This window comes from Amblyomma maculatum, chromosome 2 (assembly GCF_055883805.1).
Source record: "Amblyomma maculatum isolate TAMU_Amacu chromosome 2, ASM5588380v1, whole genome shotgun sequence".
Lineage (NCBI taxonomy): Eukaryota > Metazoa > Arthropoda > Arachnida > Ixodida > Ixodidae > Amblyomma > Amblyomma maculatum.
Genome location: NC_139345.1, coordinates 211,397,326 through 211,469,228, shown reverse-complemented (window position 1 = coordinate 211,469,228; position 71,903 = coordinate 211,397,326). Strand labels below are relative to the sequence as shown.

Sequence of the window (71,903 nt, the reverse complement as noted above, 5' to 3'; positions counted from 1 at the left end):
AGAGAAATAAGTGGAAACAAAAAACACAGCAAAAATGGTGGAGCTGCACAGATTCAGATAACACACAATATGTGACAGAGGCATATTATGATCTCCATAATGTGTCCGTCGCTGCGCGAGTACCGTATCGAAAGAGTATAGCACTGCGCCGAACAATCCGTCAAAAACGGTCACCGGTTAAAAGAAAAAAAGATAACGTCGCCACACCAACTGGCGTTCCATCGGCCCCAGCGTCCGCGTTAGACAAGCCTCGTTCTCTCTCTCACTCCCCCTCCTTTTTTTCCGACGAGGCTGGCTTGCCTGCTAGAAATATTCATGCGCGCTTCCCCTTGTAGCACACATTGTACAAGACTGGCACAAACACGAAAAGGAAAAAGCAAAACACTCACCAAAGTGCAGACGTTCCGCCCGCGCCGTCTTTTCGCCTAGAATCCACAACGCCTGCAACTGTCGAACTTCTTAAACACGTCCTCCTTGCGCTGAAGCTGCCGCCCAAGAACTGAGTCCTCCGAAGACTTTGACTTAAATTCGTACGTTCGCACTCCAATTTGAACAAAACGATCTTCGTGATAATCACCAGCGAAAAACCTACATACGGTGCTTCGCTCACAATGCAAGATGCGACCACGGTGGCGGGAAAACGCCAACTGAACTGGAACATCGCCGCACTCAGCATATCCGCGTCTGCGTGCAAACAAAACGGGGTGCAGAAGAACAGCTTCGGTGAAAAGGGGAGCCGCCGCCCCCGCTGCGTGACTCCGGCTATGCTGAAACCAAGGTCATCTCCGTGAAGACAAACCACGGAGAAGGCAGAGAGCGGAGACAAAGCGGGGAGCAACCCCTCCCCCCCCCCTCCCCGTTTTTTTTTCCCCAGCAGACAGGAAGCGACCCTCGACCCCTCCGGACATGCTGGCGCCGTTCGCGGGGCACGGGGGATGTGGGGTACGGACAGGAGCAAGGCAGCGGCCGAATGCTTCTTTGAAAAGAAGAGTCGCCGATAGAAGACGCATGCAATCTTGTTTTTTTCTTTTTTTTTCATACGCGAATGTTTTTGCTATGCGTGTTAACTCTATAGTATCCGTGGGATCAATCAGCGATTATTATAACCTCTCAATGTTTAAAGTGACCTCATTTTAGCATGGTGACCACTTTAAGAAAGGAAAGAAAAAAATAACAGTAAAACTCTCCAAAGACATAGAGCGGTGGAGGATTCCAATACAGACTGCACCTCATTTTGCGGCAATAACCTACGGTCAAAAACACCTAGGCTTGGGCAGAATGTCAGACCCTGAAGCATATAGTGAACTTTGCATCTGGTTTAAAAGAGCTCTGTCCTGCCCTACATATAGTAGGTTCAATCTAGGATCCTGTTTGTTTGTATGATAACTCACTGAACTTGTTTTATGATAAATATAAAATATGTCCTACCACTAAAGTTATCTTCTGCGACATACATCAATTACGGATTCTGATTGACATTCAACGATGTATTTGCAATATTAGTGGAGCCTTTGCCATCATGAAGTTGTTAGGGCATATTTTCACTGTGTTGTTGCGAAGCTTGAGCTAAGTGTGCACCGTTAATATGCACTTTTATATAACATGAACGAGACGCAACTGCATGCTGCTATTATATTTCTCTTTGCAGAATGCGGACAATAGTTGATTACAAGTGAGATCAAATATGCATAACGAAATTGTTACATCATGTTGTTATCATAAGTGCCTAAAACTGCTTAAAAACATGGGTCAGCATGAACAGTATAAGCAGATTCTTCGTGAACGTTGAAAACTGACAACAAAAAGCATATAAAAATATAGCACAAAACGTCTATTGGGTAGAACACAATGAAAATTCTGTTTGCCCTGTAAAGATTGCACTCAGCTGGGGTTGAATGTCTATCGAAATTCAGTACATTCAAAAGGCGGTCAATAGTCCTACAATAGAGTTTCAAAACTCATTTTTGTAAGGGTAGGCTTCATCGATAGTGGTCTTGAACAGGAATAATGTGGGTTCACAGCTCAATGGGCTATTACATGCAGTGACCGTGATGGCGCCTTTGCACCCTTTTAGCACCTTGTACACAGGGTGCGTTCTTGGAATGCCTATATAGAGACCAAACCTTTTCGTCATTGAAGTAGATTTCCTACGTGCCGAATGCTGCTTCAATTGCCTGTTGAGAAGCCCAGCGCCTTCAAGCTTGTTTACTTCTTCTGGGACGTTCCCGAGCTCTGCAAAAATTAAAACTCTCTTCATCCCAGCGCTCGATACATGCAATGAAATTTATTTCTTGCTCACAAGGTGAGAATATGACCAAAACTGGTATGAGCGCTGAACGAGTATCGTCAAGGTTAAGCATGACGCTAAAATATTCAAGCTCCTTCATAAAAAAACTTTCATGCCTCTCCCAATGAAAATTGCTATGCTCCAGGAAAACATTCGGGGAACAATGTAGTTGGATCAGGTAACTGTAGATTTGTTGAAGGACGGGAGAATATCGTGCTAGGAAAACTGGCCACCCTGTATACGAAGTGCCTGGGGTCATTGATGGTACCGGAACCATAGAAGAACGCAAACATTATCTTAATTCATAAGAACGGGGGCAGGACCTGAAATATTACCGACCAATCAGCTTACTGTCGCGTACGTATAAAATGTTTACTAAGGTAACCGCTAATAGAATCAGTACAACCTTAGACTGCAATCAAGCAAAAGATCAGGCAGGTCTTTGGAAAGTGTACTCTGCTATCGATCATATCCATACCATCAACCAGGTGATAGCAAAATGCTCAGAATATAACCAGACCTTATGCATAGCATTAATAGACTACGAAAAAGCATTTGACTCAGTAGAAAATACTGCGGTCATGCAGAAATTGCGAAATCAGTGTGTAGACGAGCCCTACGCGAAAGTTATGGAAAATGTATATAGTCACTGCACTGCACAGCAACCATAGTTCCGCATATAGAAACCAACAAAATTTCTGTAAAAACAGGTCTTAGGAAAGGAGACACGATCTCCCCAGTACAATTCACTGCTTGCTTAGGGGAAGTATTCAGACTTACAATGGGAGCAGTTAGGGATAAGGGTAGATGGAGAATACCTCAGTAATCTGCAATTTGCTGATGACATTGGCTTGCTAAGTAACTCTCGGGATGAACTGCAAAGAATTATTGATGACCTAGGCAGAAAAAGTAGAAAGGTAGGCTTGAAAATCAATATGCAGAAGGCAGAGGTAACGTTCAACAGCCTCAAGACGGAACCGCAGAATACGTTAGGTAGCGATGCGCTGGAAGTATAGTATGCGATTATGTATACATAGGAGAGGTAGGAATCGCAAATCCGGACCGTGAAAGTTAAATAATAAGGATAATTAAAATTGGGATGGAGCGCATTTGTTGAGCACTCGCAGATTATGGCTAGCAGCTTACCGGTATCGCTGAAGACAAAAGTATATAACAGTTGCATTTTATCTGTACATACCTATGGCGCTGAAACGTGGAGGCTAACAAAGAGGATTCTACTTTAGTTGAGGACAACGCAGAGGGCTATGGAAAGAAAAATGGGGGGTAACGTTAAGAGATAGAGAACGTGCAGTGTGGGTCAGAGAAATAACTCAAGTTACTGATATTCTAGTGAAAATCAAGAAGAAGAAATGGGCATGGGCAGGACATGTAGTGTCTAGAGAGGATAACGATGGTCGCTTAGGATAACTAGCTGGATTTCATGGGAAGGAAAATGTAGCAGGAGGCGGCAGAGAGTTAGCTGGGCAGGTGAGGTTAAGAAGTTCGCAGGGGTCAAGTGGATGCAGCTAGCAAAGCACCGGATTATTTGGAACCATATTATACTGTGAAGAACGATATTACTGAGCCTATCCCAAAATTCGGCAAAATATTTTCATTTTCTAACTACATATTTTTGGTACTGTTCCAAATTAAGGTGACCTACGTCAACATTGTTACCTTTTATCCGCCTCCCCCTCATTTCTTCCTCTCAGTTCTTCTTGTACCGTCATTCTCCATGCCTCCAATTTCTTCTAGCACCATTTATTTATTTATTTATTTATTTCCAAATACTGCAGGCAGCAGCGCTGCCCAAGCAGGAGAGGGGTTACATGTTCTGCAATAACAGTTCAGCAAACATATTTTCATTGGTGCACTCAACAATAAATTGAGGCAAACGGTTCCACTGATGTGTTGTGAGGGAAAAGTATGAATTCTGGTAAAGTTTGGTCCTGGCGAAATATGGGCTTACTACTTTGGAGTGGTTCAGTCTACTAGATCTCTGGGGTGCAGCAAAAATATAGGTATCACGTGACAAACCAGACTTGTTGTTATACAGCATGTGAAAGAATTTCAGCCTAGAGACCTGACGGCGTAATTTAAGGGGTTCAAGCTTAAGCTGACTCAACATGTTAGAGACCGAAGATGTTGAACGGTAATCAGAAAAAATAAATCTGGCTGAAAGAATCTGGCAAATAACGGCTAAGGTACATATACATATTTCCACCCAACCGATGCGCAAGGGGAAAGCCGCAGCATCGTCATAATCATCATCATCAACTGCACTGCTGTTTGATATATTCTCAAGTGATAAGCGGAGCGAACGCCGCAGCCACCTCTTCAAACGACGAGCAGTGCCATTGCTCTAGCCGATTGGTGACAAAGCGCCGCGCCACAGATGAAGCGAAAGCTACACAAAAGGGGTATTTAGCAAGAATCTTGCAGAGTCGTGGTGAATGAGTGGGAGCAAGCTATAACCAGAACGCCAGTGCCACGCGCACTGGACGCATGACGAAAGCATGACGCATGCATTATTATTACCTTACGAGTGGCGCCGGGATAAGCGGCAGCCAACTGAAGTGAGGGGCACAGTTAGGATGTTGATGGTTCGTTACTTCGACTGTGGTTCCCGAAGCTTCACGGTACCCCAACGGAGTGCAGAATAGGGTGCAGCCGGTTCATCGAAGTTAGACGAGATAGACACCATTTATTTACATATTTGTGAGTGAGGATCAAGATCGGTTATCAAGATCGATGATCAAGATGATTGAAGAATTTTACGAGGTCCATTTTAAAGCTTCCGAATTGCGAGGGAAAATTTTGCTGTTTCCTAATCAACCAATCACATTCGTTGACGAAAACCCGCCCATGATAAGGAGGCGCCTTCATACTCTCACCAATCCTCCGACCACGACGCTGGTCGATTGATTTATCATCACGCCTTTGAATGGGAATTCTTCGGAGCCGACGAAGGTGATCTATACCCTTCCGCTGTCAGCCTTGAGTGGACTTGAGTGTCCGAACGGCCGCGTCTCCGCCGACTGTCAGTTTATGGGCTCCCCTCCGGTCCTGTCACCACCCCACTTCTTTTTACGCAGCCGCCATTTTCCAAGGCAGATACCGCGAAAAGTGTCGCCTGACCGAAGCGGGCGGCGGCGGTTGCGCGACCGCAAACGGGGCGCCGGCCGCTTCCGGACCGCAGGGGGTGCGCAAAATGCATCTAGACCTCAAAGGAAGGAGAAATAGAAGTCGCTAAGTAGGCAGTGGTGGTCGGCGTGCGTATTAACCCGGTGAACGCCTAACAGATTAACCTTTTTATATGTTTGACTACATCAAACAACTCCGATGCATGGACATTCGTGTGCTTATAATCCGATCTGATGGTTAACTTTTTAGGTTACCAGTAAGGTCTTAACAGCGGAATAATTCCTGTCACAGAGTAATTGTCTGTAGCGGTTGCTGCAGGTTTGAGGGACAGTCGACTATATACACGAGCGCTAATCACGTCCGGAACGGTTAACCTCAATTTGGGTTTGGAAATGCATCCTACATCTCAGTTGGCAAGTGACCGCAAATACCAAACTTTTCACCGACTTCACAGATAGCACCACTCTGGGTAGTGGCTTCTAGGAACAGTTACAGCGAATAGCAGCCGAAAACGTCGATGGACAAGAAACGTTGCGCTCAAACGACTTTTAAGAACTCACCGGCGAACGCAGACGCAGGGTCCAAGTGCAGAAAGCGTGGCTAGTAAGCGATAATCGCGACAGGAGCTTTTGCGTACGGGGCATCACGTCTTCTTCTTTTTGCCTAAGAAGATATGGCACACACCCACAGTGGAGATTGGGCAGGCCTTCGTGTAGACACAACCAATGATTCATTCACACTAATTTACTCTGTTCCTTATATAAATAATTAACTAGGAATCAATTCTAACCCGGAAAAGCAGACCTTTCTTCAGCTTCCTCTGCTTCAAGCTGGCTTTTTGATGATGGCGGTGATGATGATGCAGTGGTGACCAGTCTCGTTGCACCTCGCTGACACACACGATGTGTTCTGGGCTGAAGAAATAACTATTATATGAAAAGAGGAAGGACAGGGATGGTGTTGATAGAAGGCGTTTGTTCGTAAGAAGGGCAAAAAAAAATTAGATGGTTTCTTAGATGTATCCTAAGAGGAGAATGGCGAAAGCCAACCCTTCCTATCCCATAACTTGCCTCCCATCGTTAGCCTCTTGTCGGCATTCGTTGCAGTGCTACATATAATTATAGCCGGTTTACAGGAAAATAAAGGCGCAGTATCTATCACACTTTCTCCGGCAAGCGTGAATTTGGACGGTACACCATCGCTCCTGTCGCGCGGCGTTCCTTGTAGCGCGCGTTCAAGTGTGACATTGCAGATGGCAGGGACGCATACCGCCTCGGCCAATCAGAACGCCGCAAAAGCGGGAGACACTTTGTCCAGGACATCATGAGCCATTAAAGGCTTTCGCCTCAATAAAAACAATTAGCAGCGTATACGCCATGTCTGATCACATCGACGGTACTGGAATCCTGAGGAACGTAAAATTATCTTGATTCCCAAGGGGACGCTAAGCACATGAAAAATTACACATCAATCAGTTTATTATTCGTTACGTACAAGGTATCACTAAGGTAATCGCTAATATAACCAGGACAACCTTATATTTCATGAACCAAAGGAATGAGCAATTTTTCGTAAAAGGATACACTACTATCGATAATATCCATACTATCAACCAGGTGATAGAAAAATGATCGGAATATAATCAGGCCCTATACATAGCATTCATTGATAATGTAAAAGCATTTGACTCAGTCGAAACCTCGGCAGTCATCCAGCGTTGCGAAATCGAGGTCTACATGAGCTGTATGTGGAATATATCTAGAGTTGCTGCACAGCAACCGCTTAATTCTTCATAAAAAGTAAAGAAATTCCCATAAGTAAAGGCTTTACGTAAGGAGACACGACAATCCCCAGTACTATTCACAGCTTGTTTAGAGGAAGTATTCAGAGACTTGGAATGGGAGCAGTTAGGGATAAGGGTAGATGGAGAATACCTTACTAACCTGCGACTCGCTGATGATATTGCCTTGCTAAGTAACCCAGCAGATAAACTGCAAAGAATGATTGATGACCTAGACAGGAAAAGTAGAAAGGTAGGCTTAAGATTCATATGCAGAAGACGAAGGTAATGTTCAACAGTGTCGCGAAGCAACAGCAGCTTACATAGGCAGCCAAGAACCGGAATCAGGAGATATTAACCGCAGATCCGGAACATGACAGGAAAATCACTAGTAAATCTAACATTACGATGGAGCGCATTTGGCAACTACACGCAGATAGCGGCTTACCGGTATCGCTCAAGTGGAAAGTATGGATCAGTTGTATATTACGTACACTGATTTGTGGTGCTGAAACGTGGAGGAAACGAAAAAGGGTGCTACTTATGTTCAGGACAAGGCAGAGAACTATTAAACGGAAAATGGAAGGTGTAACTTTAAGTGATAGGAAGCGTGCAGAGTGAGTCAGAGAAATAACTTGAGTTAATGACATTCTAGTGGAAATCAAGAAGAAATATTCATGGGCCGGGCACGAAGTGCGAAGAAAGTATACCGATGGTCACTTGAATGAATTGTATTCAAAGGAAAGGAAAATGTAGAAACGTGGGAAACGCTAGGTGGGCGAATAAGGGTAAAAAGTTTGTAGGATTCAAGTGCATACGGGTAACAATGAACCGGGTTGACGGAAGAGTATGGGAGAGGCCTTCGCCCTGCCATGGCTGCTGTCCGGTTAACGATGATGAGACACGCACGTTGTGATGGCAGCCGCAAAACCTTATTACAGTGACACCCCAAGTTACGTCAGCAGGGGCTCTACAAAAAGGAAGCCCCTGCATGAGCGCAGTCTGAAAGCAGCCGGGCGGCTGCCCAATAAAGTACTTAGCAGCCTTTATACTGCTTCTTGCAACCCGCGAACACCACAAATGGCGACGAGGATGGCGGACGCAAGGCAAGATTCAGGGATGAAGCGCTGAAGTTTAAAAACCCAAGCACCAAAGCACCGCTCTGATGAGCAGAACTGAACACAAACTGCATCTACGACAAAAAGCGACGAATCTTCGGTGATGGCAGGCTCCAGTCAGATTCGTCAAGTAGAAGCCTTCGACGAAACTGTGATTGACTGGCTATCTGACGAAGAACGCTTCATTTCTTTTTTTTTTGCGGTGAACAAAGTTCCTGAAAACCTCAAGGTGCATGGTTTGTCTAGCGTCATGGGACCAAAGTCGTACAGCCTTCTGACGTCTTTGACCGCGCCAGATAAGCCATCGGAAAAGACGCTCGACCAACTAACAGGAATCGCTCCGCAAGCACTTAAGCCCGGGAGTTTCGGTGATAGGAGAGCGCGCAAAATTTCATGCCCACTGAACACAATGTTATCTTTGAGATATCTACAATCAGTCTTGGCAAGATGTCCGACCGGTCTTGAAGGCATCCTAAGTGAATCTTCAGACATCTTGTGAACGTTTGAAAAAGTCTTGCCAAGACAACCTTGCAATGTATTTCCCGATTCCTTTCAGCCATTTTGTAAATGTCTCCTAGCTGGGCTAACGCTCCAACTATTTAACCTACAAAATGTTTTTCAAGACTATTTCGTAGCTCACTCAGAGACAACAGGCGCACCCATGGGTGCGCCTGTGTTTCTTTTTCCCGTCCGATATCCTTTCAAGAGCTACAACAAAAGGACCCCCCGTTTTTCCCCGGAGGAGTGGGGAATCGTCGAAAGTTGGGAGCATCTTATCTTCTTACAAAAAGCGGTGCCTTCCCCCCTTCACCTCCCCTCCCCACACACACGTATACAGACACCCCTTGGTCGTCCCGTCTTTTGTCTCCTACGCGAGCTTGACCGTGAAGGGAGCAAGGCCGAACTCAGAACAGGAGCGGACGGACAAGTGTGTACGCTGCAAAACAGGGAGAAAGGGGAGGTGAGGGAGGAGTGGTGGTGAGGCGAGAAGCGAAGCAGTTGCTTTTTAGTTTTGTTGCTTTTATTCTCAACACAGCGTCACGTGTTCGTAGTTGCTTGAGCCTGCCTGCGTTCCCTGCGACTCTGCGAGTCCGAGCGAGAAGACGACGACGGCGATTGCGGCACGAGTCAGCGTTCGTGCTCTTTGTCGCTGGTACTCATCTGTGTTTTCAGAAAAGTTCGGTTGCTCTCAGCGATTATTTCATCGAGTGCGCTCATCGATGCCTCACTCTAAAACGACTTCGTGAAAGTGTGAACTTCGGAATGAAACAGCGGATGGCTGGTGGTCGCGGTGGTGGTGTTCCAACTGATTCTTGGCGCCAAATTTCAGCCGCGCATGTAAGTGACGTTTTACATTTCGTCTTACGTGTTTTTCTCTACTATTTAACTTGGCCTGAACATGTTTTGTTATTGCTGACGTCCGCGACGCTACTTCTTAATGCTGTTATTCTGTGAAACGGCCTCTGAGCACGACGTCTTTGATCCCAACCTGAGCATACCATGCGCCTAGGCCTGGATCTACTGCTTGAACTGACTCCGCCGTGTTACGTTTCTCCACCGAGAAGTGGGACAGCTGACGCGGCCACCGCATAGCAACAGGCAGAACCGCGAGCGGATCGGCCATTTCGACGCCGTTCATCGGCCGCGCAACGCTTCCTCCCGCCGACAAGTCTCAGCGTGTTCCTGCCACGCGCCAAATGTGTGTGCGTGCGTGTGTGGGGGCAAACGCCGGCCAAGCCTGGAGCTCGTGAGAGAGGGCGCCGCTCTCGCCCGTCTGCAGGAGGTGGAGGAGATGAGTTCGGACCATCTGCGATTGAGTCATTCGTCGTGAACCAACATGTTTGGCTCTCCCTTTCCTGTGAGGGTTTACCCTTTCCCTGTGAACGGGAAAACCTATAAAAAGCAGCGGCCGACTCCGCTGGGACAGAGACTACTTTGACGCGCCGTTGGCACGAGGGGCCGCGCACCGCAGCGGTACGCTACCCCGGCACTCGCGACTCCCAAAGGTAACAATTGGTGAACAGCGGTGGGACGACGACGACCAAGCCGTAACCGTGGTTGGAGGGACGAGCCAGGCGATACCGTCGTCCAACAACTGGTGAACAGCGGAGAGACGAGGACGACCAAGCAGTGACCGTGGTCGGTGAAACGAGCCAGGCCTGATCGAGGTGCAACATCTGGTGGGAAGAGCGGAGATGTCCGAGGCGTGACCCGTGAATCAAAGCAGCTCAGCGGAAAGGCGGGAGCAGTGCAACGAGCCCTGTGTGATGACTGGTTGCCTGCAGCGGAACGACTGCGTTGGATTCTTGGCTGCGAGGTTTGGTGAGTGCGGGACTTTCTTCTACTGAGTTTTGCCAGGCTTTTGTTAAGTAGAGAACAGAGCTGGTAATTGTGTTGTCGTTGTTGCTGGGTTAAGTGCAGCAAGGCAATAGTGGGCAGTAGAGAAGGCAGCATTCGGAACAACCATGGGTTTGGATCTGAAGTCGTTGCGCAAACCGAATTTGCTGGAGCTTGCGGAGGAGTTGGGTCTGAATTTGTCAACTCAGAAACTCAGAATTTGACAAACTCAGAAAACCAGAAGTGTTAAAGGCTATTCTTGCGTTGGAAGCTGAAGATGACGAGCTTTTGGAATGCCTTGAGATCATTGACGAACGTCAAGAGGAACGCGAACGTAGAGAACGTCACGAGAAAGAGATTCGTGAACGCAGAGAACGTCACGAGAAAGAGGATCGTGAGCGTAGGGAACGTCACGAGAAAGAGGACGCCCGCGTAAGCAAACTGATACAGCTGGAGATTTCAGCACATGGAATGAGCGTGGAAAAGATTAAAGCTTTTAATGCCATTCATTGTAGCAGTTCAATACCGCGAGACGGTCCGCCACCGTTCCTCATCGCCGAGGATATGGCAAAGTATTTGGCAGACTTCGAAAGTGTCTGCAGAAGTAAACGTTCCGAGCGAGATAGTTGGGCGCAGATGTTGGTAGCTCTTCTCTCCGCTGAAGCGTCGGAAGAAATCAAGCGATTGGTTGGCGACCGCTTAAAAAATTATGATGAACTAAAAGAGTCATTGCTGATACGATATCAGATAACGCCTCATGATCTTCGGAAAAGATATGAGAGCGAGAAAAAGTGTTACAAGTCGTACTTTGATTTGGCGTATCAGTTGAAAGACGCTGTAAGCGAATGGCTAGACAGTGCGGAAGTTCCGGAGCAAATCGAACTTGCACCGGAGTGTGAGAAACAGCTTGGGGAAGCGGCCGAGCAAGGTGACCGCAGTAGCGAGCCGACCGAGCCTCAAACAGAAGAGTATCCTGTTACCTTGGTCGAGCCACTAGCTGAGACTGTTAGCACATGCTTAATCGGCGAGAAGTCCGAAGTGACGCCGTTAAGCGAGGTGAAGTGCATGCCGACCCAAGTAGCTGCAGGAGATACAGTTCCATCAAATGAGAGTGGGGAACTGGCAATAACTGAACCGCCTCTCGAGTCGAAAGCAGAAGCTTGTGTAGAGCGCGACGGAGCTGGAAACGAGCTAGGAGAGGAGAAACTTTCAGTCTCCGAAATCGACTGTGTTGTAGAGCAGGGCGCGCAGAAAAGCGAATTGCCAATCAGGGAAGCTGCACAACCCGCGAGTTGTGATCAGCCAGGGCAGACCGACGAGGAGTGCGCGTCCGCTGTAGAGAGCGAGACTTGCGAAGGCGACAGCGAACGACCAGAGCAGAGTCAAAATAGTTCGTGCTCCGAAACCACGCTAGGTTGTATTCGCGAAGGCAACCCCAGTGCGAACGCGGACGTAGCACACATGACCCTCACGCTATCCGAAGCGCCCCAGCTGCCGAATGAGCTTGATCGTGCGCCGGTTAGCGCTGAGCGATGCGGCTCATCGGAGGACCCGTGTAACGTGAGTGGCGAGCCAGAGGAAATGCCTAGCTTGAGGGCTGGCATAAGCGGTTGTTCGGATTTGACTGAAAGTGAGTCATGCGATGCAGCCGCGGCGCCGCCAGAGGAAATGCCTAGCTTGAGGGCTGGCGTGAGCAGTTGTCGTTCGGACTTGACGGAAAGTGAGTCATGCGCTGCTGGCTGCGATGCAGACGCTGCACCGCACTTTGACCGCTTCGACGACACCGGTGTCCTACTAGCTCCGGTTACCGCTAGCTTGCCAGAGCTCGCGCCGAAAGAAAGTGGAACTAGAGTATTCAAGTGCTGCCACCGCAAAACGCGGAAAGGCAGACGCGAGAAAGAATGCTGCCATCGTAAGGAGAGCAAACGATTGCAGAAAGAAAGCGGAAGGCTAGTATTCCCGTGCTGCCGACGAAAAACGCGAAAGGGCAGGCGCGATAAAGAATGCTGCCATCGTAAGGAGAGGACACTCAAACGATTGCGAAAAGAAAGCAAAACGCCTGTGTTTCAGTGCTGCCGTAGAAAAAAACAGAAAGGCAGGCGCGAGAAAGAAGCGAGAAAGTTGAAGCTATCGCGAAAGAGAAAGCGATTATCCCAAAGGCACAAATGCGCCCGTGCAAAGAAAATGCGTGATTGGTGCGCCACACGTAAGGAGAGGGATAGATTGTTTAGAAAAATGAGCGACTCATGCTCATGTGTTTCTTCGCACAGAAACAGGAACGTAAGGTTGTTCCGTGAAACGGACAGCCGAAGCTTTAGTGAAAAAGGTGATCTCAACGGTAACGCCGATGGCTTAAGTCGGAGCCCATGACGTGAGAAGAAGCCTGTATTCACTAGTTTGTGTTTTTCTTCCTGGCATAGGATTTTGAACATTTGTATTGTATTATCTTTGTTTGAAGTGCTGTTTTGAAAATGCGATTTTCAAATTTGTGGACGCGTTCCAAGTGCTGCTGAGCTGCCCTTTAATGTAGATGGGGGCATAAGTGGGAAATAGTCTGGCATAACTTAGTGAAGATTGTGCCGTGCTTGCTGGCTGAACGGTTGAGTCTAGCGTGGTTGTGACGTTGTGGGTTGCCAGAAATCTCTCCTGAAGACAAGTTGCAGAGTGCCTTGGAAACCCGGACTTGCCAAGGAATTCTTCAGGCTGACTGGCTCAAGAGAAACAGAGTCGGATGATCCCGGCTAGCAGCAACATCCCGATCCCTCCGGACAGCGGATGCAGTCCCCTGCCCTTCGGGATCTCCCTTCCCCGGCGGGGCAGTCTGTTACGTTTCTCCACCGAGAAGTGGGACAGCTGACGCGGCCACCGCATAGCAACAGGCAGAACCTCGAGCGGATCGGCCATTTCGACGCCGTTCATCGGCCGCGCAACGCTTCCTCCCGCCGACAAGTCTCAGCGTGTTCCTGCCACGCGCCAAATGTGTGTGCGTGCGTGTGTGTGGGCAAACGCCGGCCAAGCCTGGAGCTCGTGAGAGAGGGCGCCGCCCTCGCCCGTCTGCAGGAGGTGGAGGAGATGAGTTCGGACCATCTGCGATTGAGTCATTCGTCGTGAACCAACATGTTTGGCTCTCCCTTTCCTGTGAGGGTTTACCCTTTCCCTGTGAACGGGAAAACCTATAAAAAGCAGCGGCCGACTCCGCTGGGACAGAGACTACTTTGACGCGCCGTTGGCACGACGCTAGACACCAGCTGTGTGAGAGTGTCTGTAATCTCTCCGGGTCAGCTTCACTGCCCGTTTCTTCCTGATGTTACATTAAAGGTTGTTTCGTTAAAAGACGCCTCGTCTTTGCTGGCACCTTTGATGCCGTCCGCCGTCCACGGAGCCGCCAGGCCAACGCTACCGAGGGGCCGCGCGCCGCAGCGGTACGCTACCCCGGCACTCGCGACTCCCAAACGTAACAGCCGCCACCCAGGTGTGCCGTGCTATGTGACTCCCGCGCTGCCCTCAGCCGCCTTCGAACCACCGGCCGGGGAACTCCGCTGCTATGTCAGATTCGCGCGCGTCTCAAGCACTTGGCGGAGCGTGGCTGCGCTATACTGGCACAGTGGATCCCCGGGCACTGCGGCATATAGAGGGCAACGAACGTGCCGACGAGCTCGCGACCGCAGAACATGAACTCCTTCCTAGCGACGAGCAACTCGCTTTGGAGGTTGTGCGTGCGGTAATCGACAATCACCTCCGGACGCAGCATCCCGACCCACGCATCGCAAGAGGTGAGCGCATTCACAGTGTCAGCGGCCGCTCGCTGACTCGGCTGCAACGCGCAATGATCCTCCGTGCACGCATTGGATGTGTGTGGCCTGGGGAACGACGGATGCGCCACGGACTTGCCACTAGTGACGTGTGTGACGGCTGTGGCACGGTAGAAACTCTCGAACATCTTCTACTGCGCTGCACCGCGCTAGCCGAACCACGACGTGAGTTGCTGGCGGCTTACAGAGCCCAGAGGGTAATCCCAGCGTATAGCTGTGCTCTTGTGGCCGCCGGGCAGTGCGCGCGTCCGCGAGCGAGCTCACGTGAGCCTGTGTGAGTACATCGAACAGGCGGGCTTGATGACCCGCCTATTTCACCTCGCCAGATAGTGCGTGCTGTGACTGAACGCTCCACGTGTGCTATTCCACAATAACGGCCGATCGCCCACGACAGCCGTCAGTGTTTTGTACAGTGGGCCAGTGCGTGCGTTGTGAACAGTTGCCATGGACGCAGAGCTATTGCGGAGGCCCGCCCGATGTGCCGAGTGCTCAGTGACTTAAGACATTTGCGGGTGGGCCTCAAGCAAACTACTGTATACTGTACCATAGTGTATATATTTCTTTTATTTTTACCTACCCTTTTCTTTATCCCTATCACTCGCCTCTTTGATTTCTTCTACCTTCTCTTCTCTATCCCTTTACTTCCGCCGCCCCAGTTCAGGTGCTTCAGATATAAGATAGCAGATACCGGGGCTGGCAAACATCTTTTCTTTCCTTTTGTACATACAATAAATAACCACTACAACAACAACAACAACGCGAGTAGACTGCGGTCAGGGCGCGCGCGCGCGCAAGCAGCTTTCAACAACGCGAGCGCCCGCTAAGCGAGTTGCTCCCGCGTGCAGAGACAGCAAATACACGAAAGTCTACAGGCGAGCTATACACTCTGCCCGACCGATTACATGGCGTTGGCCGGAGATGGCGCTGTTCACTGGCGCCCGCAGCGCCACCTTGCGATGCTTGGGTCCCCTATAACGAGAACCTCATTTCCCCTTCATTTAACTGCTTGTACCCTACGGGGTCCATGGTTCTGGCAGTCTTCAAGCCATAGGTAGCGTAAGAGGGTTCTAGCACAGCTTTCGCCCTCGCTCTTTATCACGTTCTACGTGACGCTGGCGGTAACACAGGACGTTCCACGTCCACCGCTATGATTGAGGGCGGCGCTGGTGAACACTCTCAAGGTTCGTATACAGACAACATTAATACCCAAGAAAGTAGCAGGTGGGACAGCGGCCGATGTAGCTCAGTTGGAAGAGCACCGGACGAGATATTCGGAGGTCGTGGGTTCGGTCCCCACCATCGGCACTTTGTTTTTTCTTCTACTTTGTGTTTATCTTTCCCCTAAACAGATTAAATTACTAATTTATGTGATTACCAAAGTAAACATTAAAAAAAAAGGTTCAATCCCCAATTCTTTCCTTGACCTCGCCGACTGTTGGCTTCTTCCTCCATATATATATATATATATATATATATATATATATATATATATATATATATGTAGTGACGTATCCATAAGCTAAGTAAAATCTTGTATAATTTCACAGCTTAATTCCAAACATCAACGTTTACGCGCAAGATGCTGTAAAATTATTTGCTTTTTGCCACTAAAAAACTGCATGTGTGTGGGCGCGTGTGTGTGCAAATAACTCATGCGCAGGTACTCAATATATTTGAGGCCCCGCATAAGGTCAGTACTCTTGCACGTTTTCATTGTAGTGAGGAAGCAAACTCACAATCCCTGCAGCGCGCTGCGAAGAAGCAGACTCGCGACTCGAAGTCCCTGCGTCGCTTCGAATACCAGCTCTAAACCCGCCAGACCACCGGAGGAAAGAGAACGAAAGCAAAAGACTGCGAACGCACAAAATCTGCGCCCCGGGGGAGGAAAATTCTGTTTACTGCTTGAAGCCATGGGGGCGGGGAGAAGACTGTGTTGGAAGAGGAGCCATGGCGTGGACAAAGCTACACTCTAAAAAAAAAGAGTGTAAAAGGAGGGTAACTTCGGGATTTATGCTATCTGAAACCGCATGGCTTAAATATACCCTGCGCAATCACCCGCACGGAAGAAGTTAGTCTCTCTCGCATGACTTTACACCATTTCGTCCCTGCAGCTCAAGCAAAAAAAAGTTTCCCGCTTGTTTCTTCTTCTTTTTTTTTTTTTTTTATGATGGTAACCGGTTTCAAGCTGGGTGCGGCTTTCCTTTCCTTTCAAGAGCTTTCCTTTCAAGAGCTACCACAAAAGGACCCCCGTTTTTCCCCGGAGGCGGTGGGGAATCGTCGAAAGCTGGGAGCATCTTATCTTCTTACAAAAAGCGGTGCCTCCCCCCTTCACCTCCCCCCCCCCCCCCCCGACACCCCTGTCCCGTCTTTTGACTCCTACGCGAGCTTGACCGTGGAGGGAGCAAGGCCGAACTCAGAACAAGGGCGGACAGACAAGTGTGTACGCTGCAAAACAGGGAGAAAGGGGAGGTGAGGGGGGAGTGGTGGTGAGGCGAGAAGCGAAGCAGTTGCTTTTTAGTTTTGTTGCTTTTATTCTCAACGCAGCGTCACGTGTTCGTAGTTGCTTGAGCCTGCCTGCGTTCCCTGCGACTCTGCGAGTCCGAGAAGACGACGACGGCGATTGCCGCACGAGTCAGCGTTCGTGCTCTTTGTCGTTGGTACTCATCTGTGTTTTTAGAAAAGTTCGGTTGCTCTCAGCGATTATTTCATCGAGTGCGCTCATCGATGCCTCACTATGAAACGACTTCGTGAAAGTGAACTTCGGAATGAAACGGCGGATGGCTGGTCGTCGCGGTGGTGGTGTTCCAACGGATCCTTGGCGCCAAATTTCAGCCGCGCATGTAAGTGACGTTTTACATTTCGTTTTACGTGTTTTTCTGTGCTATTTAACTTGGCCTGACCATGTTTTGTTATTGCTTACGTCCGCGACGCTGCTTGTTTGTCTGTGAAACGGCCTCTGAGCACGACGTCTTGGATCCCAACCTGAGCATACTACTCCCTCAGTTCAGACTGGAGGAGCGGCGCATCCCAAAATTTTCAGATGGTCACGACCTTTTTGCGGGATGTTAATGGTGCATTTTTAGTCGTCTACGACGCTCACAAGCATATCCCGCGGTCGAAAGTATGCGTCGACGAGCGCATTCCCGCAGTCCCGGTGATACGCATTGACGTGTTTGCATGCCGCATTATTTTTGCTCGCTGCCTACAATCGATTTTGATCGTCTGTTGTTGCTGCTTTACGGGAACGTTGCCATAAATGCGGGAGAGCATGCAGGGTGATGGGTTAAGTTTACGGTTCTTTTGCCAGCAACCTGTACGTTCGAAGGCAGCGCGCTTGATATCCTAAAGTCACGCTTTGAGCTGATGGCGTCGAGACCAGAGGTGGGACCGAGCCGATTCGTGTACATGTATACTGTCGCAGTGACGCAATGTGTAGGAAAGACATTTCTCACGCTTTTTTTTTTTTCGCTGCAGGCTCAAGTCCTTCGTCTCGTCTGCGCAAGAACGTAGACTGTCGTTTCTTCAAAGAATTTGAAACTGGTCTCTGCTATCCGTGCTGGTAAGTCCAAAGCATTGTTTCCGTCCAGAAAGAGGCGTTTAAATTGACACGCGCACTTTTGTGGCACATATTGCTGATCACTGACACCTGCCTCAATGTATACTGCTTGGGATTCTCGTCGGAGAATATTTATGTCGCGTGCCATGTGTGTGTCTCCTTGCGTGTTGCCATTTTCGCTCATGCCGTGCAATATGGTGCACGCCCAGACAGTGACTTATCAATTGAGTTTCATTGTGTTTGAGGGCGTGTGCGAGTAAATAGTGTTATATTTAACTTGCTGATCACTTATGTTAAGAACTGATAATAAATATTGGACTCGATCAAATCACTTAACAAGTGAAAAATCTGGGTTAGCTGGTGATCAGATGTCTTCAGCATTGAAGCAAACCATGTGTCACCCCTTCTCTGCTTTAAGACTGTCTCTCTTTTTGTAATCGGTACATAAAAAGACCAGCGCAAAAAAAATAATTACGGGGACAAAGGAACAAAAAATGACAGGACGGGCACTGAAATACGTTTTGTGTTCCTTTGTACCTGTTTTCTTCTTTTTTCTTTTTTTTCGCTGGTCTTTTAGGGTGTAAGTATGAAGCAACTGGCCCAAACAGCTATTTTGATTAAATGTGCTAATTTTCGTTAGCGAGCTAAGGAAAATTTTTATATCACTAATATTTTTCATTTGGGGATTTGCTATAGTTTCTACTCAGCTATTTCCATTCTGAACTTTTCAGCCTCCTGACCCATAGAAAGGAGGCTATGCCTGACCAATAACAACACATTCTTTTCCTTCTGTAGTTTCTGTTGTCAGACATTGTGTTATACTCATTACTACAATTCACTGGTACTGAGACATTCCCTCATTGAAGTTAATGTGTATTGTCATTGTGCTAGCAGTTTGTCATAAATCTGCTATTCTAGTTTATTTAAGCAGTTATTTCGACTGTAAAGAGGTGGCAGATATTGTTACAGATATATCTAGGAACAGGAGTTATAGCTTTTAAGCTCATTGTCAAAATATTTGAGTCATTGTTTTGGCATGTGTGGTGCCATTACTTTTTGTGCTATAGTTATGTATGTACTAGTTACGAGTATCATGCTAATGTTATGAATGATACCTTTGCTGCAGCGTACCTGCCAGTAGGAGGAATACGGTGTAGAAGTGCTGTTACTCCTGCTTCTAAAGATCAACCTGCTTTCTTCAGCGCTGGACGACTACTTATGGCAAGATTTATGTGGTATGTATTTTTCGACATAGCTGTGGCATTGTGGTCTGTTCATTGTTGCTTTATGTCTATCAAAGAGCATATTTTTCTATGCTGAGGAGCAATAGCCCTGGCATTACATTGATTTTGGAACCATTCAGTGCTATTGAGCAAGTTAGCAAGGGAGGAATTTTTTCAGTATGTAATCGATCTTCTTCTTTTTATTGAGTGAGCTGTTAATGTATGCCTCTTTTCTTTTTTTCTTCAAAACCTAATATTTAAATTGTTTGCACTTGGTTCTCAGCAGTAAGGTTATGTTCTCTGATGGGTGTAATTTTCAACAACTCACATGCTCTTATGTTGCTAGGTATGTCCACAATAGAATGAAACTAAAAATGAAGTACTGCAGGTGATATGTAATGGACGGTATTTTAGCACTTTCAGCTTTATTCTTTCTTTTGTGTTCTTTATATTGTTTTGTGCCATTTGTACTCAGCATATTTTCCTTGTGTTCCACCACTACATTTAACACACACATATATATATATATATATATATATATATATATATATATATATATATATATATATATATATATATATATATATATATATATATATATATATATATATATATATATATATATATATATATATATATATATATATATATATATGCCCCCACCCCTTATGTCATGTCTATGGGCCTATAAAGGGAGAATGAATGAAATGAAATTTGCAGTACAATTAGAACTGGATTGTGCAGCACAGTGGACATGTCTGTGGTAGAGGATAATGGTTGAATGGCTAATCAACCAAAATTGACTTAACTTTTGCATTTTAATTTTAGGGGACAGTATTATATACCAGAAATGAGGGTCCCCAATATTATAGGTGAGCCCAGTTCTTAAATTTTCTGAAAGAGCAATGTAGTTCAGAATATTGAACAAGGAAAGGCATATTTGAAAACTATTGTCTTGCTTTCCCACATTGCATGTAAAAAATGTTGCTGCACTTGGTATTGTTGCCAGAATCATGTTAGCTTCTTCTGCATCATCAAAAACACAAAATATGTCTATATTATCTGAATAAGAAATGTCAGCAACACCCTTTTTTAGTTATGTAATGTGGAAAAACCAACTTACAAAGCTTTTAAAGGAATATTTTTGATGCTCATTATGTTAGACCACATAGATGATTAGGAGGGTTTTAGGCCTAGGCTCACTCATTAATAGCCTTCAATTTTGCAGTTTTCATATTGCCTTTTATAAACAAAAAGAATAGATAATTAAGTCTAATCCTGAAGCTGTACCAGGTACCCAAAGTCCACATTGCTGCACAACCCACCGGCAGAGACTGCACGGGTGTTTGCAATCTGTAAAGGTAAAGAACATAATCTTCGAGAAATTTGTTGTAAACACTTTTTAATAATCATTCTTGTATAATATTGGTCAGCATTTACAATTTCATTAGTTAGGCATCTAAAGAGATAAGCAGTTGACAGTTCTGGCAAATTGCAGTTTATGAGAAGTTTTATTCCTGCTGCATGTGCTGCGAGCATTACATGAAGCAGCAATACATAGCATCTCAAGCTTTGTGGTTTGTTCAAGGAATTATAGGGGTATTGAAGTGTATTGTTTTTTGCCTCCTGAGCAAGATAATGTAGTTTTGAAGTGAAACGGCAGTCTCGAGAAGTTTTTGGCATCGGCATAAGCTGATGTGTGGTGTGAAACTAGCAATGAACTTATGTAAAAGTTGCATTTTATTGCCATGCTTTACATAATTCTGCATCTGTGACATCACTGCAGTAATGCACATGTGCAGAAGGTGCTTTGGATGTGCCTTGCTATCATTGCTCTTTTAGCATGAAATGTTCCATCTTTCAGAAGTGGTATCCCGCATTTTATAAGGCATAGCCTCTGTGGTATATTCATGCCTTTTTCCAGGAATGTAAACTGCACTAAAGGCAGAAACAATAGAATGGCCTTAGACATACCACTGCAGAAGCAAGCTCTGCAGGAACAAGCTTCATTCATTATATTCATGAGAAATGACAACGAATGCAAGAACAAAAGAACCTCCTCCATCCCTCCCCCCCAAAAAAAAAAGAAAAAAAAAGAAAAAGAGATTTGCAGTTGTCACTTGTGATGGATGATCAGATGACTAAAGACAGTGTAGTCTCAGGAAAACATTAACACTATAGGCAACATAAGATAATGTCATGAAGGACCAGAGACAGTGTTTTCTAGGAGGGTGAGACCATAGTGACTAGAAACAAGACCACTGGTATGGTCAGGTGTGAAAGCAAACTATAATGTTTGGGTGTTGGAGTGGAAACCAGCAAACAACAAAGGTGAAAGTGAAGGTGATAAAACAAAGTTTAACATAAAAAGCTAATGATAAAAAAAAGGAGAACTGCACATATGAACGAGTAGAGGGAGGGGTTTTTTAAATCACATCTTTTGCCTTTATTAGGCTAGCTTCTATTTTATCAATATGTTTTCATTCATATTTCTTTAAATGACCCTCTGGGTAGTCCAACATCAGTGATGCCTATGGCTTGACCCTGCTCCTAACAAGAATATGTCTCATTGTATATTGTGTCTTATTGAGCATATTGTCAATTTTTTCTGAGATTGCAATGTGCTAGTTGTCTATGTGTGTGTTAGTGGCACAGGTAAAGCTCAGATTTGGAGAATTTTCATGGGATCTTATCCTGCACAATCCACCAAATGTCACCAACACACGTAGCAAGCAGCACAACAACCGAGCTGGCCCTTTTTAATCAAGCGAAAACTCGAGAGAGAGACGAGGATGACGCTTAGCCACGTGCCAAGCCATTCGGCCACTTGGTGGCGCCAGAAGATGGTCAGCGGTGTGGCAATATATTGTGTGAGTTCACAATTCTCATTATATAAACACTTGGAAGCCTGTACTGGTGTACTATTTCCATCTGTCTTCCTTTTTACTTGCCCTTTGTACAGTGTTATTTTTATATGTGAATTAATTACTCCATAAGCATGTTTTGTGAGACTTTCTTCGTGAGTAACCGATTACAAGTTCTCTTTTCTATGCAGGTCAAATACGTGGTACATCCCTGCCCTGACTGTGCGGAGAAGATTATCCGGTCCCTTGCTGCAACTTCGGTGTATAATGAGGTGAAATAAACACCATGGTATGTTATCTTAACCGATTGTTCTGTAAATTCTTTTTGTTCACTCTGCAACATAACTTACGGCTTGAACACAACATGACACAGCCTACCTCACCTGAAACATTGCTCACTGTCACACTCCAGACGACACAAAGATATTGCAATGTTTCAACATAATCTTTCCTTCCAGAAAATCTTGAAATGTATTGGTTAGCTTTATTCCTGCTTCCAGTGACCAAGTTTACGATGCAGATTGGTAATAGTACTCTTGTGTGGATAGCATATATATACCACAAGATGATGCTTAGATACCCTATGTAATATGGTATTACTTTAAACTGCTTGGAGGGCAACGTTATCCTTCTCCTGGTGGTATAAGCTTGCGTCATAAAAGTGCAAAACTTTGCCCTCTTTGTCGTAATATAAATTTATACTCTAAAATGGTAACTTTGCACCTGTACATACAGGATAAGTTTATGTTGTCAACGTGCGAACTTGCACCTTTGATGCAAGGGTATGCTTATGCCATCGACAGACTAAAACATAGGCCTTTATGAAAGGTACAACGTTATGCCTAGGTAGAATACAGTGACACTGCTTGTGAAGGTGCAAGTTTATGCTACCAGAAGCGTAATGTTACACTACATGCAATGGTATAAATACTTAGTCTTCCAAGACACAGCGTAACCTTACCCCAAAAAGGTGTTAGCTCAGCGACAAGCAGTTTACCCCCCAAAAAGACTAAGATCACACCTTTTTTTTTTAGTGTGTAACTGCCGCGAGCGCTTCCTCTTACAAGCAAAAAAAAAAAGAAAGACTCCGCGAGATACGCGTACGTGACGTATAGGCTACGTCACCCAGGTGTCACGTGATTGCGCATCGTCGACCTGCAAAAACATTCTTCCCAGCGACACACCCAGCGTCAAAAAGCTAATTCCAGCACGTAGTATGTAATTCCAGCAATATAGTATGCACGTTTTGTCCATCGAGCCAGAAACACATCATCTTTGCACCTGAAACGCATGACGAGAGATGCGCGCGGGAAGGGAAGCCAGGGATCGAGTGAACAATTCGTCTTCCCGTTCCTCCTCTTTTTAGTCTTTTTCGAGCCAGGACTAAACATTAATCCTCCAAATTTGCACACGGCACGCTTTGCTCCTCTCACGAAGTAACGGCCCGATTTGAGGACCAAAGTGAGTGTTACTTCCCATTTCAGCCAGTTTTTTTCTTCGGGGATATACTTGGAGCGTTCTTCGTGTTCAATATCGCTATTCACCTGACGCCCTTTTATTATGGAGCTTTCGCAGTGGTAAATGAGTTTCAAATAATGAAAGAAATTTCTTCATTAGGGTTGGAATTTCTGTACAGGTTACATATTTAAGACATAAGCGCTATTGGATAAAGCACCTTGGCTGCTATAGGAAACAAAAAGAATTTCACCCCTAGTTTTCAAGCAATTGATTTAATCTTTCGTGTGGCTTTGTATATATTGCGTTTCATACAACAACTTCCACAACTTAAATTTTTTCTTTTGATGATTAGGAAAGGTGAGCCTGAACTCTACACTTGGATTAACCATGGCATCATGAAACTGTTTGATTGCATTTGCTGAAGGGTTTTGAAGAGCAACTGCTGGTTCATTATAGTTACACCTGACTACCATGAGTAAACAAATAACTTAGCAGGTAATTAGAATGGCAAGATGTATAGTCCTAAATAATTTACATTAGTGCCTATCACGCGTATATAAGAAATTATGTGCTGAATACATTTTTGACCTACATACAAATTTCTGAAAACGTACTGTCGTACTCAATATGCGCTACGACGCAGAGTAGCTAACTCCTTGGCACACACACCGGCTATAACCTTGCTAAAAATTTATTTATTCGGTTGATGAAATGAAGAAAATTTTTACAAGTTACATGCTCTATCCAAATGCTCACTGATTTATTATTACGCGGATGCCACAATTGATTAACTCGGGTTGCGTTGCAACTCTTATTGAGCGCGGCATTATTCAGTTCACTTTGCTGAATAGAAAGCAGCCAATTTGCGATGAGATCTAACAGTCTTCTTTACTGAACAAAAGTCAAGTGCATGTAACTCTACCTGGAGGTTTTGAGTTTGCATCCCTGTGCTTTGCGCTGATATTTGAGGCTTGCAGCGTTTTTGTGCAAAGTTCAACACAAAATGGCGCGACAAACACGAACGATCCCAGGAAATCGACGGACACGATGAAACAGACGTCATGGTCGAAATTTCCGGAGTCCTCCGTCTCTCATAGGGTCAGTTGCTTTGGGACGTTAAACCCCACAAACCAACCAAACCACCAAGAAGGCTGCCACCGCTGATTTCGCAGGCAGCAGCACGCCGGTCTCGCCCGACGCGGCGCAAAAGGCAGCTATAATGCGGTACGTCAAGTACGGATCACGGGTTGTGTGACGTAACCAAATAGCAGCGAATGAATACGCCATATCGCTGCGCGCATTTTCTTTGTTTTTTAGGACTCCTGCTCTGTTCTCGCACGGCCGCTTCCATCGAGCAGCCGTGGTTCTCCTTTTCCCGCTACACCGAGGCGTCATTTATTCTGTTGGCCTCGTGCTCCATCAAAGAAGAGGATGGCCGCTAAAATGAGGGATATTTTTTACAGATACATGGTCGAGCAAGCGCAGCTCACGACCAGCTGAAGGTCAACTGCTAGCCCGTGCTTATACCTTGGCTCGAGGTGGCGTAATTGAAATTAAGCGTCCAGAGATAAATTCGAACAAAATGGTACTGAGCAACTTGCTTTCTTATTTTAACTAAGACCACCTCACTATACGCAATAAATGAGTACGCCTTCAAAAGTAGTTTTCGTACATTATTCATTTATTTATTATCTGTTTTTTCTTTTAACACGGGTACCTCTTTTACATATTTTATAAGCCTCTGCATTCTCGACAATTTAGCAAAATAGCTGAAGCTACTGCTATTATAACACAACATTTGACAAAGAAACTGAAAATTCCATCTTTTTGTGTATACCTCCTTGTGCGAGTTATGTGTAAATAAACATACAACAAATTCATCTTGAATCTACCAGCGCGAAAGACCAAGGTGCGAAAGAAAGCGAGATCACGCCTTTCGCGTTGGTATACATCCATTATAACACCTTATCAACTCGCTGAAATGTTTATTCAATTCTTCAAAACAAAATTAGTTTGTTGTGTTAAATATTAGATTGCAATGTGTTTTATTTGCACGGAAATATTTCTATTCATTTGTAAAAAAACTTTTTCGTGTTTTTTTTTTCGCTAAAAACAAGGTGAGATGATGTTATTTGAATTAACGCGATTAGAGTTTTGAAAGACACCTAAGATGGTGAGTGAGTGAATTGAATTAAGACTGCACGGAATAACCCATCATTTTGCTTATTCATCGCGCGTAGGTATTAAGGCGTACACAGCGAAACAACGAACGCAATAAAGCTATTAGTATAATGACAGTCGTGCAGGCTTAGTATGTTTAATTTGGCGATTTTGAAAACAGCTTGAAAACGTATTCTCCACCTGGTCAGCTCGCCCAGAACAAAGTTTAAATTCTCAAGACGTGGAAGCCACGGAATGTTTACGAGGAAATAGACGTCTCGGAACCGCGTTCAGAGAGGAGGCTTCGGGGGTTTTTGTTTGTAGTTCGTAACTCTCGCTACAAACAAAACTAAACAAATTTAGTTGGTGGCGCAGTACAGCTACAGTGTTCCTGTGAGTAATTGGACTCTTGCACAAATATAAAGTCCGGATTTCTTCTCGCCCTCGGGGAGGCGTAACCAGGGAAACCTACTCAGGAGTCAACCTGTAGCGGGCTCTCTCTGATCGCACTCGACCCTCCCCAGGGTAAGCGCGAGCCTTCTATTGGTGGGGAGCGCAGCGAGTGGGCAGCCCTCAGGGAGAGCAGCCCTCGGCGGCTGCTCCGCCCCCCAGCGGAAGAGTGCGCGTCGTTGCACCGTGCCACCCGGAGCGTGAAGAGCATCGGAGCGGCGGCAGGATATTGGAGAGCGGCGTCAGCGTTCCCCTCGCCGCGGTCCGGAGGCCGGCGCCGTGTGAAAGTAGCCGTGCGCAAATTGGAGGCCCCCCCAGCAGCGTTTTGTCTTAGCTCTGTTTCGCTGCGGCCGGCGAGGCCCGCCAAGGTGGGGCCTTAATGGCGTCCGCTCGACTTCACCCCGGCGCGGCGCCGTTCGCCGCACCTGACGGAGGCGGCGGAGCGGCAACGGCGGCCGCGGCGGCTGCTGCATTCCTCGACCTGTCGAGCCACGTGGAGTTCGCCTCGTACCACGACCTGCGGCTGTCGGAGTTACGCGCCACGGGGGCGCACGGATTCGGAGGCCCCTTGGCGTACCCGTTCGAGGCTGGCAGCGGCGGTCCGCCGCCCGACGCCTTCTCGCAGCTCGCCTGGGAAGGCCTGGCACCTCCTGGTGCCTACCAGTCGCCCTTCTTCGGCATTCACCCGGGTGGCGCTGCGCCACCCGCGTCTCGATTTCCCGCCATGACGGTGCAGGGCAAGCGGTCGCCCAGTGGCGCGCAGCCGGCCGGCAAGAGCAAGCCTCGGCGTCGCGTGGCCACCGTGGCTCAACGCAGGGCGGCCAACATCCGCGAGCGGCGTCGCATGTTCAACCTGAACAGCGCTTTTGACAAGCTGCGCAAAAAGGTGCGTACTGCATTACTTATGTAAGAGGCTTGGAGTTTGTTGAGTCAGAAACACATTGCGCCCACTGTTATCCACAGACGTTAAAGCTTGATCTGCCCTATAAAACGGGCTGTCTCTGCTTAAAACCGCTGTTTTTGTTTTTTATAATCTTCCCCCGAGAGATTTCGCGGGTGTTTGATTTCATTTTACGCCAAGAGTGCGCACCGACGTCCACGCATTCGCAATAACGGAGAGTGATAGAGGCTAAACGCAAATTCATCCGTGGGCTGTCAGTACATGTTAAACATAGACGGGGGAGGGGGGTTGAACTTATCCCGGAGCCCTATCCATCTTTCTCTCTCTGTCTTCTTTCAATACCGCTTTCCTCTCTTCCCTTACGGCGTGCTTCGGGCGTCCACCGAATAGTGACAGATACCGTGTCTTTGCTTTCCTCTTAACCAATTTACATTATTTATGGCGCACACCAGTCGGGTTCGTTCGATCACGGGTGCTATAGAATTGTGTACGACTGGTTAGCACTTGAGCGCGATTGAATATCTCAAAAAATTAGAGGGTCTCTTAGACGTCTCTTAAGAGGAGAATGGCTAAAGCGTACGTATACCCTTCTTATCCTGTAATTTGCCTTCCATCGTTAGCATCTTGTCGGCATTCATTGCAGTTCTACATATACTTATAATTGGTTTACAGGAAAGGAAAGGCGCAGTATCTATCACACTTTCTCCGGCAAGTGTGAATTCGGATGATATACCATCGCTCTTGTCGCGTGGCGTTGTTTAACACGCGTTCAAGGGTGGAATTGCAGATGGCAAGAACGCATCCTGCCTCGGCCAATCAAAATGCCGCAAAAGCGGGACACACTTTGTCAAAGACAGCATGCATCCCTTATAAAAATGGGAACATCCTTTGAGTTCAATGTGAACTCAAAAATGTCAGAAGGAAGCAACTTCCTCTGAACTGAGAATTGGCTACTGATTTTGAATTCACAGTGAATTAACTTTCTCTGACCATCCTGTGAATTTCCTTTGAGCTCCCAGGGAACAGACCGTTGTCAGTTTGAGTTGAGCTCACAGGCAGTGGCCAATTATTGGTTCAAAGGAAGTTCGAAGGAATGATGACTATGGGATATTTGGTGGATGTTCGAAGGAAGTAGGTTCAGACTGAAACATTTGTTTGTATGAGCTTATATTTATTTGAATAGATGTACTTCCTCTGTTTAGGCCTTGCAATTAGGCCTGCTTTCGAAGACCCTGCGACAAAAAATTGGATCACTGTCCACAATCCCAGTGCAAACTTGCGCAACTGCCGGTGACCACCTTGGCTAGTACTCCATTGAGCAAGCAGGTGTAGGCTGCAAAAAGAAAAAAAAAAAAAAAACATTAGAAGCATGACTGCAATGAACAAGCTAGAGTCCATCCAGCCTTCCTTAGCTTTTGTAAATTAAATATACAGAGCACGGACAGTGTGAGCGCCATGCAGCACCACAGCATTATGCATTAAGGCAAGCATTATGTCCCTGACCATCACTGAAAAGTCAGCTGTTTGGACAATATTTCAGAATGCTCTTGCATCACATGCACAGGCTATGAGCTCGAGGACTTACAGATAACAGCATCCAATTTTGGGCAGCCCAGTGCCTTTTTTGGAGCTTGTTCCTTGCGGGCATTGCAGACACGGCCATAGAGTGAGCTTTCTTCCAGTTCTTCGGGTGAGAACACAACCCGCACCAAGTTACACGCAAACTTCGTTGCTTGATTGCCCGCACTGAGTTTCATGCGGTCAATCAACTGCTGATTTACCATAATATTGCTGCCAATGTGCACCTGCAAGAACAAAAAGCAAATATTAGTACTATGACCAGTATTGTAACATACAACAATATTCCTTGATATGCAATAAGAAAATGAAGGGGCTTTACAAACAACAAAAAACTTAGACCAGCTTAAGAACATTCAAAGAAACCCCAAAATGCATAATTAAGGTCATTTGTTTGCAAGTAAAAATACACATTCAAGAAGCCGTACTTTAACATGTACAACAATGAAGGCATACGAAAACTATTGGATGTTTTTGACACCTTCCCGAGCGGTGTTTTGATCTAATTTTGAATCAGGCCAAACATCTTTTAACATTTTTATTAGTGTAACCTGACAATTGTGTAATATGTATTTAAAGTAGCTAGCCAAAAAGAGGGCACATAATGCCCAGCAAAGGATTGAGCTCTAATAGTGCATTGCTATAGCAGAAGAAAAAACAAGAAATAAGATATTTTTTAACGACCTAATTTATGCTTGCATTTCAACAATAAAAAAAAAAAAGTCAGATTTTAAGTCAGAAAATAAAGGGATTTACTCATCATTACATTGCAAAGGCCATTAAAAGCCAGTTTAGACAGAGCACAGTGCCCACATTGTCACCTCCTGTTTAAAAATACTAACATCCTTTTCGTACATCAGAAGCTCAACCAATTAAAAAAACTGCCAATGAAGGTTTAGCAAAAGCATGCACTCCCTGCTCTGTATGTGCTACTTTGAGGCAACATTTAGTTTCCAGCTTGGACAGGTAGCTTTCATAATTTAACCCCTCAAGCGCTTTGGACAAGCAGCTCGTCCTTGCAAAGATGCCCTCAAGCCATTTTGGACGAGTGCTTGTCCTTGCAGGATAGATCCTCACACTGAGAGTTTTAGGTGAGTACAGCGCTCCTCTGTGGCTTAGGTCATGCGCCATTTGACAGGTGGCACCACTGACCCGTGAACTGCTTTTTGTTCTACCGCTTGAAAGCCTTTTAAGCAGCCTTAATGAGAAAAATGGTGCCTGGTAGAGGCAACGCATGCACTGTTGGCCCGTCATCGCGGGAAAGAAGCTTTTCTTTGTTGCCATCCTCGCCATCCGAAGATGGCTCAGACACCAATTTTTGCATTGTTATGGGAAGTGAAGACGACAGTGATGACATGAGTAGTTCTTCCGACGAAGATGATGACAGCTCACACGATACTATTGCGAGTTCTGTGTCAGTGGATGAAAATTGACAACATTCCGATGAAACCCCCTGGGCTTCCATTCTTGGTCGTCCCTTGTAAAACATTTCCAGTTACCTCGCTATATGTTACTCGACTAGATTGCTGCTTATTGGCGGGCAGTTGATTTTTCACGTAATGAGCAATAAACTTCACTGCGCTCATTTGACTTAGTTTCTGGTTCAAATATTTTTGTCTCGGATACCTCCTTTTTTATTACACTACCAATAGAAACCAGCAGTAAAAATAAAAACTAAAGGGACACTTAAGCTCCGCCTTTAAGGGTATAATGCGACCAGTGTAGGCTACCACCCAACATATAAAGCCCTGCTTTAACCAAGCTGTATCAACATGTCTGCGTAGCCTAGGTGTAGCAAGCCTGACTCAGCATTGAAGAGCACTGGAATGTTGATTCGTATTTCACCTTCCCACCTCAAATGAACGACCGGAGTTAGCAGCTCCTCCTAACTTTTGGATATCATGTGGTCTCGTTAAGCCACACAAATCATCGAAGAATGTGTGTTCGGCCATGCCACTTGCCAGCGCCATGCTCTTGATGTTTCACTCACAACACAGACAACAAATTTTCATGTAATGGGGCCTTTAACGATATCGTAATTTTAAGCAATTTTAGCTAGAAATCTCGAAATAATAGTGCTCAAGGGGTTAAAGTGAAATTGAACTATTGTTGGATCAGCTTAAGAAGCCACAACTCCTTCTCAAAGGAGACCCTCCTGGCAATACCATGGTGGTTAATTGCCTTTGAATTGCCAGAGTGACATTGCAGGTGGCTGTCAGGTGCAAGTGGATTATATGCACATTAGCTTGAATACCATGATGACTGGCACAAGTCGGTAAAATGACTGATTAGAGGAGCACCAGCTGCGTCATTCGAGTTGTAGTGCAAAAAGATGGCCTTCCGAGATCGATAACCTAAGAAATTGCTGAATATTAAACAAGCTAATGGAAATCTCTTTTCTGATGAAAAGGGCTTTGCTATAGCCCAAGCGAAGTATGCTCAACAGGAAGCGTAAACAAAAGTAACCTTGCACTTCCGATCACTACAGCTTTCACAAAAACTCTTCCAAATCAATATACACACGAATGAAGTAACAGTCACTAAAATGAAAGGAAGCAGTTGGGATTTTTTTTTCATGGTTGTTTTGACGAATTTAAGAAAATAGCACTGTCTGTCTTTTGTCGTTTCTATCAAATTGACATTCATTTAAAAATATCATTATGCTACTAATTATGCAATTTGTGAGCCCAGCCTCATAAACAGCATCCCAGCCAGGGCAGCCGCTTTTCAGCGGAGCCGAAACGCAAGGTGCCCGTGTGCTCTGTGTTGTCGGTGCACGGTAAAGTACCCCAGGTGGTCGAAATTTCCAGAGCCTTGCACTACAGTATCTCTCATAGCCTGAGTCGCTTTGGACATTAAACCCCAAGAGCCAACCAATCATAAAGAGCATTGCTTCTTGCCTATCTCTGAATTCAGTGACTGCTGACTTCATTCACATGGATAATGAGCTCCTCGTTTCCCTATCCCTGCACACTTCTCAATGGAAGTGCATGACTTGTGGCAGTGCTATCATAAAGCTAGAACCAAGTTCTTGTGTGACCCTTAAAAAAGTTTAATCGAGAAAGGCAGTAATGAGCACAACCATGCAGACACTAGACTAAAGCAACTAACCTGAGCCTCGGTTGGCAGCACAACTGCTTGTGTTGTACACGCAGCATTATTAACGGATTCCGTCAGCTGATTGACCAGCTCAGCAACATCTGAAAAAAAACAAAAAAGGAAAGCTGGAACAAAACATACTATTTCATCACTAGCAGCAGCAGCCCATGTAACATTCACCGCAGGAGAAAAGCCTTTTCTTTGCCCTTGACTGCATGACCAACCCTTTTCTGTCACCAAATGCGCCATTCAAAATTTAGCTGCTAGACACTGGCATCACTCACACACTCAAGGCACCCTATCAGCGGTACATAATCTAGGGGATGCTGATAGCAATTGATGAAGCCAATGCTGACATCCCACTTCTGATCTCTTTGTTCGCTGTGGAAATGCCTGGATTGAATTAACTGCGGAGGACGTTGTAACTACAGTGCAACTGACGGGTGCTGCTATTGCTTAGAATGAATTCATGGGTGTGAATGATGATGCCGAGATAGCTGTGAGTGCTTTATTAGAAGTTAGTCAGATCACATCCCTGAAACAGTTTGTCGGTAGCAAGGGCCTTGAAGAGGTCAGCATGCAATATACATGTATGGCGGCAGCAATACGCCATACATTTGGACAAAGGCTGACACTCGAGTGTGTAGCTGATACTCGATAGCCCATGCTTCACCTATCTCGTGTCTGTCTTTCGTGTCGACATTTGCTAACATGGTGCAGTGACCGAGTTAAGTTAGGCAGATTGCTGAGCCAGGTGCCGAGCTTGGACAAGCATAAATTTCCTGTTGTGAAAAAAAAAAAGCACCACCTAAGTGACCAAAATGGCACAGGAAAATGAAGCGCATGCCATAAGGATTCCAAGGTCCAAGACAGGACGAGGCCACATATGATAATTTCATACAAATTTAGATTTTTTGCTGTCCCTCCTGCGCTCATTCTAGATGCACCTCATCATTTGCAGGAGACTCTGAGGTTAAAATTTGAGGGAATCAAGGGTTCCATTCAGATACGCCATCCACAGTAATGCAAGAGCACCACAGACTTGCCGCAGCCATCTGGCCACAACTTATACCCCGTGAATGTGTTTGAACCTAATGCAGCTCTCCGGGTTCACTGGAGCGTTGTTGTCACCGACCACTCCAGAACAGAAAGGAACCCAAACCCGCGCCCGTTTTTCGGCCTCGGCTTGAGCAGCACAAATCAGCACAGGTGCTCACCTTGAGTGGCATTTGTTTACCATGCATTTTCATGCAGCTATCACATACGACAACAGGCTCAATCTCAGATGCATGCCGATCCCAAGCAATGACATGTGACACGCAAGTCACTGTAACACAAACAAAGCATGCTTGCAGAGCAGGAGTGGCAGCAGTTCATCTGCTACGTGCACTGCAAGCATGGTGGTTGGTGGCGTCATGCAGCAGCGCCACGGTGTAGCTGAGCACTACTGTACACCACCTATAATATGTCGCAAAGACAACTACAGGAGGAACACCAATCCTAATCCTCAGTGTAGGGGGAACCTTATTGCAGCAACATAATCTTACTGGTGCTTTTACTAGGACGTGCTACAGACCAAGAGGTCTTATTCATTTAAGAGTTAGAACTTGAATTTGTTATGCTTTATGTAGCATCTGGTGACACAGCAAATAATTTCAGTCTCATGGCAATGGAGATCAGCATTCCAATGGCTTCAGAAAAAAGCGATCACATACCAAGCATCTGACGTGCTTCATCTCTTGCGGCCTTATATTTCTTCGGTCTTTTTTTTTGCAGACCCCACTTCATCCTCAAGCTCCAGGACTCTCTTTTTTGCATCTGTTGGCTTAGACATTTTGTCACAGCTGCAGCTTTCCTGCAAAACGACATGTGGCAAGGTCTATTCACTAAATTGTATTTGCACTCAAATGCATCATACAAAAATTATTCAGTATAACGCATTGTGCAGATATCTGGTTCCACACATGAGATTAGCAAAATAGTGACCAAATGAAGACCACTGACAAGAGAAACGTAGCATAGACACTGTTTAGAGTTCAAAGCAACACTTCTTAAGGAGGAACATTAGCCCTTGAGCAAACCTTGGCACATAAAAGGACATGCATTCAAGGCTTTCGCCTTAATATAATAAGCGCGATCCCGGCAGAACACAGGAAGCAGAACAAGACAAGTGAAACAACTATACTCTATGCTCAAGGTGGAGGCGCTACAAAGTAAAAGAAAATAAATAAATTACACATTTAAGGGTGCTCCTGCATAATACACCCACCAGATCATCCTTCTAGCGCCCTAATTTTGATGTATACAACCTTCATTTTTGCATAAAAGGGTTCTTTCCGTGATTTTATGTAGGGTGAAGAAAGGGGGCTAAAAGCATACTCAGAAGTGGGTATACGTATTGCATTTCAGTACTTACATACAAAAACACAAGAATAAACGAGCCCGGAGCCGCGGGTAGAGAACCGCCAGTGATCATCAGTTTTCTCAAAGTGCAGCTCTAAAGTGAAGATTTGTATAAATTGCCCACTGAATATAATGTTCGTAGCACACACTTTCCAAGATGTCTCGTCATAATGAGCCCTCCCAACACACCATCTTACGTACCTATACAGTTAACAAACTACGTCAATCATCTTTCACTTTATTAACTTCCCTCATTCGTACGATATTTGCATATATTCAGGTAAGTTGCAGTTATTCTTTCATCAATATAATAAGAGATATTATTGTTTTGACTGAGGCCTTTGCGTCTAAAGAGGTTCTCGCATTTGCTGATTACATTTACATTTTGTTTCGGTTCTGCTAAGCAAGCAGGCGCTAAAGAACGTCTTTCAACAATCGCTATTTTATTCATATGTAAACCAAAGCATAAAAGATGGAAATAGGGGAGAAAATTCCGGCAGAGACACCCCAGCTAAAACATCTGACAGACACACATACGATCACGAAATAATTTGGAAACCTGGCATCTGGAAAGAAAACATGGCCATATTTAATTAGTGCTGCTTTCATACCGCCCTTAATGGAATCACGCTGCAGCAGATATAAAACTATCTCAAGAAATAGTTTATATGCCAGAAAAAAAACACATCAAAGTTGACATACTATATCCATCTTTGTCGCTACTATATTTGCAAGTCGAAGTCAGCGAACGTCCACTGCAACTAATTTCTCTCAATCAAAACAACAAACTGGGGTACAATATTATTGGTGCAGCTTACTAGGTCAACGCTGATGTCGTGCACAGTGCACGAGCACGGACCTGAGTCAGCAGTGAAAACGGGGCATAATTAGCCGCAGCATTTAAGTCGAGGATTAAATAGATTACTTGTAGCCCTAACAGCATATCGCATCGAAGCCGGGAGTGCATCTGCTAGGGATAAGGAGAGAGTTGAGTCAGGTTAGTTGGCGTATAATAACAGAAATGACAGAGCAACGCTGTATAAGGTTGTAACAAAGACGAACTAAATTATTAAAGGGGTCATGACAGCCAGCAACTGAGCATAAACTGAATAATGCATTTCACTCCTCACACGTTAAATTATCAATCCTCAAAATTTGAGCTCATTCCGTGCAATCGATAGTTTTAAAATTAATTTTTAATATCGAAATCAGCTTTCTGGTCTGGCAATCATTAGCCTCTGACGTCACAACGTCAACGCTGACGTCCCCGCGTCGTCTGCTTTTCGCGGTGCCGGCTGCACTCTTGCATGCACGTCGTGTATGGTGGTCACTTCAGCAAAAATATTTTATTAACATATGCTCTTTTCTTTGAGAAGCCTTCACATATGCGACCTTAGAGATCCTCGAACTTGTTTTGGGCTTCGTCTGCCGAGGAGGCTGAAATCGACGGGCTCATGCTGTACAATTTAGGCATGCAATCAGAAGCGTATATTCTTATACGTTATGAGAGTTAGCTTGTTTTAGTAACAAGCGCTCCCGCATATAAAAAGGCACTTGTATCCTTCGGCCGTGTACATGTGCCGCGAAAGTGGGGAGGGGATAGCGTTATGTTGCTGATTGTTAGCTAACTCTTTCAATAACTATAGGGTAAATCTCAAATAAGCATGCCTTGCGACATTGGAGGAGCAGCCACAACTTTTGAACGAATCGCTATATATAAATCGTGACTTGCTGTTGCGCGTGTTAGTCAGACTTAATTATTTTCGGCTGGTAAAGCATTTTTGCAAAACTGTGTTCAGTTTGACCACGGCCAGCGCACGAAAGTATGTGCCGCCGCCGCAGCTTCAGTTCCGTCATTGAGAATCCCAGCGCAGTTCGATTGCTCTTCACTGCATGCCCGCACCGAACAAGAGCCTCCCCCCCTCCTTCCCCCGCTGCCGCTAGCGACGGACTCCCGAGCCTCACCTTCTGTTTTTCTAGTGCATCTCCAGCAATACGCTCGTGAGTGCTTCAACGTAAGCATACGCCATTCTGATTGGAGAACAGTAAGGGTGGTCCGAGTGGGATAGGCCCACATCAGGGCTATGCCGGCGGTCTTCCTCTAGCTGCGCACCAGCGGCCTCACTGGCGGTGCTGTTCCCTGTTCCTTGTGCGTGATGTCCAGGTGTCCAATGAATCCGTACCGAAACTTGTGACGTCTCTTGCAGGTAACGGCAGTACTTTTTGATGCGATGTTGCACTGAGGTCTTGTAAAAACGGGTTTGAAGAGTTTTTATAGCCTCATGATCGTCGGTGTAGATGTGGATGAAACAATCTGTTTCTTTGGTGCAGTGTTGAAAGGCCTCGTCGATGGCCGTTAACTCAATTTCAATTGCGGACGAGTACCTGCGACCACTGTGGCTGGTAATGTGTAGCTGTAAACCGTCCTGGTCGTATAGCCACTGGCCAGTGGTTACAAACGTGATGCCGGTGTCATCGTCATGGTATAGAGTGGCGTCGGTATAAATGCGGAGACCGGTGGGCTGATCTTGTATATCAATTACCTGGCGTTGGCGGTAATCTCTTTCTGGCTCTGTGGTGCTGGTTGGAAGGGGTTTTGGATCCGTTACCAATGTTTCTGTCCATGGTGCTGTAAGGTTATCGAATATGGTCAAGTGAAGGTCTGCTTTGTCAAAGATTCGAGTAAGGAGGCGGTGTCCGTTGGGTGTGTGTCGCAGGCGAGTTTCATGATTGGCTTGATGCGTATACCAATAAGTGCATCCACTGGTGGGAGTTGAGCGAATCTGTGAAGCGCCGTGATGCGTGTGTGTAGGGTAGCGTATTTGGGTTTGCTCGGTACTGTGGCTCCGCAAGGGACAAAACGACAGAAGAGCCGAAGAAAGCGTGCTGTTCCGACTAGCATCTACCGCCCCCAGGAGCCGAGCAGCCTAGCGATTAGCGGCGCATGCTTTTTCAATGGGCGTCATGCTGGACGCGGCACTAGCTTGAGAAAGCCTCTACTACTACTACTATTGCTACTACTACTATTATTATTATTATTAATAATAATATTATTATTATTATTATTATTATTATTAGTAGTAGTAGTAGTAGTAGTAGTAGTAGTAGTAAGAGGAAGACTCGTTTCACGAGGTTGGCACTGAATTGTCTGTATGTAACGGGCGAATTAACTGGCTAAATATTATCATCACAGTTTTAATTATTAATAATAATAGTAATTGATTCACAGGAAAGGAAAGGCGCAGTATCTGTCACACATGTGTCTGTGGACACCTGAACCGCGCCGTAAGAGAAGGGATGAAAGTGGGAGTTAACATGGAAAGAGAGAAAGAGGAGCCGTAGCGGAGGGCTGCGGAGTAGTTCAGGTGTCCACAGACACAAGTGTGACAGATACTGCGCCTTTCCCTTCCTGTGAACCAATTATTATTATTATTACTAATAATTAAAACTGTGAAGATATTTAGCCAGTTAATTCGGCCGTCTACTACTACTACTACTACTACTAATAATAATAATAATTATTAGCAGAGAAATATTACTTTGTGTATTATTATTATTATTTAGTAGTAGTAGTAGTAGTAGTAGTAGTAGTAGTAGTAGTAGTAGTAGTAGTAGTATTATAGGCTCTCTCAAGCTAGTGCCGCGTCTAACATGACGCCCATTGAAAAAACATGCGCCCGCTAATCGCTAGGCTGCTCGGCTCCTGGGGGCGGTAGATGCTAGTCGGAACAGCCCGCTTTCTTCGTCTCTTCTGTCGTTTTGTCCCTTGCGGAGCCACCGTACCGAGCAAACCCAAATACGCGTACGGGACCACAACCATCAAGGGAGAGTTATAAAGTAAGCCAAGTGTCTTGTAATTGGCTGCGGTCAAATCAAAGTAAGGGGCACCGTAGCGGAGCTCAGCGACAGTGAGGCGACGCACTACCTCCGTCCCTGCGCCCCCACTCTTGCTACTGAGCCGTTTGATCAAGTGGAGCGTTTGCTTCCATTGAGATTTTAGCTGTTTGATCCAACCCATAGCAGTACCATGTTGATTGATGGGAACGCCAAATATCCGGAGATGACATTCCGGGGGCTGTTCGATGCTTTTGCTGCCGAAGTGAAGGTTGACGTCCACGCCGCCAGGCGGTGGAAGTATGATCAGAAATTTAGTTTTTTTTTTTTTCGGGGATGGACGCATGCCTATAAAATGAAGCTAGTTGTCGATTGTATCTAGTGCCAGTTTCAGTCTCAGTTTGTTCTCGAGCCGTATTACGGTACGTGGTCCAAACCATGATGTCGTCCGCCTATAATGTGAACCATAGGCCATCGATTTTGTCTGGTTGCCATAAGATCTTCGCCATGACGATGTTGGGGGAAATGACTGAGCCTTGAGGCACACCAGCAGTGCGGTTTGTGAAATGTTGCGCCGTGTGATTAGTATCGATTTGAATTTCATAGGTTCTGTTATTCAGGAAGGAGTATAGGCTTCCAAAGCACCGTCGAGTGGCGCTGCTGCTCCTGACAGGGAGCGGCATCTCTGACAGAAAAATCGAAACTGGGGATACAAGCGGCGGCATCACATAGGCATACCGTGCAAGTTTTCTCCTTTCGCTCGCTCGCTTCCGCGCACGTGCAGACGTCTCACGCTGCTTTGTCGCGCGGACAGAAAAGCACACACTGGACGCCGCTGGCTCATCTCGCTGGCTTCACGGCGTGCGCCGAGCGCTTTCTCTCGCACGAGCACGCGCCTTGACGCGCCCCCGCAGGCGCACTGCGACATGCCACCTGCATTCCGTCTTTTCCATGAAGGATACTTAATTATAGGCGGGAAACTTTTTATGCACGTCTGCACTGTAGAGCAGACGGGGGTGAGTAAATATTGATTGTGAATGCGTCCCACGTTAGCAAAAACGTAGGAAGTGCATCTCGAGGTAAGTCCGCTATGTAATTATATTGTCGTATATAATATGTTTAAAAACTGCTAAAGTATAATCTGTACTGCGAAATAAAGTGGCCCGCTCGTTGACCATCGTTTTGGCCCGTAGCATGCGATCTATATACGGATTTGTTTGTTATTATTACGACGTTACCAAAGGAAATCTTGCAGTAGAAGAATAAGTATATAGTCCGGCCGAAGGAGGTGTTTCTTCAAAGACAAGAACGCTAGCAATCTCATAAGTACATGCGTGCTCCGTGCGCTGCACGCGACATAACCGGCTCGCTGGCTCGGAAGGCAGGTGAAATCCAAGCTTGTACTACATAGTGTTTTATTTCGGTTGTTATTAAATGGTTGTGCTTCATTTATGATAATATTTGGTTTGCACTCACGAACCCTATGACACGAATGGGGTGCTTCGTGCGAGTAGTGCCAGCCGAGCCATAGCTAGGATCACTTTTCTACTGCACTTCCGACATATCTTCGTTAATAAATAATAATAATAATAGGTTCACTTATTGGCCAATTTGCGAAAATTTGTGAAAGCGTCTCAGCAAGGCATGTTTTCCAACGCCGCCTCCACCCCCGAAAAAATAAGACCTCGTTCCTAAATATTTTCCTGGCTAATCTAAAAATGAAAAGGCAGCTGTGGACACTTAGGGCACATTCACACATCAGTCTCGATCGCGGACGTCGCATCTGTTGATTTGGTTGCTTTCAGATCACTCACAAAGCAGAGAGAGAGCACAGAAAATCGGTAAATCTAGACATGCGAGGAGCGAAGAGCAAGATAATCTTCCATCCTCTTCACTTTTTATGCATGGTGTTAAACCACTGTACGTTTTTGATGCCTCTCCAAGCCATCTTTGTCAACTATCAACATTTCTCAGTGTACGAATAAAGGGGAAATTGGCTCTTTTCGTTTCCACAAAGAACGTGAGACTTCTCAGAACGCTGTCATGCGGTTGGAAAACAGTTCTTGCGGACACGCTTCCAAAGGAATCTGCAAAGTTTCACACGTGAACCTCGTCTTCTGGTGCTTCGCCTACTATTTTGGCTTTGTAAGTGTTGGTAGCGGAACTGTTTTTGTATCGCCAAATAACCGCCACGCGCAACGCGATCGCCGTGCGTGCACAGGAAGCTAGCGGAGCGTCTGCTCCGGCGAAGCCCCATCGTTTCACATTTCGCCACCACGCCAGGAATGCGGCGCTGCCATCGCGCGGCGAAACTTGAGCTTGGGCTCCCTATAAAGGGCGGCGCCAGCAGTTTATTCTCCTATTTTGGTCTAGTTATGTTTAGAGTGTAAGAGCTAACGCTCTTGCAACGAACGTCTGTCACCGCGTCCTGGCGCCCCGCGGGAAGCCCGCAGGCTGCCAGACGTTTATATATATAAAGCCACTAAGGATTTGCGAGGCGCCGTAGTGGAGGGCTCCGGAAATTTCGACCATGCACCCGTGGTTCTTTCGTGCACTAACATTGCACAGCACACGGACGCCTTGCTTTTCGCCCCCATCGGATTCGATCGAGCCTGCATTCTTGGGCCCAGCAGTCAAACGCCTTAACCGCCATACTACCGTAGCGGCAGTGTGCACGCACAAACACACACACACACACACACGCGCACATAACACACACACACACACACACACACACACACACACACACACACACACACACACACACACACACACACACACACACACACACACACACACACACACACACATATATATATATATATATATATATATATATATATATATATATATATATATATATAGCAGACAATTGAAGAGGCAATGAGGGGTATTACGTTCTGGGTCGCGCGCCGGGTATCGTACCGCTGCCACCAGTTATTACATGCGGCTCGCGGCCCCTCGGTTGCGTTGGCCTGGCGGCTCCGTGGCTCGGCGGACGGCATCAATGGTCCCAGCAAAGACGAGGCGTCTTCTAACGAAACAACCTTCACTACAACATCATGAAGAAACGGGCAGAGAAGCTGACCCGGAGAAAATACAGACAATCTCACACAGCTGGTGTGTAACGTCGTTTCAACGGCGCGTCAAAGTAGTCTCTGTCTCAGCGGAGTCTGCCGCTGCTTTTTATAGGCTGGCCAGTTCACAGGGAAGAGAGAGCCCAACACGTTTAGACCATGGTGTAAGAATAATAGTATTTTTGCACCGTGGTTTAGACAAGACGGGATGACTCAATCGCAGGTGGCCCGACCGCATCTCCTCCACCTCCAGCAGACGGGCGAGGGCGACGCACTCTCCCTCGAGCTCCGGGCTTGGCCGGCGTTTGCACACACACGCACGCACACACATTTGGCGCGTGGCAGGATCACGTCGAGACTTGCCCGCGGGAGGAAGCGTTGGGCGGCCGATGAACGGCGCCGAAATGGCCGATCCGCTCGCGGTTATGCCTGTTGCTATGCGGTGGCCGCGTCAGCTGTCCCGCTTGTCGGTGGCGAAACGTAATAGACTGCCCCGCCGGGGAAGGGAGATCCCGAAGGGCAGGGGACTGCATCCGCTGTCCGGAGGGATCGGGATGTTGCTGCTAACCGGGGTCGTCCGATTCTGTTTCTCTTGAGCCAGTCAGCCTGAAGAAATCCTTGGCAAGTCCGGGTTTCCAAGGCACTCTGCAACTTGTCTTCAGGAGAGATTTCTGACAACCCACAACGTCACAACCACGCTAAAAACTCAACCGGTCAGCCAGCAAGCACGGCACAATCTTCACTAAGCTATGCCAGACTATTTCCCTCCTATGCCCCCATCTATATTAAAGGGCAGCTCAGCAGCACTTGGAACGCGTCCACAACTTTGAAAATCGCATTTTCAAAACACTTCAAACAAAGATAATGAATATAAATGTTCAAAACCCTATGACAGGAAGAAAAACACCAAGAAGTGAAAACTGAGGCTTCTCAGGTTAGGGGCTCCGATTTAAGCCATCGGTGTTACCGTTGAGATCAGCCTTTTCACTACAGCTTCGGATGTCCGTTTCACGGAACAACCTTACCTTCCTGTGTATGAGCAAAGAAACATACGAGCACGAGTCACTCGCTTTTCTAAACAACCTATCCCTCACTTTACGCTTGGCGCACCAGTCACGCATTTTCTCGGCACGGGGGCATTTGTGCCTTTGGGATAGTCGCTTTCTTTTTCGCTATAGCTTCAATTTGTTCCATTCTTTCTCGCACCTGCCTTTCCGCTTTTTTCTGCGGCAGCACTGGAACACAGGCTTTCTGTATTCTTTTTGCAATCGTTTGAGTTTGCTCTCCTTACGATGGCGTCTGGCTTTGCAGCACTTGAATACTCTTGTTTTACCTTCTTTCGGCACGAGCTCTGGCAAGCTAGCGGTAACCGTTCTAGCGGTAACTGGAGCTAGTATAGGCACGGGTGTCGTCGAAGCGGTCAAAGTGCGGCGCCCCTTCTGATCCGCGGCCAGCAGCGCATGACTCACTTTCAGTTAATTCTAAACCACAACAATGGCTGACGTCAGTCGCGTCAGTCTCTCTTTTAGGCATTTGCTCTGGCGGCTTGCCACTCAGTGCGTCGCCTCGCTCAGAGCTAGCCGGCGTATACGATCAAGCTCCTTTGACAGCTGGGGCGCTTCGGATTGTGTGAGGGCCATGTGTGCCACGTCCGCGTTCGCACTGCGGTTGACTTCGCGAATACAACCTAGCGTGGTTTCGGGGCACGAACGATTGTGACTCTGCTCTGGAAGTTCGCTGTCGCCTTCGCAAGTCTCGCTCTCTGCAGCGTCGGTCTGCCCTGGCTGATCACAACTCGCGGGCTGCACAGTTTCCCTGATCGGCACTTTATTTTTCGGCGTGCCTTGCTACGACACAGCTGATTTCGGAGACCGCAATTTTCTCATTTCCTAGCTGGTTTCCATCTCCGCCACGCTCTACGCAAGCTTCTGCTTTTAACCCGAGAGGCGGTTCAGTTACTACCAGTTCCCCACACTCATTTGATGGAACTGTATCTCCTACAGCTTCTTGGGTCGGCGTGCAGTTCACCTCGCTTAACGGCGTCACTTCGGACTTCTCACCGATTAAGCCTGCGCTAACCGTCTCAGCTAGTGTCTCGACCAAGGTAACACAATACTCCTCTGTTCGAGGCTCGGTCGGCTCGCTACTGCGGTCACGTTGCTCGGCCGCTTCCCCAAGCTGTTTCTCACACTCCGGTGCAAGTTCGATTTGCTCCGGAATTTCCGCACTGTCTAGCCATTCGCTTACAGCAGCTTTCAACTGATACGCAAAATCAAAGTACGACTTGTTACAATGTTTCTCGCTCTCATATCTTTTCCGAAGATCCTGAGGCGTTATCTGATATCGTATCAGCAATGACTCTTTTAGTTCATCGTAATTTTTCAAGCGGTCGCCAACCAAGCGCTTGATTTCTTCCGACGCTTCAGTGGAGAGAAGCGCTACCAACTTCTGCGCCCAACTATCTCGCTCGAAACGTTTACTTCTGCAGACATTCTCGAAGTCTGCCAAATACTCGGCCACATCCTCAGCAATGAGGAACGGTGGCGGACCATCTCGCGGTATTGAACCGTTACATTGAATGGCATTGACAGCTTTAATCCTTTCCACGTTCATTCTGTGTGCTGAAATCTCCAGCTGCATCAGTTTCCTTACGCGGGAGTCCTCTTTCTCGTGACGTTCGCTACGTTCACGTTCCTCTTCCTCGTGACGTTCGTCAATGATCTCAAGGCATTCCGAAAGCTCGTCATCTTCAGCTTCCAACGCAAGAATAGCCGTTAAAGGGCCACTGTCCAGGGAAGGCCCTTTTAAGCGAAGGAGCCCAGTGTTTCGATCAGGTACCGGAGATAGTCTGTGCAAAATGCTACAGTGACACGCGCGCCGCAAAGCATCGAAAATACAATTCAAAGCTGACTCATGCTCTGCTTTGGGAAGCCAGCTTCCTCGTTTCCTGCGCTGGCCCGACGGGCCACAATAATGACGTACGTACCGTGAACGACGTCCATTGGTCCGTCTCGCTGACTGACAGGAGAAGGATGGGTGTCTACCGCTCGCTGCGCGCTTTTCCCTCGCCACGGCCAGACTGAATCCAGCGGCGCGGCTCCCTCGGCGTTTTTTTTTCGCGCTCGCGGAGTGCCACGCCCCACCTCCCGCCAAACGCGGAGGAGGAAGGGGAATTTGTCTTGCGGAGGCTAGACGACCTCGGGCAGGAGAGTGAAAAACCTTTGCGAGGGAACGGAAGGAGAGAAGCATGACAGAATCGGGTGATTGGGGTGGCTGTAACTGCGTTATTAGTTACTCTTTTCAAAAACATTTTGCGGCCTTGCGTTCTAGGGGCGAAGTCTCACAGTTACTGGGGAAGAAAATAATTTCGACCGGAGGGTGGACAGTGGGCCTTTAACACTTCTGGTTTTCTGAGTTTGCCTGACAAATTCAGACCCAACTCCTTCGCAAGCTCCAGCGATTTCGGTTCGCGCAACGACTCCACATCCAAATCCATGGCTGTTCCGAGTGCTGCCTTCTCTACTGCCCACTATTGTCTTGCTGCAATTAACCCAGCAATAACGACCACACAATTACCAGCTCTGTTCTCTACTTAACAAAAGCCTGGCAAAACTCAGTAGAAGAAAGTCCCGCACTCACCAAACCTCGCAGCCAAGAATCCAACGCAGTCGTTCCGCTGCAGGCAACCAGTCATTACACAGGGCTCGTTGCACTGCTCCCGGCTTTCCGCTGGTCACGCCTCGGTCACGCCTCGGACATCTCCGCTCTTCCCACCAGATGTTGCACCTCGGTCAGGCCTGGCTCGTTTCACCGACCACGGTCACTGCTTGGTCGTCCTCGTCCCTCCGCTGTTCACCAGTTCTTGGACAACGGTATCGCCATGGCTCGTCCCTCCGACCACGGTTACGGCTTGGTCATCGTCGTCCCACCGCTGCCTACCAGTTATTAGGTTTGGGTCGCGCGCCGGGTATCGTACCGCTGCCACCAGTTAATACATGCGGCTCGCGGCCCCTCGGTAGCGTTGGCCTGGCGGCTCCGTGACTCGGCGGACGGCATCAATGGTCCCGGCAAAGACGAGGCGTCTTCTAACGAAACAATCTTCACTACAACATCATGAAGAAACGGGCAGAGAAGCTGACCCGGAGAGAATACAGACAATTTCACACAGCTGGTGTCTAACGTCGTGTCAACGGCGCGTCAAAGTAGTCTCTGTCTCAGCGCAGTCTGCCGCTGCTTTTTATAGGCTTGCCAGTTCACAGGGAAAGGGGGAGCCCTCACAGGGAGGAGAGAGCCCAACACGTTTGGACAAGACAGGATGACTCATCGCAGGTGGCCCGACCGCATCTTCTCCACCTCCTGCAGACGGGCGAGGGCGACGCACTCTCCCTCGAGCTGCGGGCTTGGCCGGCGTTTGCACACACACGCACGCACACACATTTGGCGCGTGGCAGGATCACGTCGAGACTTGCCCGCGGGAGGAAGCGTTGGGCGGCCGATGAACGGCGCCGAAATGGCCGATCCGCTCGCGGTTCTGCCTGTTGCTATGCGGTGTCCGCGTGAGCTGTCCCACTTGTCGGTGGCGAAACGTAACAGGGGCTCGAATTTAAATAAGCCAACACTCTACGAGTACAAGGCAAATGTTGGGGATATTTTTATCTTTTCTTATGGTTATTTGAAAAGAATTAGTCTTATGGTGATTTTAGGGATAAATAATATTAAATGTAAAGCAGAAGGAAAAACAACGCGCCGATGGTGGGAAAACCCACTCTCCTTCCTTACCCTGACCGCACCTCGAAGCGTACGGGTTAGACGCAAAAGGGTGCGCTCGCGGGAACGCTGGCGTGCTTTCCGGGTTACCGAATCCCAGTTGGTGACAGCAAAGGTTGCGCCGGGAGGCAGGTAAGAGAGCACCACAGGACAAATGCAGGGAAGTGTGTTGTGGCAGTGTCGAGAACTGCGGAAAACTCTCACGAACAGGCTGCGCGAACACCCTTCGTACATACGCGATACTAACCATTTCCTAAAAGAATTATTCAATGTCACCTTCCCTCACGGAGCTCTCCTAGTTACTTTAGACGTAGTATCGCTTTACACTAACATCCCACATGACGACGGAACTCAGGCCATTATCGGAGCATATAACAAATACCAAATTCCAGACTGTCCTAGTGCAAGTGCCATCGAGACACTTACTCATTTGGTCCTTAAACCTATAGCTCTTTCGAATTCAACAACTATTATTATCTGCAAACAAGCGGTACAGCTATATGGGCACGAAAATGGCACCAAATTACGCCATTATTTTCATGAACAAAATTGAATCAGACTTCCTCTCTTCATATCCATGCCAAACCAGCTTTTTACAGACGCTTTTTAGATGACATATTCTCAATTTGGACAGAAACTGAGGATATTCATGGTTTGGACGGAAACTGAGGACGAACTCAGTCAGTTTATCACCGCATTTAACAGCACACATCCAAATATTTCTTTCATGCATACTTACCCTTACAAAAATGGATGTAGGGTTTCTATAGAAATTCGAAAGCGTTGTGTCAATACACGCTGTTGAAAGTCTGTCGATAATCGGCAACATCTTGGATGATGCAATGTTGACCTCTTGTTGAGCGCTTATGAAATAGTGGCCCATGTGTTTCTTAAGAGCGCTTTTGGAATTCGCGCAACTGAAATTCTGTTGATTTCAGGGTCAAATGCTTCAGAAACTCTGCAAGTGACGCTTTTTGATTTTCTGCTACCTTTCCACTCCTGAACAACAGAAAATAGTACACGGCCATCGGTTTGCCAGGAGCAGACACGGGGTGATTTTCATTAATGCAAAAGTAGCATCTCCTAGCTGCGATAAGTCACCACATTCTATGTTCTGCCCGACCAATCAACAATCCTGTCTGATCAGTGCTGGTTAATGATAAGCATAGTGAGGCATAAAAGAACAAAACAGATCTTGATCTTTTAAGCCCCATTATACTTACTCACTCATTAACCTACACTAAACTGACTAAATTGTTGATTGGTCGAGCAGAACATAGAATGTGTTGACTGACCGCAGCAAGGATATGTGCTGTGCTACTTTTTCATTAATGTAAACCACCTCGTGCCTGCTCCTGGCTAACCGTTGATCACGCAGCATTTTCTGTTAATCCGCAGCGGAAAGGGAACACAGAATAAAAAATGCGCGTTAATAAGAAAGAAAAAATATGCATCTTTGGTGAACCCATAACATAAGCTGGGTTGTTTATTTGCTTTATTTCAATTCATGTGCAAGGTATGACGCCAGGCTGTTCTTTGCGTAAAACTCTGATACGTCCGGGAACTCCTCGCATGTGATGCTGAAATAAACAGTATAAATCATAATTAAGTTGCGGTATATACTAACCTAAAAATAGAGCAAAGGTATTTGTGCGCTGCTCCACGTCATAGCTCAAGAAATTTCTTGTCTAAAATGAGTTGTCACTGTCTTTCACTGCTTAGACGGCATCGACCGCCGCCTCCACAGCTCGGCAGCACTACCACATCGTTCAATTCTCCCTGATAAACAATATATGCTGCCGTCAAAGATCCCATTGTGAATATAAATAGCAAAGCGCAGGTCACAAGCATTACTACCCAGAAAACTTGAAGCAAAATTACCAACTATAGGCACTAAAATGAGTGGAAACAAAAACAAACACTGCAAAAATGGCGGAGCTGCACAGATTGAATAATCCACAATGTGTGACAGAGGCATATTATGATCTCGATAATGTTTCCGTCTCAGCGCGAGTAGCGTATCGAAAGAGTACAGCACTGTGCCGAACAATCCGTCAAAAACGGTCACCGGTTAAAAAAAAGAAAGAAAATGTTGCCATTCCAGCTGGCGTTCCATCGGCCCCAGCGTCCGCGTAGAGACAAGCCTCGTTCTCTCTCTCTCTCTCTCCCTCCTTTTTTCTCCGACGAGGCTGGTTTGTCTGCTAGAAATATTTACATGCGGGCTTCACCTTGTAGCACACACTGTACAAGACTGGCACAAACACGAATAGGAAAAAGTAAAACACTCACCAAAGTGCAGACGCTCCCTCCGCCCGCGCCGGCTTTTCGCCTAGAATCCAAAACGCCTGCGACTGTTGAACTTCTTAAACACGTCCTCCTTGCGCAGAAGCTGCCGCCCAAGAGCGGAGTCCTCCGAAGACTTAAATTCGTACGTTCGCGCTCCAATTTGAACAAAACGATCTTCGTGATAATCACCAGCGAAAAACCTACATACGGTGCTTCGTTCACAGTGCAAGATGCGACCACGGTGGCGGGAAAACGCCAACTGAACTGGCACATCGCCGCACTCAGCGTACCCGCCTCTGCGTGCAAAGAAAACGGGGCGCAGAAGAACAGCTTCGGTGAAAAGCCGCCACCCCTGCTGCGCGACTGCTGAAGCCAAGGTCATCTCCGTGAAAACAAACCACGGTGAAGGCAGAGAGCGGAGACCAAGCGGGAGCAACCCCTCCTCCCTCCCCCTTTTTCCCCCCCAGCCGACAGGAAGCGACCCTCGACCTCTCCGGACATGCTGGCGCCGTTCGCGGGGCACGGGAGAAGTGGGATGCGGACAGGAGCAAGGCGGCGGCCGAATGCTTCTTTGAAAAGAAGAGTCGCCGTTAGAAGACGCATGCAATCTTGTTTTTTTCTTCTTTTTTTCATACGCGAATGTTTTTGCTATGCGTGTTAACTCTATAGTATGCGTGGGATCAATCCGTGATTATTAGAACCCCTCAATGTTTAAAGTGACTTCATTTTAGCATGGTGTCCACTAAGAAAGGAAGGAAAAGAAAAAAATAACAGTAAAATTCTCCAAAGACATACAGCGGTGGAGGATTCCAATACAGACTGCACCTCATTTTGCGGCAAAAAGCTACGGGCAAAAATACCTATGCTTGGGCAGAATGAAAGACCCTGAAGCATATATATAGTGAACTTTGGAACTGGTTTAAAAAAGCTCTGTCCTGCCCTACACGGTAGGTTCAATCTAGGATCCTGTTTGTTAGTATGATGACTCACTGAACTTGTTTTGTGATAAATATAAAATATGTCCTACCACTAAAGTTACCTTCTGCGACATACAGAAGCTGATCCATTACGCATTCTGATTGGCATTCAACGATGTATTTGCATTATTAGTGGAGGCTTTGCCATCATGAAGTTTTTAGGGCATATTTTCACTGTGTTGCGAAGCTTGAGCTAAGTGTGCACCGTTAATATGTACTTTTATATAACATGAACGAGCACGCAACTGCATGTTGCTCTTATATTTCCCTTTGCAGAATGTGGCCAATAGTTGATTACAGGTGAGACCAAAAATTCATAACGAAATTGTCACATCATGCTCTTATCATTTGTGCCTAAAACTACTTAAAAACATGGGTCAGCATGAACAGTACACGCTAATTGTTCGTGAACGTTGAAAACTGACAACAAAAAGCACATAGAAAAAATTGCACAAAAAGTCTATTGGGTAGAACACAATGAAAATTCTGTTGCCCCTGTAAAGACTGCATTCAGCTGGGGTTGAATGTCTATCGAAATTCAGTAAATTCAAAAGGCGGTCAATAGTCCAACAATAGAGTTTCAAAACTCATTTTTGTAAGGGTACTCTAGTAATGAAATTAACTTTCTAGATGTTTTGATTCGATTTGAAGGAAATACATCAAATATAGCGTTTACAAAAAAAACCCACAAACAAACAGTGTCTTCATTTGAACAGTTGCCACCCACGACAATGCGAAACATCAATCCCGTACTCACAGTCAATAAGATTTAAATGAATGTGCTCCCGATCGACCGATATTCAAGAAAATACAAATCGCATGCGAGAAGTCTTTAAGAAACAGCGCTACCCGTCATCTATCTTCATAGACGACATTAAAATGGCGAGAGTAACTACTCAGTATCACGTCTTTGAGGAATCCTAGCCAAAGACACATCGGTGCAATCTCATACTAACATTCACAACATCAACAAAATCCTAAAGAAACACTTCAATATCATGAAACGGAGTGAGCGTCTCTCCAAAATTTTTTATACAGAAGACCCAAAAATTTACAAAACCTCGTGGCCAACTCGACAGTCCACAGACTGAAGCCTGTCGGTTTCACACCATGCGGAAAAAAAATTATTCATGGCTTAGCTCAGCTATGCCTGGATATACGATAGCGAAAAGGAGTGACTCGGGATCAGAAGTTAATTTCTCCAGACTTCTGCGCCGTTCGTCAGCAGCTAAACTCTCCTTGTCTCCACGTCGAGCGCGTCTAAGTTGACCGGCGTTCTATAATTCGTTTACAGCAAAGGAAAGGCGGAGCATCTGTCACTCGCGGAAGGCAAGAAGCGCCGCCCGGCGGCGTTGGAGCGCACTCGTTCCCGCTTGGTCCTCATAGTTGACGGCAGAAGGGTGATGTCAAGGATGTGACTTCTCCCTAATTGAGTGACAACTATTTTAGTCTTTGGTACTTGCAAATTGCGCGCCTATCGCAGTATATGGCACGCGCGGAATTCCGCTATCATCCTCACGGTAAACAAACGGAATTATGAGCTGCGCTTCACGACCCGCGGCGTGGTACAGAACCGAACAATTCAAGTCCAGTTTCCTTTCTCTTATGCCAAGGCTGGATGACGAAACAAAAAAAAACGTTTAGAGCTGCCAATCTCCGAAGGAGAAGTAATTAAAGCCATAGAAGACCTCAACCATGGAAAGTCTCCAGGACCAGACGGGCTTGCAGCCACCCTTTATAAGAAATTTAAAGACGATATCGCCCCAGTTTTGACTACATTATTCAATGAGGTCTATATGACAAGGATATGCTTCCCGCGTCTTTTCTAACAGCCCATACAATTTTAATACCAAAAAATGTTGACGAAGCCAAGCTTCAACAAGTTACCGCTAACAGACAAGCAGTATCCCTGACGAACGCAGATTATAAGATCTTCATGAAAATTCTAGCTAAAAGGCTTCAAACGTTACTGGAAGAATTAGGAGGACCACATCACACCTGCGGCATTAAAGGCCGAACCATATATATATAATATCCACAAGGCACGGCCTGTGCTGGAGTGTTGCGACGCCTTGCATGACAACGTTGCCATGCTCCAGCTTGACCTATGAGAAAGCCTTCGACAAGGTGCCGCATGATGTCTTGTTGTCAGCTTTAGAGCAAGCAAATGAGGGCTCAGTTATTTTCAAATGAGTCGCAATGGCGTACAGAGGGTGCACGACGCGCCTGATAGTAAATAAGAGGGTGGGTGCGCGGATCCAAATGCAACGCTCTGTTCGTCAAGGTTGCCCCCTGTCGCCATTGCTTTTCTGCTTGTATATTGAACCATTTTGTCTGAGCATTATCGAGAGCAGCAGTATCCGAGGTTTTCGTTTGCATGCAGCAGAGGTCCGCACACTCGCGTATGCCGATGACATTGTCGTCTTCTGTGCCGACTACGAAAGTATTCGCAGTGTTGTCAAATTGGTGAACTTTTGTTCTGTGAGTGGTAGTGCTGTGAACTGGAATATGTGTCTGGGTTTCTGGCATGGAGAGTGGCTCACAACCTCGGCGAATTTCGTGAAGATGCCTTGGGTAACAACCCCAGTGAAGTATTTAGGAGTGCCACTGGAAAACTACCGAGACAGTGAGTCATACTGAAACCAGCAGGTTTTAGAAGTACGTGAGAAGGCCTATACGGTCTAAAAGGATTCGGTTGGTCTATGTTTGCACGTGCTACGATTTGTAATTTATTTCTTGTTACCAAGATATGGTACGTGTTACAAGTGCTGCATTGTTCTCGTGTGAATGTGCAGAGATTTCACCGTGTGTTCGCCAAGTTTGTGTGGGGAAGTACTTGGGAGCGCACCCACTGAACCAGCTTGTTTCATCGCGTCCGCTCTGGAGGAGTTGGTTTGACGCATTTGTATTTGCGCCAAGTGGTTAACCGTTTTATGTTCTTTCGTGATACAAAGGACCCATTTTTACGAACTGTGTTTCAGGTTAGATTGAACAAAGTGCTACCAAATTTTGTTGTTAGTTCGGCGAGCATACAAGGGAGGATTTTCGGAATCCTTAAAGAAGCGTACATGTCATGTCGTGTATTGCAAGCCCGTTTTTCGTTTGTATATATTTTTCAACTGTGACGCGAAAGGAACTTTACAAGGACTTGTGCGAAGTCTTTCTCCCGATCCCATTGTACAGATCGTTTTACTGTGCAAGTCCATGGAAGTCAGTCCTTAAACGAGTTAAAGATATGACTGTACCAGGTGGAGCAAAAACTTTCTTTTTCAAGCTCCATAGCAATACACTAGAAGTTAAGACTCATTTAGAAATGAAAGGTTTTTTTGTACTTTGGGGAAATCACTGTGTCATATGCCGCAAACCGGAAACTATCGAACACGTTTTCTTAGACTGTTGGGAAGCCTTTTTCTTCTGGGACATCCTACAACGAAAAATAAAAAAAGACCTCCCGTGGATGCATTCGGAATTCGATTTTTACCAATTGTAGATGATGATGCGATACCGCTGGAAATGATCATGTTATTGGGACTGCACAGTACCTGGCGATCCAGAATGGCTTTCAGGCATGCAGACGTTGAAGCGAGGAAAATACTGCAGTATTTTCGCGAAGCCGTTGCGACCGTTATTGAAGTTCTCAAGACACAAGACGAAGTGCCTGAGTGGCTTCCGAAAATGGAAGTGTTGCTGCAAATGACTGATTTGTAATGGATCACGCAGCCCAAACTGCGTGGTTTTAACCCATGTTGTGTATTTATCGCGTAATATTCTGCGCGCGCGTGTGTGTGTGTGTGTGTATGTGTGTGTGTGTGTGTGTGTGTGTGTGTGTGTGTGTGTGTGTGTGTGTGTGTGTGTGTGTGTGTGTGTGTGTGTGTGTGTGTGTGTGTGTGTGTGTGTGTGTGTGTGTGTGTGTGTGTGTGTGTGTGTGTGTGTGCGTGTGTGTGTGGAGTGAAATCTAATAATAAATTAGGCAATAAAGAAAAAAAAAGCGGCGTGGTACAGCGGTAAAGCGCTCGGCTGTGGATCCAAGAGATGGAGGTTCGATTCCCGGATGGCTAATAATGTTTTTTAATGAGGAGAGAAGTATTTGGCCTTGGCTGTGACGTCACGGCATACGGCACATGGCATACGGGAAGCTTTGCTCTGGCCCTCCAAGTGAAGCTTTTCGTTTCAAACACCTGCGCCTCTCCTAGCAACGTCACTCGGCGAGTTCGCGCATGCGCAGCTGTGGCTTTTTTTTACGACCATGCCACGCTCACCCCGGTGTTGACTAGCCTAGTGAAGCTTTTTGCTTCAAAACCCGGCGTCATATTTGCAAAAGAAAGGCAAAACCACAACACTCGTTAGGAGCTCCCGGTCAACTGTCAAACATCTTATTCAAGAAGACTTAAATTTGATTCCAGCAACGTTTTTTACATTCTCGAGTGTGGCGATTGTCTAATGAAATATATAGGTCTAACAGGCAATTCGTTCCGACTCACAGACGGGGAACTAATACAATACTTCAAATTTGAAAGAAAACGGTACGCAGAACCACACAAAGACCTCAGCAGACAGGAGGCAGTAACCTGGAGGAATAAAGTACCACAAAATCTGGCCCGAAAAAATTCAGAAATAACACATGCATGCATGCGGTGAAGTCTCGGACATCCTTTACGTGATTGGAACTGCAAAGAGCAATTAGAGAAATATAAAGCTCGAGCATTCAGCCAAGCGGAGTGGGAGGCAGAGCTGGCCTACACGGGTCTCTGAGCAGCGCAGCCTGCTCACCTGGGCCCACCCTTACAAAAATGCATGTAGGGTTTCTATAGAAATTCGAAAGCGTTGTGTCAATACACGCTGTTGAAAGTCTGTTGATAATCGGCAACATCTTGGATGATGCAGTGTTGACCTCTTGTTGAGCGCTTATGAAATAGTGGCCCATGTGTTTCTTAAGAGCGCTTTTGGAATTCGCGCAACTGAAATTCTGTTGATTTCAGGCTCAAATGCTTCAGAAACTCTGCAAGTGACGCTTTTTGATTTTCTGCTACCTTTCCACTCCTGAACAAGAGAAAATAGTACACGACCATCGGTTTGCCAGGAGCAGACACGGGGTGACTTTCATTAATGCAAAAGTAGTACAGTACATCTCCTAGCTGCGATAAGTCACCACATTCTATGTTCTGCCCGACCAATCAACAATCCTGTCTGATCAGTGCTGGTTAATGATAAGCATAGTGAGGCATAAAAGAACAAAACAGATCTTGATCTTTTAAGCCCCATTATACTTACGCACTCATTAACCTACACTAAACTGACTAAATTGTTGATTGGTCGAGCAGAACATAGAATGTGTTGACTGACCGCAGCAAGGATATGTGCTGTGCTACTTTTGCATTAATGTAAACCACCTCGTGCCTGCTCCTGGCTAACCGTTGATCACGCAGCATTTTCTGTTAATCCGCAGCGGAAAGGGAACACAGAATAAAAAATGCGCGTTAATGAGAAAGAAAAAATATGCATCTTTGGTGAACCCATAACATGAGCTGGGCTGTTTATTTGCTTTATTTCAATTCATGTGCAAGGTATGACGCCAGGCTGTTCTTTGCGTAAAACGCTGATACGTCCGGGAACTCCTCGCATGTGATGCTGAAATAAACAATATAAATCATAATTAAGTTGCGGTATATACTAACCTAAAAATAGAGCAAAGGCATTTGTGCGCTGCTCCACGTCATAGCTCAAGAAATTTCTTGTCTAAAATGAGTTGTCACTGTCTTTCACTGCTTAGACGGCACCGACCGCCGCCTCCACAGCTCGGCAGCACTACCACATCGTTCATTTCTCCCTGATAAACAAATATGCTGCCGTCAAAGATCCTATTGTGAATATAAATAGCAAAGTGCAAGTCACAAGCATTACTACCCAGAAAACTTGGAGCAAAATTACTAACTATAGGCACTAAAATGAGTGGAAACAAAAACAAACACTGCAAAAATGGTGGAGCTGCACAGATTCAATAATCCACAATGTGTGACAGAGGCGTATTATGATCTCGATAATGTGTCCGTCTCAGCGCGAGTAGCGTATCGAAAGAGTACAGCACTGTGCCGAACAATCCGTCAAAAACGGTCACCGGCTAAAAAAAAAAAGAAATAAAATGTCGCCATTCCAGCTGGCGTTCCATCGGCCCCAGCGTCCGCGTAGAGACAAGCCTCGTTCTCTCTCTCTCTCCCCCTCCTTTTTTTTTCCGATGAGGCTGGTTTGCCTGCTAGATATATTTACATGCGTGCTTCACCTCGTAGCACACACTGTACAAGACTGGCACAAACACGAATAGGAAAAAGTAAAACACTCACCAAAGTGCAGACGCTCCCTCCGCCCGCGCCGGCTTTTCGCCCAGAATCCAAAACGCCTGCGACTGTTGAACTTCTTAAACACGTCCTCCTTGCGCAGAAGCTGCCACCCAAGAGCGGATTCCTCCGAAGACTTAAATGCGTACGTTCGCGCTCCAATTTGAACAAAACGATCTTCGTGATAATCACCAGCGAAAAACCTACATGCGGTGCTTCGCTCACAGTGCAAGATGCGACCACGGTGGCGGGAAAACGCCAACTGAACTGGCACATCGCCGCACTCAGCGTACCCGCGTCTGCGTGCAAAGAAAACGGGGCGCAGAAGAACAGCTTCGGTGAAAAGGGGGAGCCGCCGCCCCCGCTGCGCGACTCCAGCTATGCTGCAGCCAAGGTCATCTCCGGGAAGACAAACCACGGAGAAGGCAGAGAGCAGAGACCCAGAGGGAGCAACCCCTCCCCCCCCCCCTCCACCTTTTTCCCCCCAGCCGACAGGAAGTAACCCTCGACCCTCCGGACATGCTGGCGCCGTTCGCGGCACGGGGGAAAGATGGGTGTGGACAGTAGCAAGGCAGTGGCCGAATGCTTCTTTGAAAAGACGAGTCGCCGATAGAAGACGCGTGTAATCCTATTTTTTTTTCTATTTATTTCATACGCGAATGTTTTTGCTATGCGTGTTAACTCTATAGTATGCGTGGGATCAATCCGTCATTATTAGAACCCCTCAATGTTTAAAGTGACTTCATTTTAGCATGGTGTCCACTTTAAGAAAGGAAGGAAAAGAAAAAAAAATAACAGTTAAATTCTCCAAAGACATACAGCGGTGGAGGATTCCATTACAGACTGCACCTCATTTTGCGGCAAAAGCTACGTGCAAAAATACCTAGGCTTGGGCAGAATGTCAGACCCTGAAGCATATATATAGTGAACTTTGCAACTGGTTTAAAAAAGCTCTGTCCTGCCCTACATGGTAGGTTCAATCTAGGATCCTGTTTGTTAGTATGACTTACTGAACTTGTTTTATGATAAATATAAAATATGTCCTACCACTAAAGTTACCTTCTGCGACATACAGAAGCTGATTCATTACGGATTCTGATTGACATTCAACGATGTATTTGCATTATTAGTGGAGGCTTTGCCATCATGAAGTTTTTAGGGCGTATTTTCACTGTGTTGCGAAGCTTGAGCTAAGTGTGCACCGTTAATATGTACTTTTATATAACATGAACGAGCACGCAACTGCATGCTGATCTTATACTTCCCTTTGCAGAAAGTGGCCAATAGTTGATTACAAGTGAGACCAAAAATTCATAACTAAATTGTCACATCATGCTCTTATCATTTGTGCCTAAAACTACTTAAAAACATGGGTCAGCATGAACAGTACACGCTAATTGTTCGTGAACGTTGAAAACTGACAACAAAAAGCACATAGAAAAAATAGCACAAAAAGTCTATTGGGTAGAACACAATGAAAATTCTGTTGGCCCTGTAAAGATTGCACTCAGCTGGGGTTGAATGTCTATCGAAATTCAATAAATTCAAAAGGCGGTCAATAGTCCAACAATAGAGTTTCAAAACTGATTTTTGTAAGGGCAGGAGGCAGCCCAAGCCAATGGTATCCTGGAATGAGGAAGCCACGCGCGCTATTACGTTAACCAATTAAAGTTTACTCTCTCTCTCTTCCGACTCAGGTTTAACAATCATCGCTCATATGTTCAGTCTCTCCCCAACCTCCCTCTTTCAAGACACCTATGCGAGAAAGGTCATGTGTTTGATAATCTTAACGTGACAATGTTACAAAGTGGCTTCAAAAACACTCCTGAGCGCGAGAAACGAGAATTGTTTAATAATAATAATAATAATAATAATAATAATAATAATAATAATAATAATAATAATAATAATAATTGATTCAGATGGAGCGAAAGGCGCAGTATCTGTCACACTTGTCTCAGTGAACACTCTCTGTGAAGGGAAGGGAGGAATATGGGAGTGAAAGTTGAAAGAGAGAGACGAGCCGTATTGGAGGGCTGCGGAGTAATTTTGACCGCCTGGGGATCTCTAACGTGAGCTTAAGGGAGTGGGTGAAGGGTGGCTGTTCCTGGCCCTATACGGGGCTGGGACGGTAGGTCAACGCCGCTTGCGGCGGGGGCTAGCCAGCCACTGAATTTTTATCAGTTGTAGGCCGTTATTGCACCCGCCACCGCTTAGGGGGTGGACGACGGCTTTTGCGGCGCGGGTCTTTCTCTCAGTCTTCTTTTATTGCGACAGCAATACTACGCCAGGTTTCTAGCCTTCAGCGTAGCGTAGTCCGGCAGTTACGCTTTACACCACGGGACTACTGACGTTATACCAATAGCTGGGCTACCAAGTCGGCTCTTTAGCGCAGCGTGGCTCGTAGCCACGCCGGCCGTTTAGTGCTTCTCCCACTAGGTGCGCTGTAGTCTAACAGGTGGTAATCTGTCATATAGATTAGGTGGAAAGGCGGTAGAGCAGCGCCTCCCCGGTTTGATGTATGCAGACGATATTGTACTGCTAGCTGAGAGTCTGGAAGAATTGCAAACTGTAGTTAAGTATTGCAGAGACGAAGGGGACGCTCTAGGATTCAGTGTCAGCGCAGTTAAGTCGGGTCTGATGATTTTCAAAGGCTCAACTGATCAGGGTCTTGAAATACAAGGCCATGAAATACCCAGAGTAGCAGAATATAATTATCTTTGGGTATGGGTAAACGAAGGATTGGCATACATTGGAAAGCATGAGCAATCACTTAAGGCCAAAGGGCGAAGGAATGCCGCGATAATGAAGCATAAGGCATTGTGGGGATACAACAGGTATGATATTTTGAGGGGTATTTGGAAAGGAATTATGGTGCCGGGCTTACTTTCGGAAATTGCGGTTTTGTGCCTAAAAGCAGAGGTACAGTCGGCATTAGAAATAAATCAGAGATCCGTTGGACGATTAGCACTAGTTGCTCGCGGCAAAACCACAAATGAGGCGGTACAGGGAGATATGGGCTGGACATCTTTCGAAGTACGGGAAGCTCAGAATAAAATATTATATGAGGAACGCATGAGGAAATTGGACAGTAACAGATGGGCAGCTGAAGTATTTAAATACCTGTACTTAAAAAGCGTTGACTCACAATGGAGGAAAAGAACTAGGAAACTAACTAGTAAGTATGCTAGTCACAAGGACGGAGAAATAAAGAGCATTAAGCAACATGTGAAAAACACAGAAGGTAAAAATTGGATAAATTCGAAGGAAAAGAAACAGAGTGTGGAATTATGCCGAAAGTGGAAAATGCAGATCAGGAAGGAAGATTTCTTTAATAACTCAAGAGGCAGTGCTCTAATTTTTGAAGCTTGATCAGGGTGCCTTAGAACACGCAGCTGCAAAAAGAAATTTAACAATGGAGATGACGCATGTGCTGTATGTGGTAACTCCACTGAAAAAGTTGACCATATTATACTCGAATGTAATGGTGTCCATCCGGAAATTGATGCAGGCGCAGTCATTGTTTCTGAAGCTCTGGGGTTTAGAGATACCAGTGGCCGGGTGAATAAACTGGTGGTGGAAACTAGCAAAAAAATGGCTGGAAGATTGGTGGCTGAAAAGCAGGGAAGTGACATAATGTTAGTAATGTAGAAACAAAAATTTAATAAATAGTATGATGGTTTAGTTAACCAATCTAAATCAATAGTTAAGATATAGGTAGAAAAATGAGCACGATAGCTACTGCTACCACCCCGTTTCAAAGGGGACGCTCCTATATTTCATCCATCCATCCATGGTGTGACCTCATAAGCGGGGTGAAGATGGGCTACCAAGTCGGGTCTTCAGCGTAGCGTGGCTCGTAGCCACGCCGGGCGTGTCGCGCTTCTTCCACTTGGTGCGCTGTGGTCTAACAGGTGGTGTCGTCTTCCATTGGAGACTGTTCGCCTCTCTCCTCTCTTCGGTAAGTAGAGGAGGGGAGGCTGCGCTGTATAAAGCATGCCATTTCAGCGCTTGTAAGACAGTTCGTCATGCTGTCTGAGAAGCAGAGGGAGAAGGCGGCTCGCCAGTGTGAAGCCAGGAAGCGACAGCGAGCTACGGAGAGAGAGGAAAAACGTGAAGGGCGTCGAGCCAGACGTCGTGCTCAAGATGCGGCTCGGCTAATGCGTACTTCTCATGCCATCGATGCAGTTGCTTTCGCTATCTCCTAGGCTTAACTACAGCTAAGCCACCGTGATTTTTTTCTTTCTTCTCTACTTTCTCTCTTCTGTCTGCACGAGGCAGTGGAGGCGGCTCAGCTACAGAGCCAGTTGCAGGCCCGTTCATTGTCTTTCACTCCTTCCTACAGCCACAACAACAGCGAAATCGCGCAGCACATGTACGCCACTTCGTTTCGCCTCCATCGAAACACAGCTGCTGCGGTGGGGATCGAGCCCGGATACTCCGGCACAATAGTCGGGCGTCTTACCACTGCACCGCCCCGGCGTGAGCGACAATAATTTATTTTTAAATATGACACTGTACATAAGGGCGTAAACGAAAGCCAGGGCATGCCCTCTTCCGAGTTCAGAACCTACAAAAATTGAAACTCTGACACACAAAGCAGCACTCTGCGTCGTCTGGGATCATACCCCTTTTGCGAGTTCGGACAATTATCTCCACCTCCCGTTCAACTCACCTTCCATTCTCACGCGGAGTACACCTCCCCCTATTGTCTTTTTTTGAGCTACTATAAGCTGTGGTCTTTCACACATAGCACTTATTTAGGACTTCAGTCCCTGCTTCCTTCATGGTTATGTGAAGATTCCCCTCCACCACTGCCCTCCCGGCTGACAGGAGGGACAACGTGCCGCATTCTTCAACGAATGTTGCTACGCGGCTGCGCACGCAGTGTATCATCCTAGCACGTCACGCTTGTCAATTAGCAAGCACGGGTCCCGTCGGGGTGGCGCCGTGATTACGGCTCTGGGCCACTGTTCCCAAGAGTGAGGGATCGAATCCCTGCCTCGGCGGCCGCTTTTCAATGGAAGCGGAAAGCTAGGCGCCCGTGTTCTGTGCGATGTCGGTGCACGTTAAAGGGCCACTGCCCAGGGAAGGACCTTTTCAACGAAGGAGCCCAGTGTTTCGACCAGGTACCGGAGATAGTCTGTGCAAAATGCTACAGTGACACGCGCGCCGCAAGGCAACGAAAATACAAATCAAAGCTTTCTCATGCTCTCCATCAAGAAGCCAGCTTTCCCGTTCCCTGCGCTGACCCGTCGAGCCGCAGCTATGACGTATTTGTCGAGAATGACGTCCATTGGTCCATCTCGCTGTCTGAGGGTGAAGGATGGGTGTCTACCGCTCGCTGCGCGTTTTTCCTTCGCCACGGCCAGACTGAATCCAGCAGCGCGCGCTCTCTCGCCCGTCTCTTTTTTTATGCGAAGCATATTGCTAGAGGTAAACCACAGCCCTTCGTGGCGGTTACACGCCGTGCAAAGAAAGTGGAATGCTACGTCACACCACGTGATACGTTGACGTCACGACAGAGGAGAGACGGGGGTCCAGCTCGCGCTGTCGGCTGCGGTTGCACGCCGTGCGGACCACGTGGTATGGTGGCGTCACACCACGTGATACGCTGACGTCACGACAGAGGAGAGACGGGGAACCGGCTCGCGCCGTCGGCTGCGGTTGCACGCCGTGCGGACCACGTGGTATGGTGACGTCACACCACGTGATACGCTGACGTCACGACAGAGGAGAGATGGGGGACCGGCTCGCGCCGTCGGCTGCGGTTGCACGCCGTGTGGACCACGTGGTATGGTGACGTCACACCACGTGATACGCTTACGTCACGACAAAGGAGAGACGGGGACCGGCTCGCGCCGTCGGCTGCGGTTGCACGCTGTGCGGTCCACGTGGTATAGCCCAGGTTTATATATAAAGGGGGGAGGCGATTGCGCTCGCCTCCAGTAGACTCTCACAAAAGGTGGCGATGCCTCCAGGGAGTGCAGCCGAGCGGTGGAATGAAAAGCGAAGGCTGCGGCGTGCTGCAGAGAGCCCAGAAGAGCGGGAAGAACGTTTGGCCAAGGAGCGTGCTCGGCATGCGGCTCGGCTACAACGATGCTCCACTGATACGAGCAACGTAAAAGCACGTGTAACCAAGGAAAGAAAAGTTTAGCCAAGTGTAACCATGGAAAGCCGAGTTTAGCAATCAATATGCTTCGCATCTGACCAGGCTTAACCAAGCTAAGCCTCAGCCATTTTTTTTCTTCGCGCACGCGGAGTGCACGCCCCACCTCCCGCCAAACGCGGAGGAGGAAGGGCAATTTGTCTAGCGGAGGCTAGACGACCTCAGTCAGGAGAGTGAAAAACCTTTGCGAGGGAACGGAAGGAGAGAAGCATGACAGAATCGTGTGACTGCGGTGGCTGTAACTGCGTTATTAGTTATTCTTTTCAAAAACATCTTGCGGCCTTGCGCTCTGGGGGCGAAGTCTCACAGTCACCGGGGAAGAAAATATTTTCGACCGGAGGGTGGACAGTGGGCTTTTAAAGAACCCCAGGTGGTCAAAGCTTCCGGAGTCCTCCACAATGGGACCTCTCATAGCCTGGGTCATTTTGGGACGTTAAACCTACAAAAAACCAAAAATTAGCAAACACGCAGTCCCGAAAAATAAAACAGGGATCCCACCGGAATACTCCACTCCCCTTGCATGCTTGCATGCTCTTCGCAGTCTCCAACCTTCGCTACATTCTTTCTGCCCATCCGTATTGAATTATTATTTTTTTACGGCTATGCTCATTTCGCTTGCCCAAGCCTTATAAAAGGGGAAGCAGCAACGAAGAGAAATTACTCTTGAAAAAGATCAGTCCCCCGATCGAAACGTCGAGTGCAACAAAAATGCTTTTTTTTAATGAAGCGTACACTTCTCTCTCTCTCTCTCTCTCTTTATATGTATATATGTGTGTGTGTGTGTGTGTGTGTGTGTGTGTGTGTGTGTGTGTGTGTGTGTGTGTGTGTGTGTGTGTGTGTGTGTGTGTGTGTGTGTGTGTGTGTGTGTGTGTGTGTGTGTGTGTGTGTGTGTGTGTGTGTGTGTGTGTGTGTGTGTGTGTGTGTGTGTGTGTGTGTGTGTGTGTGTGTGTGTGTGTGTGTGTGTGTGTGTGTGTGTGTGTGTGTGTGTGTGTGTGTGTGTGTGTGTGTGTGTGTGTGTGTGTGTGTGTAGGGACCCAATAACAAAGGGTTAAATTTCAAAGCACTAATTTATCAAAACAAAATGCCTCGCGATACCCTCATGCTACCTATTTGCAGATCACTAATGGAATTCGCGCTTATCCACTGTTGTGTCAACTGTCATCTGGGGTTCCCCGAGTTTATTTTTTATATGTTCCCTAAGCGTTTTACTTTAAATAAATGATTTTGGAAAGGATATAGGTATTTTACTATCGAACTGTGATAGATGCTCTTTTTTAAGTGCGACTGTTCGCCAACGATTGTGCTTGTTTGGGCACGTAAACATATTATTGGTCAATTACTGCTGCAGCAGATTTAAACATTTCTCAACTGTGCGTCAAATGTGATATCCAAATCATCTTATCCTTGTAGCGCTAACAACAATACAATGAAAAATTCTAGTACATTACAACATCTGCAATTCTGTTTGGTTTAGTTTATGGGGGTTACGTCACAAACCGACTCCGGCTATGGGAGACGCCATAGTGGAGGGCTTCGGAAATATCGATCACCTGCGGTTCTTTAACGTGCAATGACATCGCACAGCACACGGGCGCATTGCTTTTTCACTGCGGCCGGGATTCAATCCTGCATCCTTGACCGCAGCAGGCGAGCTATCGGCGGGGCGCAACATCTACAAGACAAAATGGATCAACTTAAAGGAGACTATTTCAATCTTGTTTGGGGATGCGCCAAGTAGTCTGTAGGTCGGCTTAAAATGGAAGCTGAAATAAGCCATGCCTGGTGCTTAATTTAGGCACATAACGTATAATCAGATATTTTTTTTAGAATTGTGGTATAGTTTGGGACAGACGCAATGAGTTACAGATAACATAATCGGTAAAATTAGAATATTTGAACGTTAATTTTGAGGTTTACATTTTTTGATTGCCCTCAACAGAGTGAGTGGTACAAGTGATTATTTTAATTTTTATTTATTAGATACCCTAAATACCACGAGGGATCATTACAGGGAGGACATTCAAAAGTACAGAGGTACAAAAAAAAAGCAATGGTAATTAATCGAAGTACATGAAAAATATGGCACGAGATTATACATAAGAAGATATATGTATAGCAATTAAACAAGAATGAGGAGCATGTGACAAGATTTTGGCGGACAAAAATTACCGCAAGCAAAAACATAAATGGAAGGAATAACTTCGTAGTGACATAAGATCTCAATAATTACTGAGATATAAGTAGTTGATTTCCCACACGTGTGCTGAAGGAATTTAATGATGGATTACTAACAATGAATGTGTTCAAGGTGTTCCATTCGCGTATAGCACGAGGAAAGTGTGAATATTTGAAAGTGTCAGTACGGAATGAAAACTCGTTTAGAGTGTCTATGTGATTATTACGTGTTTGTCGCGTTTGTGATTTTGATATGTATCTTGAAGTGTCGACTTTTAATTGATTGTGTATGAGTTGGTACACGGTTTTAAGGCGCGCTCGTTTTGCTGTGTTTTGAAGGGTTAGTAGTCCTGCGTGTTTGAGTAGTTCTGTTGGTGAGCCTGTCAACCTGTGTTTATTAAATATACATCTGACCGCCTTCCTCTGCACTGCTTCTATTTGTTTAATAAGCTTGTTAGTGAAAGGAAACCAAACAACATTAGCATATTCTAGAAATGGTCTGACATATTTCTTATTCGCAAGAAGCTTTGTTTCCCATGGTGCTAGTTTGAGGTGTCTGTTAATGAAAAATAACTGTTTTAATGCGGTTGATGTGAAATTGTTAACATGATAATCCGATCTGAGGCCAGAGGTTAGTGTTATGCCTAAATATTTATATTCGGACACCGAATCAAGCAAGAGGAATGTTGTTTAATGTGTACTGAAAATTTGATTGGTGTATCTTTCTGGTTACGGATAAAGAAACTGATTTTTAAACATTAATAGTCATCTGCCAATCTCCACACCACTTGGTCACTGCTGTTAAAACTTTATTTAAAGCTATGTGGTCATTGATGCAGTTAATTTCCCGGTAAAGTACACAGTCATCGGCAAAACGTTTATTATTGTGAGAAATACTAGTTGGTAAGTCGTTTATAAAAGCTAAAAATAATACTGGGGCTAGAACACTTCCTTGTACCGGATGTAACATTAGCTGTTTCGGACGTAGCGTTGTTAATTTCGACGAATTGAGTACGGTTAGTCAAATAATTAACAATCCAATCTACTATAGGGCCAGCTCCAAAGGTTGCATTAAATTTCATAATAAGTTTGGAATGGGATACGCGGTCGAAAGCTTTCGAAAAGTCTAAGAAAATGAGGTCGATTTGTTTCTGCTGATAAATAGCGAAGGATATGTCATGTGTAAGTTCGATTAGTTGTGTGACTGTAGAAAATCCTTTCCGAAAGCCGTGCTGAAATGGTGTTAAAATTTGATTTTCCTCTAAGTAGGTGGTTATGCGCTTTAAGATCACGTGCTCTAGTAACTTGCATACAGTGCTTGTTAGTGAAATTGGTCTGAAATTTGAGGAATCTGATTTGCTTCCTGTTTTGTGTATAGGTGTCACTTTAGCTATTTTCCATTCTTTAGGAAGAGTGTGCGATGACTCGTTAAAAAGTATCACTAAAACCTTTGCTGCACATTCGGCATATCTACGCAAAAAGATGTTAGAGATTCCATCAGGCCCTGATTTTTCCTTTGTGTCCAAGTTTAATAAGAGGCTTAAGACTCCTGCTTCTGTTACAGTAAGGGGTTCTAAATTATTTCCTGAGCAAAAACTTACGAGGATTATCTCCGTTGTCTGTAGTGAAAATAGAAATTAAGTAGTTATTCAGCTTGGTTGCAATACGTCTGTTTTCCTCTGGAGAAGCTTGGTTTTCTTTTCGTGATTTAGGGTTCAGGTGACGCCAGAACTTTTGGGGAGCATCTTTTAAGAAACGAGTCAGCGTATTAGTAAAGTAAAATGTTTTAGCTGTTTTTATTTCGGATTTTAAATGAGTGATGACCGAGGTTAATTTTTCAATTGTTTTTGGTGATGGATGGCGTTTCTGCACTTTTTTCAGCCGTCGAGCTTTTCGCTTGGCATAAATTACGGTTCGAGTTATCCATGGATTACATTTGCGTATTATCTTAGTCTTGGTGGGCACATATTTAGTAACGCAATATGACACGATGTTTTTCAATCTCTGCCACAATGTTTCTATGTCAGTATTTACGTCATTTGAGAGTTTCTGAAATGATCTTCGTTCGTGTGATAAAGTATCAAGTATGGTAGTGTCGTCAGCTCGGTTGTAGTCTGGGTACGTTACTGTAGATGGCAAACAAGGGACATAATAGGGATGCGGGACAGAACACATTACTATAGTTTGTGGTCAGACAGGCCATTTAAAATTTCAACCTTTGTTTGCTGACAGGAGACTACTCAGGAAAACTAAATCTAAAATGTTAGAGCTGGTTCCTTGCGCACGTGTGGGTTCTGTTACAATTTGCGTGTGGTTAAAAAAAAGCATTATATCAAAAACAACATCAGCGCAAGGTGAAGTATGGTGCAGTGTATTCCAGTTAATATCAGGAAGATTGAAATCCCCTAAAAGTATTAGTCTCGCCCTGTTGCATATACGTACACAAAGAATGAAGTATGATAGGATCAGAACAAGGACTAAGATAGACGCAACCCACAACGATGGCAGAATCAGAAAAGCAGAGTTTGCAAAAAGTTGCTTCTACCTCCTCATATTCAGGTAACGTAAAGAAATGTATATCTTTTCTTATCACTAAAGCCACGGCTGCGCCTCGCGTCAGCCTGTCCTTGCGTGCTATGAAGTAGTCGGGGGAGTTACTTCAAACTCTTTGATTTCTCTTGTCAGCCAAGTTTCTGTTATAGCCATGAATTCTGGCTTTAAACCTAATAATAAATATTCAAAGGGACAGAGCTTACTGATAATACTACGCGCATTAATGTTCACAAAAGTTATTTGGGACGTTGTAGATGGCGCGACCGTAGGGCCCGTGTGCATGTGTTTTGGTTTTTTGCGTCGGTTAGTGAAGGTGGAACCGGATGAGCTGCAATTGGTGACACTTCACGCTTTTCGTTGTCCCAAAAGTACAATTTACTGTTTATCTTTAGTTTGTCGTAAACCAGCGACACTTTTTCGCCGCAATCTTTTTTTGGTTTCCCATATTTTCATAGCTTTTTTCTGATTTCGCGGACACAAGGCGAAAAATCATCACTTATGGTAAACTCAGTGCCCTTTAATTTGTGGCAGTTGCGTAAAATGGTCGTTTTGTTCCTAAAATCTACAAGCTTCAGTATTACATATATTGTAGGCCTTGTTTTGTCTTCTGCTGGTCTACCTATTCTGTGAATGCGTTATATTGCAACTTCTTCCAGTTTTAAGGATTCTTTGACAACTTTTTGATTCACAGTTCGCTCCAGCGAGTCGCTATTTTCTTCTTCAGACATGCCATAAATTATAAGATTCGATCTTCTGGAACGATTCTGGAGATCGTCTACTTTTAACTCCAGAAACAATACGACCTGCTGAAGATTTGCAACATGCTCAGTACATGACGAAAGCTTGTGTTCAAGGAGAGTAAGGCGTTCTAGTTTGGTGTCTATATTGATGTTAACCTTTCTTCTTTTATTGTTTTTATGTCATCGGCAATCTGTCGTAGCTGTTGAAAAAGTTCTACCATATCAGGCCCAGGATTTGTCTCAACGTCACCCGCAAGCAGTAACAATTTCAATATATGCACCACATCGCACACTGTATCAACAAGTACCGCAGGGCACGGCAGCACAACAAGGCAACGCTCTTTAGATCTAAAACATTTCCCAAACGGCTTTCTTACCTGCACGAGGAATACAAGCGGGTTATCCATCAGTGCGCAAGCCCAGCTGCCCTTTGGTCTGAAATCCTTCGTTGACGGAAGTCCAGGAAGCTTGCAGCGCCGCTAAGCATGGCTTGAAGACCACACTTCTTTGGCGATGGTAGGTGACGAAATTCATCCGCAGATCGTAGGAGGGGCGTTGAAAATTTGTCGTTCCATAGCACATGAACAAGTTCGTACTGGAACTTCCTGATGATGAACTTATGATCAACTTCCCGAACTATATCACCTGCAGGAAGGTAGCTCACGTCAAGTTTCTCTATTTGCTTCTTATTTAGTCTTATTTCTATTTAGCCTTAGTAATTACGCCTTTGTTATTACGTCGTGCATGCCTATAGAACTGACGTTATACATTCTTGTTGCTCCTCAAGACAGCTGTTGATAAACACGCATTTTTACGAAACAGATTTCACCAATAAATTTCAACATACGCGGAATTGAACTCTTTTTAGCAATGCGCCTTTCTTGACTCACTATTTCTTCTTCCAGTGAGTGCCCGTGATAGGTGTTCAGTATTGTAAATAAATAATTGTGACAGTTTGCGTGCCAGTCGGCTGAGTGCTGAACCGGCCACTTGCTTCCGCAGGTACCGACGTTCGCGTACGAGAAACGGCTGTCTCGCATCGAGACGCTCCGGCTGGCCATCATGTACATCGCCTTCATGACCGAGGTGGTGGGCTGCTCCAAGGAGGATGCCGAGCCGTGCGCCGAGGCTCCTGCTAGCGGCGTGGCGGCCTTTCCCTCGCACCACCACCACCAGCTGGCCGGGGACGTGCCTCTGGACGAGGCGGCGCTGTGGGGGCCGGGTCGGCCACTGGCCGGCACAGCGGGCGCAGACGCATTGGGCCACCTGTGCCCGTCGTCGCGGCAGGTGTGACCTCTGACGCTGCTGGAGCCGACGGCGGCCTACGTGCTCCCCAGGTGATGGAGAGCGCCGGCACCGCCTCCAGCAGCAGCGGCGCTGGTCGCTCGGAAGCAGCTCTCAATGCTTTCAAGCGCAGCGGGAACGGAAAGGAGTCTCTTGGAACACCGCGGATTATCCCCGGGACATGCAGACAGCAGTGGTTGGTGTGCTACACCGTTTGAGTGTCAGACTGCGCATTTGTAGTGACAACGACTGACTGTCGGCTTGTATAGAGGTTTTAGGTGGAGCACCCGTTTCGATTCCGGAGGTCAAGTGTTGCACTCTGGCGATGGTGGTTTGCTTTCTCAGTGCTTGCATCGTACTTGTTCTTCAAGTGACTTTGTGCGCATCGTGGGGCTTAAATCGGCGAAAGACCTTCGCCTGTTTAATCTGTGGCCGTGTTTAGACTCTCTGTATAGTCTGGTGCAATAGCCTTGTATACATGAACGCGGCAGAATGCGGGTCGAGGTAATTTTCGATAGAGAAAGAGCCAATTTCGAAAAAATATCGCATCTATAGCATTCCACGCCCTTCCTCTACTTTTCGCCCATTCCCTCTAGAAGACGAGACTGGACTTTTGTCGAGTTCATGTAAACTTCGCTAATGATGTCACTGGTTGCATGAAGTTTATATTTGTCAAGTTATTGTGCCGCAAAACCAGAAGTTGCAATAGTTTCTGCGACAGGAAGCTTCTAGTAATTCTCATAGGCAAGAACTGGCGCAATTTGCACTTTGCCGTCAACGTCTGGCGTCATAAGGCCAGACAAATGGGGACTGTGAGGGCCATAACATAGTGCCGTGTGCACAGTGTGGTAGCTTACCTATCTTGTTATTTTTTCAGCTTTTCTGCGTGCACAAGAAACCTTGGAGACAGTCATGGGATAACTGTTAAGAAATACGTATTGTCTAACAGCAGTTGTTTTGATGCGGCATCTCACTGTTCGTCTTTCGCGGAGTCGGCCACTATAGTGGCAAGAGTCGCGTAGTGCTTGCAGCGGGCCGTACGAAGTTCCTTTGGGCGTCAAATTGGTTCTTCTGTTGAGCTATCCACTGGCATCCAACTCAGCGCCCAGTGCCGCGTTACCGGTGATATCATCGTCCATCTGTACTAGCTGAATGCGAAGGTGCAAGCGCTTGGTTCGGAAGTGTGACGACATTCGGATTCCAAGCAGAGCCACTGCAGGTTCTTCCTTGCCACTGCTTAATGGCGGGACCAAGGGGTGCAGCTTGCGTTTCGGTCTGGGTGTCTCCCTTTGCTCGAGGTTGCAAAGCGGAAAACTAACTATTCTTACTCGGAAATTGGGTAAGTTTCGCTAATGAATCAGGAACACAGTTTACTCCCTATAAATAGAGACAAGAAAAACCAAAAGCCTGTGTTTTACACGAGCTTTCATACAACCAAAGATCTAACGCTCAATGCTTTCGGGCAGAACCATATATTTCATTTGTATCGCAGAACACTTCAATGAATGCTCTGCTTGGCACCTGTCTGCCGTAGCAGTCATGTGAAGCACTGCTTGGGTAGAGTTCCGGTGTGTATGTGGGTATGTGTGCGTGTGTTTGTGTGTGTGTGTGCAAAGAGGAGGAGGGGGGGGGGTCATCGTTTTTTTGACCACGAAGGAGACGGAAGAAACAAGCTTCATGTTACGAGACTGGCCCCTTGTGTTGAATGGAAGTGGGAAGGGTTAGTGAATGCCATCATTGATGCACTTCAAATTAAGATTGATAGCGAGGCTATAGTAGGAGAATAGTGTGACGACAATTTTGAACAATAGAAAACAAACATTTATTGTCAGAGCATAGCAGTTATGTTCTATCGATTTCTTCAGACGCTGCAAATAAAAAAAAATTTCTAAAAAGTAATGAGAAAAATCGAGGTAGTTAGTGTGTGCCATATTAAGCCACAACGCCTCTCCACTTGGTATTCCCTTGAAGAGAGGTCTAAGCTTCAGTTGACCGCAAATGCAAAACTATAAATGAAATGGTAAAATGACTGGCTCTCTCGTAATCTCCCATTACGTGAGCATGAAATGGTTACGAGCGTAGCACGTTGTCGGAAGGGGCGAGCAGTCTTCTGCCGTGGCGTATACCTCGCACAGCGATCACTTTCCTCAATACGCTCTCTCCTTTTATTATAGCTCCAATGCTCGGCTTAAGCAGTTGTGACGACATTAAAATGCAGAACTATGGAGAAGCGCACGCGTCCAAGACGCGACGCAGGTCTAACAAGAATGTAGGAAAATCTCAAGTGCTTTCCGAGCATGTATTAAAAACGCCGCGCGTGGCCCAGTGAACGACAGTGACTCTGAATGCCCGAATGCGTTTCAAGCTGCTGCCACCTCGGCCGTCGACCTTACCATAGTTTGTGAAACCGAAGCATCATCCTTGGGCAAAGAACGGAGAATTCACCTCGTTAAATCTCGTTCGATGCCCTGATGTTCACGTTTCGGTGTACACATGTTCGCTCTAGATGTTGGCTCTATACGCCGGCTGAAAATCACCGACAACGAAAGGTAAAAGCACTCCGCGCTTAAAAAAAAAAAAAAAAAAGAAAAAAAGAGCGCTCGGCTTCTTAATTACGAGGCAGCTAAAGAGAGCCTCCATTTGTTGGGGACGCATCGGCAGAACACTTGCACATCAATGTGGTGGGGTGCAGGGGTGTTGTGTACTGCGATCCAATAGATGGACGTCTGCTTCAGCAGCGCTTTTAGCGTCGTCAGCGTACCGGATTGGCAAAGGCGGCTTCTTTCAGTTCAGTTTGTTTTTCTATGCCCTCTAGTTATAACGCGATAATCGCTACTACGAGCACATACAATGGCAAGGCTATCGCGCTGTATGAGTATTTTCCAGAATCGAAACTGATAGTGCCAGAAGACCAAAATGTGATGTTGGTTTTCATATCTTTTCCTTTTTAGCAGTAAAAACTCACCCACCAGCAACATATGACCGCAAAGTAACTGTTTATATCACATGAGTCCAGAGAAGTGAGAGAAATAAACCTTTAATTTTGCCGTTATGCACTGAGGCAATAAAGAAACGTTATGAAATGCAGTAATAAGTAACAGTTATTTCCTTCAACTATCTACCTTCAATATGTCTCTCAGGGCTTTACACTAGGCGCGGATTTCCATAGAGTGTAAGATCGTGTCTAATACAAGTTCTTAAACGAAAGTGGGCAGGTAGCAGGAGCGACGCCGCTAGGAATGCTGTTCGAGTATGGAATATTTAAAAGAAAACTAGGCAGCCGATGGCTGGTGCAATGAGATTTGAGTGCCGTTCATGTCGCATATATATACATGGGGCTTGAGTGATGGATGACAAGAACCTGTGAGAGTGCATGTCAACTGAGGATGAAGGTGCGATGTCACCATGAAAGCGCTTACAGACCATATTCTGTTTGCAGAGACGAAACGCTGACGTCATGTGAAGGCGAAGCCTGGATAAACCAACATGATTATAAGTCGAAAGCCTATTAGATTTCATCGTTGTCAGCAGAAGCGGTC

The 71,903-nt window shown here is 46.2% G+C and overlaps 2 protein-coding genes and 1 non-coding gene across 3 annotated transcripts; 2 read left to right on the top strand and 1 right to left on the bottom strand.

Annotated features, from left to right (window-relative positions):
• The first annotated feature begins 15,710 nt into the window (after positions 1–15,710).
• Positions 15,711–15,783, top strand: TRNAS-AGA (transfer RNA serine (anticodon AGA)). Its single transcript has one exon. It is a non-coding gene; the product is annotated as a tRNA-Ser (tRNA).
• Positions 15,784–26,544: 10,761 nt separating this feature from the next.
• On the top strand, positions 26,545–68,504 carry LOC146201218 (uncharacterized). The gene is made up of 2 exons (XM_084595688.1): positions 26,545–27,075; positions 68,083–68,504. Exons 1-2 carry the CDS (start codon positions 26,569–26,571, stop codon positions 68,371–68,373), a joined length of 798 nt encoding a protein of 265 aa, XP_084451814.1. The 5' UTR covers positions 26,545–26,568; the 3' UTR covers positions 68,374–68,504.
• Positions 28,241–33,726, bottom strand: LOC146201219 (uncharacterized). The gene is made up of 4 exons (XM_084595689.1): positions 33,483–33,726; positions 31,780–31,868; positions 28,676–28,895; positions 28,241–28,423 (listed from the first exon to the last, which is right to left on the bottom strand). Exons 1-4 carry the CDS (start codon positions 33,634–33,636, stop codon positions 28,341–28,343), a joined length of 546 nt encoding a protein of 181 aa, XP_084451815.1. The 5' UTR covers positions 33,637–33,726; the 3' UTR covers positions 28,241–28,340.
• Positions 68,505–71,903: the final 3,399 nt, after the last annotated feature.

What these genes read in the sequence shown, in the direction of transcription:
- LOC146201218 (XM_084595688.1), top strand. Translation starts at nt 26,569, where the DNA reads ATGGCGTCCGCTCGACTTCACCCCGGCGCGGCGCCGTTCGCCGCACCT. An exon ending in TTGACAAGCTGCGCAAAAAG is followed by an intron (nt 27,076 to 68,082) that starts GTGCGTACTGCA and finishes TTGCTTCCGCAG; the next exon opens with GTACCGACGTTCGCGTACGA.
- LOC146201219 (XM_084595689.1), bottom strand. Translation starts at nt 33,636, where the DNA reads ATGTCGTTTTGCAGGAAAGCTGCAGCTGTGACAAAATGTCTAAGCCAA. An exon ending in TGCTGCCAACCGAGGCTCAG is followed by an intron (nt 28,896 to 31,779) that starts GTTAGTTGCTTT and finishes TTGTTCTTGCAG; the next exon opens with GTGCACATTGGCAGCAATAT. An exon ending in AAAATTGGATGCTGTTATCT is followed by an intron (nt 28,424 to 28,675) that starts GTAAGTCCTCGA and finishes TTCTTTTTGCAG; the next exon opens with CCTACACCTGCTTGCTCAAT.